At 35.2% G+C, this 72,089-nt stretch overlaps 5 protein-coding genes across 5 annotated transcripts; 1 reads left to right on the plus strand and 4 right to left on the minus strand.

Moving 5' to 3' along the window:
* The first annotated feature begins 42,160 nt into the window (after window positions 1-42,160).
* Window positions 42,161-44,419, plus strand: LOC110633743 (patellin-6). The gene is made up of 4 exons (XM_021782471.2): window positions 42,161-43,192; window positions 43,317-43,441; window positions 43,655-43,796; window positions 43,935-44,419. The coding sequence occupies exons 1-4, from the start codon at window positions 42,455-42,457 to the stop codon at window positions 44,193-44,195; spliced, it is 1,266 nt and encodes a 421-aa protein (XP_021638163.1). The 5' UTR covers window positions 42,161-42,454; the 3' UTR covers window positions 44,196-44,419.
* Window positions 44,420-46,429: 2,010 nt separating this feature from the next.
* LOC110633744 (probable protein phosphatase 2C 65) lies at window positions 46,430-49,403 on the minus strand. The gene is made up of 6 exons (XM_058144188.1): window positions 49,257-49,403; window positions 48,794-49,039; window positions 47,683-48,051; window positions 47,485-47,602; window positions 47,184-47,407; window positions 46,430-47,082 (listed from the first exon to the last, which is right to left on the minus strand). Exons 2-6 carry the CDS (start codon window positions 49,013-49,015, stop codon window positions 46,687-46,689), a joined length of 1,329 nt encoding a protein of 442 aa, XP_058000171.1. The 5' UTR covers window positions 49,016-49,039; window positions 49,257-49,403; the 3' UTR covers window positions 46,430-46,686.
* Window positions 49,404-53,114: 3,711 nt separating this feature from the next.
* LOC131178424 (protein FAR1-RELATED SEQUENCE 5-like) lies at window positions 53,115-54,036 on the minus strand. Its single transcript, XM_058143379.1, has 2 exons — window positions 53,853-54,036; window positions 53,115-53,764 (listed from the first exon to the last, which is right to left on the minus strand). Exons 1-2 carry the CDS (start codon window positions 54,034-54,036, stop codon window positions 53,115-53,117), a joined length of 834 nt encoding a protein of 277 aa, XP_057999362.1.
* Window positions 54,037-54,117: 81 nt separating this feature from the next.
* Window positions 54,118-56,395, minus strand: LOC131178425 (protein FAR1-RELATED SEQUENCE 5-like). Its single transcript, XM_058143380.1, has 2 exons — window positions 56,252-56,395; window positions 54,118-54,498 (listed from the first exon to the last, which is right to left on the minus strand). Exons 1-2 carry the CDS (start codon window positions 56,393-56,395, stop codon window positions 54,118-54,120), a joined length of 525 nt encoding a protein of 174 aa, XP_057999363.1.
* A 13,621-nt stretch (window positions 56,396-70,016) lies between these two features.
* Window positions 70,017-72,023, minus strand: LOC110633733 (uncharacterized). Its single transcript, XM_021782462.2, has one exon. It carries the CDS (start codon window positions 71,640-71,642, stop codon window positions 70,098-70,100), a length of 1,545 nt encoding a protein of 514 aa, XP_021638154.2. The 5' UTR covers window positions 71,643-72,023; the 3' UTR covers window positions 70,017-70,097.
* Window positions 72,024-72,089: the final 66 nt, after the last annotated feature.

Below are 72,089 nucleotides of genomic sequence, written 5' to 3' on the forward strand. Positions count from 1 at the left end.
TTTCAGAAAACTCAGAAAAATACGTAGACTCCAAATATATTTTTAGTTTTGCCACGTGGTCTTTAAATTAATTTTTAAAAATCATCAAAGTTTATATTTTCGGAAAATCGAACCCGATTTTTAAAATCCGAAAAATCTCAAAAAAATTCCTAAAATTTAAATAAAATTAAAATACCAAAATGCTCATAAAAATTAAAATTTCGGGGTGTTACAATTTCCGTCCAACACAAAGGAGACCTACACTTTCTTCCATATAGTGCCTCATAGGGTGCCATCCCTATGCTGGAATGATAACTGTTGTTGTAGGCAAACTCCACCAAAGCTAGCTGCTCATCCTATTGACCTCCAAAATCCAAAACACTCATGCAAAGCATGTCTTCCAGTGTTTGGATTGTCCTTTCTGATCCGTCTGCATGCGAGGGTGGAAGGCCGCATCAAGTTCAATCAGGTGCCAAGTGCCTCCTGCAACTTTCTCCAAAACCGAGAAGTGAACTGGGGCCCTCTGTCAGATATTATGGAAGCCAGAACTCCATGCAATCTGACTATTTCTCGAATGTAGAGCAGGGCATACTGTGCCACAGAATATGTAGTCTTCACAGGCAAGAAGTGATCTGATTTGGTTAGACAGTCTAGAATTACCCATATTGAGTCATATCCTCGCGTGGTACGAGGCAACCCAGTCACAAAATCCATAGTGATCATTTCTCACTTCCATTCTGGGATAGGGAGCTCTTGTAGCTTCCCTGACGGTCTCTGGTGTTCAAACTTCACCTTCTGACAAGTCAAGCACTTGGACACAAAGTCTGCTATGTCTCTCTTCATGCCATTCCACCAGTAGCTATCTTTCACATCATGGTACATCTTGGTGGAACCTGGGTGGATACTTTACAGTGTATAGTGTGCCTCTCGCATGATTTCATTCCTGAGGTTGTCCACATCGGGCACACATATCCTAGAACCTTGCACTAGGGCGCCATCATTGGCAAATCCAAACTCACCACCTTCACCTTGTCAGACTCTTTCTATGATCTTCATCAATTGTTGGTCTCTCGTGGCCGGGAAACTCTAACTCTGTCTCTCAAGTCTGGCCTCACTGAAAAATGAGCCAGCAATACCCCCTCATCTGAAAGATCTAGGATTAAACCTTGATCCATCAACTCATATACTTCTTGAATCAATGGTCTCTTCTCTGCTGAGATGTGCACCAAACTACCAGAAGATTTTCTGCTCAAAGCATCTGCCACTACATTGGCTTTCCCAGGGTGGTACTGGATGGTGCAATCATAGTCTTTCAGAAGCTCCATCCATCTCCTCTGTCTCAAGTTTAAATCCCTCTGTTGGAAGATGTACTTCAAACTCTTGTGGTCGGTGTATATCTCGCACACTTCACCATACAGGTAGTGTCTCCAGATTTTTAGTGCAAAGATTACAGCCGCCATTTCCAAATCATGGGTGGGGTAGTTCTGCTCATGCCTCTTCAGCTGTCTTGAAGCATAAGCTACTACTTTTCCATTCTGCATCAAAACACACCCTAGGCCAACTCTGGAAGCTTCACAATACACGGTGTATCCTTCACCACTCTTAGGTAGTGTCAACACAGGGGCGGTGGTTAGACACTCCTTAAGCTTCTAGAAGCTCTTCTCACAATCATCTGTCCAAATGAATGGAACATTCTTCCGGGTTAACTTAGTTTGGGGAGCGGCTATCCTGGAAAAATCCTGTACAAAACGCCTATAGTAGCCAGCTAGACCCAGAAAACTTCGCACCTCAGTGACTGTTGTAGGCCTAAGCTAATCGATTCTGACTTCAATTTTCTTGGGATCCACTTGAATGCCGTCACTAGAAACCACGTGTCCCAAGAATGAGATGCTTTCTAGCCAAAATTCACATTTTGAAAATTTGGCATATAGCTGGTGCTCCCTCAAGGTCTTCAACACCATCCTCAAGTGCCACACGTGTTCTTCCTCGGTCCGAGAGTATACCAGAATGTCATCTATGAATACGATGACAAAACGGTCCAGAAATGGCTTGAACACCCTGTTCATCAAGTCCATGAAGGCTGCTGGTGCATTAGTGAGTCCAAAAGACATCACCAATAACTCATAATGACCATATCTTGTCCTGAATGCCATTTTGGACACGTCCTCATTCCTGATTCTCAACTGATGGTAGCCTGATCGCAGGTCTATCTTGGAAAAGAATCTAGCTCCTTGGAGCTAATCAAACAGATCATCGATCCGAGGAAGTGGATACTTGTTCTTCACAGTCACCTTTTTCAACTATCTATAGTCAATACACAACCTCAATGACCCATCTTTCTTTCTTACAAATAGCACAGGAGCGCCTCAGGGTGAAGTGCTCGGGCGTATGAAACCCTTGTCTAAAAGCTCCTGTCGTTGCTCCTTCAGCTCTTTCAATTCTGCTGGTGCCATCCTGTAAGGTGGCATTGAAATGGGGTTTGTACCTGGAACAACATCAATGCAGAACTCTATTCCCCTTTCTACTGGCAACCCTGGAAGCTCTTCAGGGAAGACATCCATAAATTCTCTGACAACAAGAACATTTTCCATGCTGACACCTTCTACAGATGTATCTCTCACCAATGCCAAATACCCTTGGCATCCACGCCTCAACATTTTTCTAGCACTAATTGCTGACACCAAGTTATATGGAGCCACGCTCCTGTTACCATCAAAGCTAAACTCTTCCACACCGGGTATGTGGAAATACACCTTTTTGTTCCTGCAGTCTAAGGTGGCATAATGAGTTGCCAACCATTCCATTTTCAAAATTACATCAAAATCAATCACTGGTAGAGGAACCAAGTCTGCTGGGAGGATCTTTCCATCCACCACTACTGGGCTACCCGGAAAAACCATATCTACATCTATGTTGTCACTAAGTGGGGTAGCTACCGACAAAGGACATTCTAAAGTTGTAGGGTTTCTACCCAATCTCATGGCAAACACAGGGGAGACAAATAAGTGCATAGCACCCGGATCTATCAAAACACGAGCCTCATAGGAACAGACCAGAAGAATACCTGCCACAACTACATTTGAAGCTTGAGCATCCTGGTGGGTCAGGGTGAAAACCCGAGCTTGACCCCTACCCTGAGTGGCGTAACTCGACATCGACTTCTACCTCCGACCGCCTCCAAATCCACGCCCTTTTCTCGGCCCCATCGAATCGATCACTGCCATATTGGAAGCACCCGGATACAACTGGCGAGGAACATTTGCAACAGAACCCTGTGACCCCATCTGTGGCTCACTGAAAACGGGGCATTCCCTAGCAAAGTGACCTGGTTGGCCACACCTGAAGCATACTCCTGAACCCATCAAATAAGGTCCTGAATGTCCTCTTCCACACTGTGCACAAGGTGCTAAGGAAGATCCTGAACTAGACCCAGAACTGCTGTATCCTGAACTGTGACCACTGCTGGATTCGTATCAGGTCTAAACCCTCGAGGTTTGTGTCTAAAACCACTCTTCTTGTTCTTACTTTTTCCTCTGTAATTACTCTGGCCACCACTGTCTGGAGTACCCATTTGGGGAACATCTGAAGAACCCTCTGCTCTGTTTTTCTTTGCTCTTCCGCTGTCATCCGCAGCATAGCTAATCTCTATCTGTCTGGCTCGATCAACTACCACATCAAATGACTGATCAGACATCATGGCCAGGTTTGCATATCTTCTGTCAAGCCCCTTTAGGAATCTCTTTACCTTCATAGTTTCTGTAGCTACTACTGTAGGGGCATATCTACTCAATTCCAGAAATTCTGTAGCATATTCATCTACAGACCTGCCATTCTGTCTTAAGGCCTTAAAGGCCCACTGCTTCTGATCTCTGAAGCTTTCTGGCACAAACCGATTGATGAACAGTTCCACAAACTGAGCCCATGTCAAACCCTCCATCCGAGGTAATATGTAGTCATTCATCCACTGTCTAGGCATAGGCCCCATGACATGCTACATACACTCTATAAGTCTTCTATCACCAATCGCACTCGTTTCTTGCCTATCTGCAGGAATCCAAAAACCGATATGCATCGTCTGACACATCATAAGTACCAGGCACCAACTTCTTGAAATTTATGATCTGTTTGTAAGGTTCCCCTCTTGGTGCGGTAGACTGCTGCTGCTGTGAAGGGTGGACCATATACTGCGCCATCATATCGATGGTCCTCTGCAAACCAGCTAGAGTAGCTGCCATGGGGTCCATGGGACCCTGTGCCATAAAAGATCGATCTCAGATCGTGGCAATGCTTTCTACTTGAGCGGCTCTAAGCCTCCTACCCCGCCTCCTCGGGCGGCGCCTCATCTGTCCGACACCTCGCCAGCACATCTGTTCAGTGCAGTGGCATCTCTCCTGCTTCTATGCATTTTCCTGAAATTCAGCAGCATTAGCCCACAAAATTCAAAACTGCACATTACATAGCTCTATAGACTCATGTTTACACACAATATATAAAGCAGAAACTAGAAGCAAAGATGACAATGCAAGACGAATATGGACCCTATTTTTCCGCATGTGACTCCTAGTAGACTCTTCCCAACACTTTAGACAACATTCCCTAAGAATCTGGAGCCTAAGCTCTGATACCACATTTGTCACGACCCAACCCATGGGCCAGACCGGCACTAGGACCTGGGCCAGCCTAAAGCCCCCGAGGCCCGTAGTAAGCCTAACTATTCACTTAACCCAACTCTAAGGCCCATTTGGGCCCAATTTCAAAAATCAACCGGACAGAGACCGGCCATAAAGTGGACCTTTCAACGGGGAGTTTTTGACTCACCCGACCTGTAAACAAAATATAACATCAATTGGGGAGCTCAGCTCACCCTCCACATACTCATCATCATAAAAATAAATGGGAGCTCAGCTCCCTCATCCAATCCATCAATCATGCATAGAATATTTTTACAGGTCCACATACCAATTATATTACAGACCCGAATCATTTAAATATTTCTAACACATGCGGAAATTCTAGGAGTTTATAGAATTACACAAACATAAATAAATGACCTGCGAGGGAGAAAAGCAGGTTAACCTCAAAAATATCCTCCTGTGGCCTGGAAAAATATTGAACAGGAGTGAGCGTTCGACTCAGAGAGTAAAATATCAATTTTAACCATAATCTCTATAACTATCTAGAACTAATGCAACCTGTGGAGTGAAATGTTACAGCAACAATATTTTCACATCATAACAGCAAAAAGGTAATTTGGAGCACTCACGCACTCTGTAACATCAATCATAATATATGGGAGCTGATCCCCTATACAGCTCTCTTAAATCCAACCTGGTGCCAGCGAAGAACCCAGCTTGGACTTCCACTTAATAACCAAATCGGGATCCCAGCGAAGAACTCAAGCCGTGTCTACCCCGAAGGACCGGGTCCCAGCGAAGATCTCAAGCCGTGTCTACCCGTCCTATCCATAGTCCACACCACATCACACGCACGCCAACCCAGGCACACTGCTCCAAATTACCTCAACAACATCCATGGCACTTTCACAGTTATGAATGCAACATAAATCGTGCCTAGAATTTATCTACATAGATATATGCATATAAGTGATGCATGGGCATGCTTGAACATATAATAATATCGAAATTACAATTAAAATTAATATTTTACTCACAGACTTGACGGTGGTCACTAAGGCGGCTGAGCGGAGGAAGAAGGCTGTCCCGGCTCACCTGACAATTTTATTACAATCATTTAATAAATTTGACTCAATACGAACAAAGAAAAGACCAAATACGTCCTAAGTCGTGCCGAAAATCCGACAGAGTCTCCCCTATACCTAGGACCTACCCAACCTGTAAAAGAGCTCAAAACACACTTCTATATTCACAATCCATATATCTACAACTCAATCCCATCACACAGCCCCTCCTGGGCCCATCAAATCAGTCATCCATCACAATATGTAAAATTTCAATTTAGTCCTTATAATTAATCATTTTTGCAAAAACTGCCCAAACAAGCTCTAAAAATTCTAAAACTTTGCCCCGCGGTCCTTAGCAATATTACTAGGCTATTGCAAAAAGAATCATAATTTTCTGAGCTACCACGAATATTTTATGGATTTTTAATCCTAGTTAAGCACTAGAAAATTACGAAAAAACAAGGTTCAGGTTTACCTTTGCCGATTCCGACTTCTGGGACGCGCTTGGGACGTCTGACAATGGGGGGGTAGCCAAAACCTTGGTCCAATTCGGAGACTTTTCCAGAACGGTCCTGTCAGCCCAAATTTACTGCACTTGGTCAATCGCCGAATTTCTGCGAATTGAGGATACCTACACGAAGCCCACAACACGAGGGTTAGTACATAAATTTTTCAGAATTTTCTAAGCTCATTTAACGCTCGAAAAGACACTGCGAAGTTCCGTGGGACCCACCGAAAAACGGTGTCGAAAAATTTTGAAATTTATGTCGCCGCGAAGCTCTCGACGAGTGGAGCGCTCTGGTACTCTCGGTTTTCTCGTGGGATTCACGGTTTGTGAGAAATCTAGCCCGAAAATCAAAATGGGCTAAAACTTCCCGGACAAAAATTGGACAAACCGCTCGATGGATTTCGGTGTTCTTGGTGTCTATGGAAAGCTCTCGTCGAGGAGATGATTTTAGACACAAGACCCGGTCCAATTGGTGGCCGGATCGGCCGAATTTTGGCCGGGGAAGTCGAAACGCCGCGCGCGCGAGGGAGGGAGTTCGCGCCGCTTTCCGCCGTTTAGCGCGGCGCTACCGGGCCGGGAGGTCGAGGCGCGCGGCCTACCGGGTGGCAGGTGTAGGTGGCTGGCCGGCGGCAGGGGCAGGAGGAGAGAGAAAAGAGAGAGAGAAGGAAGAGAGGTCGACGCGCGCGGGAGGAAGAAGGAAGAAAAAGAAAAGGTCGGTCCGATTCGACCGGTCCGATCCGGTCCGGTTCGATTCGGCCAGTCCGATTCAGGATACAAAATTTTGAATTTTTACTTTGCCTCGGGACCGAAAACGAGGTCCAAAAATTCCGAAAAAATTCCTGAAAACTCAGAAAAATACGTAGACTCCAAATATATTTTTAGTTTTGCCACGTGGTCTTTAAATTAATTTTTAAAAATCATCAAAGTTTATATTTTCGGAAAATCGAACCCGATTTTTAAAATCCGAAAAATCTCAAAAAAATTCCTAAAATTTAAATAAAATTAAAATACCAAAAATACTCATAAATAATAAAATTTAAAATCTTGGGGTGTTACATAGATAGTTATAGAGATTATGGTTAAAATTGATATTTTACTCTCTGAGTCGAACGCTCACTCCTGTTCAATATTTTTCCAGGCCACAAGTGGATATTTTTGAGGCTAACCTGCTTTCTCCCTCGCAGGTCGATTATTTATGTTTGTATAAACTTGTTAAATCTTAGAATTTCCGCATGTGTTAGAAATGTTTATTTGATTTGGGTCTGTAAACTAAATTATTATTGTGGACCTGTAAACTTAATATTCTATGCATGTTTGATGGATTGGATGAGGGAGCTGAGCTCCCATTTATTTTTATGCTGATGAGTATGTGAAGGGTGAGCTGAGCTCCCCAATTGAGTATTTACTGTGTTTACAGGTCGGGTGAGTCATAAACTCCCCGTTGGTAGGTCCATTTTATGGCCGGACTCTGTCCGGTTGATTTCTTGAAATTGGGCCCAAATAGGCCTTAGAGTTGGGTTAAGTGAACAGTTAGGCTTACTACGGGCCTCGGGGGCTTTAGGCTGGCCTAGGTCCTAGTGCCGGTCCGGCCCATGGGTTGGGTCGTGACAGGTTATGTGATGTGATTGAGTTGTGGATGTGTGATTTATTTATATAGAAGTGCATTTTGAGCCCTTTTGCAGGTTGGATAGGTCCTAGATATAGGGGAGACTCTGTCGAATTTTCGGCATGACTTAGGACATCTTTGATCTTTTTTTAGTTTGTATTGAGTCAAATGTATTAAATAATTATAATAAAATTATCAGATGAGCCGGGACAGCCTTCCTCCTCCGCCTAGCAGCCACAGTGACTTCGGTTAAGTCTGTGAGTAAAATATTAATTTTAATTGTAATTTCGATATTATTATATGTTCAAGCATGCCCATGCATCACTTATAAATATGTATCTATGTAGTTAAATACTAGGCACATTTTATATTGCATTCATAATTGTTGAAGTACCATGGATATTGTTTGTGGTAATTTGGAGCAGTGTGTGTGCGTGGCGTGCGTGTGGTATGGTTTTGGATATGGACAGGACGGGTAGACACGGCTTAAGAGACACTTGCTGGGACCTAGTCCTTCGGGGTAGACACGGCTTGAGAGACACTTGCTGGGACCCCGCGTTTGATTTATTAAGTAAAACTCCAGCTTGAGAGACACTCGCTGGGACCTAGTCCTTCGGGGTAGACACGGCTTGAGAGACACTCGCTGGGACCCCGCATTTGATTTATTAAGTGAAAGTCCAGCTTGAGAGACACTCGCTGGCAGAGGTTGGATTAAGAGGGCTGTATAGGGGATCAACTCCTATATATATATTGTTTGACAGTGTTGGGTGTGGGAGTGCTCCAAATTGCCTTTTTGCTGTTATGATATGAAAATTATGACGATGTTGTATTTCACTCTACATGGTGCATTAGTTTTAGATAACTATAGAAATTATGGTTAAAATTAATATTTTACTCTCTGAGTCGAACGCTTACTCTTGTTCATCTATTTTTCCAGGCTATAGGAGGATTATTTGTTGTGGCTAATCTTCTTCTTCGCAGGTCCATTAATAGTATTTAATGTATTTTGTATAATTGAGTTAAATTTTAGACTCTGCATGTGTTAGAAGCACTTATTTTTATTTTGGGCATGTGTTATAAAAGTTATGTTGGACCTGTAAAATTATCAACTGTATGCATGATGGGATTGGATGAGGGAGCTGAGCTCCCATTTGAGTTATGACATTTTAATTATGTGGAGGGTGAGCCAAGCTCCCCAATTTATTATATATTGTGTTTATAGGTCAGGCGAGTTAAAAACTTCCCGTTAAATAGTCCATTTTATGGCCAGATTATGTTCGGTTGAATTCTTGAAATTGGGCCCAAATGGGCCTTAGAGTTGGGTTAAGGAATAGTTAGGCTTACTACGGGCCTCGGGGGCTTTAGGCTGGCCCAGGTCCTAGTGCCAATCCGGCCCATAGATTGAGTCATGACAAATGTGGTATTAGAGCTTAGGCTCCAGATTCATAGGAAATATTTGTCTAAAGTGTTGGGAAGAGTCTAATAGGAGTCACATGCGGAGAATAGGGTCCACATTCGTCTTGCATTATCATCTTTGCTTCTAGTTTCTGCTTTATATAATTGTGTGTAAATATAAGTCTATAGAGCTGTGTAACATGCCGTTTTGAAATTTTGTGGGCTAATGCTACTGAATTTTAGGAAAATGTGTAAAAGCAGAAGAGCTGCCACTGCACCAGAACCGAATGTGCCTGACGAGGTGTCGGCACAGGATGAAGCGTCTGCCCCAAGGAAGCGGGGTAGGAGGCCTAGAGCTGCTCAAGTAGAAGAGCAGCTATCACCAGTTCAGGATCAGTCTTTTATGGCTTAGGGTCCCATGGACCCAATGGCAGCTACCTTAGCTGAATTACAGAGAACCATCGATATGATGGCACATTATATGGTCCACCCTCCCCAACAGCAGCAGTTTACCGCACCAAGAGGGGAACCTTACAAACAAATAATTAATTTCAAGAAGTTGGTGCCTAGTACTTATGATGTGTCAGATGATGCCTATCGGTTTTTGGATTCCTGCAAACAGGCAGGAATGGAGTTACAGTTGACTGATAGGAGGCTTATAGAGTGTGTGCAGCATGTCATAGGGCCTGTGACTAGGCAATGGATGAATGACTACATATTACCTCAGATTGAAGGTTTGTCTTGGACTCAGTTTGTGGAACTGTTTATCAATAGGTTTGTGCCAGAAAGCTTCAGAGATCAAAAGCAGTGGACCTTTGAGGCCTTAAGGCAAAATGGCAGATCTATAGATGAATATGCTATAGAATTTCTGGAACTGAGCAGGTATACCCCTACAGTAATGGCTACAGAAAATAGGAAGGTAAAGAGGTTCCTAAAGGGGCTAGACAAGAGGTATGCAAACCTGGCCATGATGTCTGATCAGTCTTTTGATATGGTAGTTGATCGAGCCTGACAGATTGAGATTAACTATACAGGAGATGACAGTGGAAGAGCAAAGGAGAATAGAGCAGAAGGTTCTTCAGGTGTTCCCTACACGGGTACCACGGATAGTGGTGGCCAAACTCACTACAGAGGAAGAGGTAGAAGCAATAAGAAGGGTGGTTTTAAACACAAATCTGGAGGATTCAGACCAGGGTATGGATCCAGTAGTGGTCACAGTTTGGGTTATAGCAGTTCTGGGTCTAGTACAGGATCCTCCTTGGCACCTTGCACATAGTGTGAAAGAGAACATTCAGGACCTTGTATGATGGGTTCAGGAGTATGTTTCCAGTGTGGCCAGCAGGGTCACTTTGCCAGAGAATGTCCAATGTTCAGCGAGCCACAGATGGGGTCGCAGGGTTCTATTGCAAATGTTCCTTGTCAGTTGTATCCTAGTGTTTCCAGCATGGCAGGCAGTCAGTTCAGTGGCTAACAGGGCCAAGGATAAGGAGGATGTGGATTTGGAGGCAGGTCAGGAGGTAGAAGTCAATATCAGGGTTCTGCAACACAGAATAGGGGTCAAGCTCGGGTTTTTACCTTTACCCACCAGGATGCTTAGGCTTCCAATGTAGTTATGGCAAGTATTCTTCTAGTGTGTTCCTATGAGACTCGTGTTTTGATAGATCCAGGTGCTGCGCACTCATTTGTCTCCCCTATTTTTGCCATGAGATTGGGTAGGAACCCTACACCTTTAGAATGTCCTTTGTCTGTAGCTACCCCCCTTAGTGATAACCTAGATGTGGATATGATTTTTCTAGGCAGCCTAGTAGTAGTGGATGGAAGGATCCTCCCAACAGACTTGGTTCCTCTACCAGTAATGGATTTCGATATAATTTTGGAAATGGATTAGTTGGCAACTCATTATGCCACTTCAGACTGCAGTAACAAAAAGGTATATTTCCACATACCTGGTGTGGAAGAGTTTAGCTTTAATGGTGATAGGAACGTGGCTCCATATAATTTGGTGTTAGTAATTAGTGCTAAAAAAATGTTGAGGCATGGATGTCAAGGGTATTTGGCATTGGTGAGAGATACATCTATAGAAGATGTCAACATGAAAAATATTCCTATTGTCAGAGAATTCATGAATGTCTTTCCTGAGGAGCTTCTAGGGTTGCCACCAGGAAGGAAAATAGAGTTTTGCATTGATGTTGTGCCGAGTACAAACCCCATATCAATACTGCCTTGCAGGATGGCACCAGCAGAATTGAAAAAGCTAAATGAGCAATTACAGGAGCTTTCGGACAAGGGTTTCATATGTTCGAGCACTTCACCCTGGGGCGCTCCTGTTCTATTTGTGAGAAAGAAAGATGGGTCATTAACATTGTGTATTGATTATAGACATCTAAACAAGGTGACTGTGAAGAATAAGTATCCACTTCCTCGAATCGATGATCAATTTGATTAGCTCCAAGGGGCTAGATTTTTTTCCAAGATAGACCTACGAACAGGCTATCATCAGTTGAGAATCAGGAATGAGGATGTGTCTAAAACAATATTCAGGACAAGATATGGTCATTATGAGTTCTTGGTGATGTCTTTTGGACTCACAAATGCACCAGCAGCCTTCATAAACTTGATGAATAGGGTGTTCACGCCATTCCTGGACCATTTTGTCATCATATTCATAGATGACATTTTGGTATACTCTCGGACCGAGGAAGAACACGTGTGGGATTTGAGAATGGTGTTGTAGACTTTGAGGGAGTACCAGCTATATGCCAAATTTTAAAAATGTGAATTTTGGCTAGAAAGCATCTCATTCTTGGGACACGTGATTTCTAGTGAAGGCATTCAAGTGGATCCCAAGAAAATTGAGGCTGTAACTAATTGGCTTAGGCCTACAATAGTCACTGAGGTTGTAACACCCCTATGTTCAGTAGTGCGTTCTACTGTTCCGGTGACCAGTGTTATCCGGACAGCTAGGATGCCTAAAACTACACTTCGTTATGAGTGAGGAGACATAAAATAATGAAATACAAGAAAAGAAAATACAAGAAAAACAAAGGAAAAATAGTAGCAAAGAAATGTAACCAAGTTAAGCGAGTCGAGAACCCTAGCGATGGGTGACCACACCGGGAAGTCACGGCGTGGACCGTTGACTAGCCCTGGACTGCGGGGAACCGTGGAAAATATTTTGGGGACTTAAAGAGACCCCTATTGAAGTATAAATATCATTAGAAATATCAAAGAAAAATTAAATTATTAGTACAAGGAAAAGTGAGAAATCGAAAAACGGACAAAACCCGGTGTTACCGAAAAATCGAGAATGTAACCCGAACAGGGGCATTATGGTCATTTGACACCCCGAATTGTCTTTTGACCTAAATGTCCATTAAAAATAAATAATATTACACTTAGAAAACAAAATTAAAAATTAGTTTGGTGGTACCTATTGCAAATAGCCAAAAGTGGAGTGAAAATTTTGTAATTAGCACATTAAACTTATAAAATGATTTAAATTATGTGAGTGGACCACTAAGAATTATAATATGGATTAAATATAATCATAAGTGGGCAGATTACTCCCACTCAAACATCATCTTCTTCAAGTCCTCTATCCATGCCGAAATGAAGAATGGGAATCCTCCATTGCCGTTTGCATGAAGCTCCATTAACTCCTTCAATTTACCTCCAATCATCTAGGTTTCTTTATTAAAGATTACCTCCACATCACAAGGAAGAAGTAGATACCAATATTAAGAAGTTTTAGTGAAGATTAAGCAAGTCCCAACAATAGGTAAGTTTGAGTTTTTGAATATTTCTTTGATAAAGTTTGTATACATGTTATGGGTGTTTGCTTTGTGAAGGAATTTTTAAGTTTTGAGGAGTTCTTGATATGTCCAATTTTGGACAGCCATGGAGTTCTATAATTGATGAAGTATTCTTACATATATTTGATGTGGATTCATGTTGAGTAGGGTGATTTAATGTCCTAGTAAGTTAATTCCATATGTATATGGTGATTGTGCACTTGAAATGGAAGTTGACGAATTGTGGGACACTTTGGCATTGTGGAACATTTCGGCAGCCTTGGGACTCTTTAAGGAGTGTTTTAATTCATGAAGATATTGGGTAAATTGTGATATTGAGGATTGATGAATATGTATGTAAATGGGTTGTGTAAAGTGTATGTAAGAATTAGAAATGTTTATGTGTATATGTGGTTGTATTTGGACTTTGTGAATTAGAGTTTTATTTGGTGTATTGAGGATGTTTGTATTCTGCCCAAAATCATTTTTATGTGAAGTGGTAAATGGTTTTGGTAATGTACCAAAACAGAATGGGGTTGAGAGGTGGATTTGTAGCAAGGTAAATGTGTAATGAATAGATGTTTAAGCAATGTAATTAAGGGCAGTGTGCATTTTAACCTATAAAACTAAATGTGTAACTCCAATTGGTATGAGACCAATTGGAGGTGAGACTAGGCACAAAATGTGCCAACTTTCATTGAGAAAGCATACCAAAATTCTGCTTGCAAGGTAGCATGAAAAATGACCAATTCGGATTAAGTGCAAATGAGGCCTGAAAATTGACTAATTGGGCAGCAGTTAGTGTTTAGGCCATAACTCACTCAAAACAGGTCCAATTGACCTAAAATTTTAACCATGAATAGTTAAGACCCATACCTACAAGTCTCATGAAGACACCAAAGCCCAGAAATGACCATAAGCAAGTCAAACAGCTTGCACAAGTTCGGGTCCAAAAACTGGCCGAACCAAAGTTGACCAAAATTGACTTAAAATGACCTAATTTGATGCCATTTGACCAGCAATAGTAAAATGACCATAAATTGGTCTACATAACTCAGAATGACCTGAAATTTTGCCCCGCATTCCATAAGACATAGATCTATAAGTTTGTAGTTTTGACCGAAACCCGAAAATAGAGGAAACTAGGTCGTCCGGCTAAGTCAAACTAGTATCCCGAAATCCAGTAAATTGCAAGAAAATGCAGTATACACGGAAATGAACTTGGTAACATGTACCAACCCTAAAAGACTATCGAATGTGACATATTAGTAACGTTAAAACCTAAATTACCTAAAACGCATCGAGGGTCAATATATTAAGTTTATTAAGCAAATAATAGCATTCAGTGAATTATTTATCAAACATTATCGTTAGAGACAGTTTAATTAAGTACTGAAACACTTCAAATTGCATTTCTCAGTTAGCAAAGACTCAGGGAGAGGGAAGAAAACACTGAGTCAAGACCAAGAGACAGTTATCAGAGGTTTGTGCATAACTAGTTTTAACTAATTTTGTTTTGAATATTTCATATGATTAAATGATATATTTTTCTTATGTATTATGTTTAACAAGCATTGGATTTAATTCAATGATTATTGAAATTGTTATAGTATGTATGAATTTAGCTTTGTGAAATGGTATTTCCACAAGTATTAAGCATTGTTATGGATTGAATAAATTATGTTTTGGAAAATTGTGATAGAACATGTTTTGAATTGTGATAGTAATTTTCATGGAAAAATGCAAATTTATGATTTGAACTGTGATGAGCATAAAAATTATTGAATATTGAAATTGACTTTGAATCGAATTATATTGTGATTTATGCTCACTAAAAGGATTGTGATATTGTTTTATATCTCACTATAGATGCTTGACTAGGTTATTACCCGTCTCTCTCATTTGTTGAGAAGACAATGGAGTTAGTTGTGTTTTGATTACCATGGTACGTGCACAGGCTTAGATTTTCCTCTGATTTGAGGTTAGATCTAAGTTTATTTTATCGTTATGGCCCTTGCGGAATATTCATTATTGTGATGGTACTGTACACGATGATTCGACCTCCCCGACCATAGGGAGTTAGAATCTGATTCGACCTCCCCGACCATAGGGAGTTAGAATCACATCGAATATGGCCCTTTCGGATTAGTCTTGCATAGTTAGTGAGATAAAGATTGATTTTGAGATACATAATGATTTTTGAGATAAAGAATAGCTTTTGAGATAAAGATTGATTTTGAGATACATAATGATTTTTGAGATAAAGAATAGCTTTTGAGATACAGCATGGTTTTTGAGATAAGAATAATTTTTGAGATACAACATGGTTTTTGAGATACATAACGTTTTTGAATGGTAAAGAATTGTGATTTCAATTATGGTTTATGTATAATTGATTTTGTTGGAATTACTTAAATGGTTAGTCATGATTTGATAAATTGAATTTTGTGATCAAAGTCATTTATACAAATGATTTACATTATTGGCAATGAATATTTTGAGTTTTGGAATTTGATGAATATTCAGATTTCCAAATTATTTACTGTAAATTTTGTCAATGTATATTGTACTATGTTTTAAATTATAGTTGTGCACCACTGAGTTCACCACTCAGCGATAGCTTTGTATGCTGTCGCAGGTAAGAAGAGCATAGAGCAGTGAATAAGTTTCTTGGAAGACATATTCAGATCAGCTCCAGGTATATCATAGGTATACCCATGTACATAGGTTTTGATGTATGCATATAATAATATGTATGTAAATTATTTGAGCAGTTGTATAAAAACTCTTGTAAAATATTTTGGTATGTAATTAAATGTAAATTATTGTAAATATAAAGTTGAGATTTCATTTACTTGAATAGTTTTGTATTATAAATTTTGAGTCTTGTAATTAATGAAATGTTTCTTTATGATGAGACAAGTTTGAAAATGAATTGATTGTTTATTGAGAATTGAATTGTGAATTGAAATGAAGTTATTGAAGTTGTATTTGAGAAAACATATTGGGAGCATTTTCTTTTGCAGGATTGAAGAACTGTTTTCTCAAAATACAGCCGGCACTTTGCCGAAATTCTGAAAAAAAAAAAAAAAACTTTATAACACCAGATTTTAACCGATAATTTAAATTTCACGAAAATTATTTTAAAATCCCTTGTAGTATATCTAATGGTTTATCGGTAGGCGAAGTACGGTAATTCATTAGGTGTACTACGAGATCATGTTGCATCTTACAGGGGAGTAGGGTGTGACAGAGGTGCGAAGTTTTCTGGGCCTAGCTGGCTACTATAGGCATTTTGTGCAGGATTTTTCTAGGACAACAACACCCCTAACTAAGTTAACTCGGAAGAATATTCCATTCATTTGGACAGATGATTGTGAGGAGAGTTTCCAGAAGCTTAAGGTGTGTCTAACCACTGCCCCTGTGTTGACATTACCGATGAGTGGTAAAGGATATACCATGTACTGTGATGCCTCCAGAGTTGGCTTAGGGTGTGTTTTGATGTAGAATGGAAAAGTAGTGGCTTATGCTTCAAGACAGCTAAAGAGGCATGAGCAGAACTATCCCACCCATGATTTGGAAATGGCGGCTGTAGTCTTTGCACTAAAGATATGGAGACACTACCTGTATGGTGAAGTGTGCAAGATATACACCAACCACAAGAGTTTGAAGTACATCTTCCAACAGAGGGATTTAAATTTAAGACAGAAGAGATGGATGGAGCTTCTGAAGGACTATGATTGTACCATCCAGTACCACCCTGGAAAGGCCAATGTAGTAGCAGATGCTTTGAGTAGAAAATCTTCTGGTAGCTTGACGCACATATCAACAGAGAGGAGACCATTGATTCAAGAAGTACATGAGTTGATGGATCAAGGTCTGATTTTAGATCTTTCTGATGAGGGGGTATTATTGGCCTATTTTTTAGTGAGACTAGACCTACGAGATAGAGTCAGAGTTTCCTAGCATAGAGATCAGCAATTGATGAAAATCATAAAAAGAGTACAACAGGGTGAAGTTGGTGAGTTTGGATTTGCCAATGATGGTGCCCTTATGCAAGGTTCCAGGATATGTGTGCTCGACGTGGACAATCTCAGAAATGAAATCATGTGAGAGGCACACTATACATTGTACAATGTCCACCTAGGCTCCACCAAGATGTGAAAGATAGCTACTGGTGGAATAGCATGAAGAGAGACATAGCAGACTTTGTGTCCAAGTGCTTGACTTGTCAGAAGGTGAAGTTTGAACACCAGAGGCTGTCAGGGAAGCTGCAAGAGCTTCCTATCCTAGAATGGAAGTGGGAAATAATTACTATAGATTTTGTGATTGGGTTGCCTCGTACCACTCGAGGATATGATTCAATATGGGTAATTGTAGACCGTCTAACTAAATCAGCTCATTTCTTGCCTGTGAAGACCACATATTCTGTTGCACAGTACGCTCGACTCTATATTCGAGAAATAGTCAGAATGCATGGAGTTCTTGCTTCCATAATATCTGACAGAGAGCCCCAGTTCACTTCTCGATTTTGGAGGAAGTTGCAGGAGGCACTTGGCACACAGTTGAACTTTAGTGCCGCTTTCCACCCTCAGACAGACGGGCAGTCCGAAAGGATAATCCAAACACTGGAAGACATACTTCATATGTGTATTTTGGATTTTGGAGGTCAATGGGATGATCAACTACCCTTGGTGGAGTTTGCCTACAACAACAGTTATCATTCTAGCATAGGGATGGCAACCTATGAGGCACTATATGGCAGAAAGTGTAGGTCTCCTCTATGTTGGACGGAAATAAAAAAAGCGAAGGTGCCTGATATAGACCTAGTGCAATACACTTCAGAGATGGTTCCTTTACTCAGGGAACGATTGAAAATAGCTTTCAATAGACATAAAAGTTATGCAGATCCTAGACGGAGGGATGTGGAGTTTGCAGTAGGCGATTACGTATTCCTGAAGGTTTCTCCGATGAAGGGAGTCATGAGATTTGGAAAGAAGGGCAAGTTGGCACCTCGATATATTGGACCTTTTGAGGTTACTGATAGAGTTGGAGTAGTTGCCTATCGGTTGGAGTTACCACCCAACCTTTCTCATGTTCATCCTGTATTTCACATCTCCATGCTTAGGAAATACATACCTGATCATTCTCATGTGTTACAACTAGATATAGTAGAGCTAAAGGAAGACTTGACGTTTGAGGAGCAACCTGTAGCCATAGTGGACTACCAAGTGAGGCAGCTAAGATCAAAACAGATCTCTATGGTTAAGGTTTTGTGGAGGAGCCAATCAATGGAAGAGTGCACCTGGGAGTCAGAGCCGGACATGCGTAGCAAATACCCTTATCTATTTAATGTGTAATTCTGATCTTTTATTCTGTCTTGTATAAAATTCGAGGACGAATTTTCTGTAAAGGAGAAAGAATGTAACACCCCTAATTTTTAAATTAATTATTTTATGGATAGATATTAATATTTTATTTTGTTTAAATTTTAGGAAATTATTTGAAATTTTTTGAATTTTAGAAATCGGGTTTGATTTTTTGAAAATATAAAACTTTAATGATTTTTAAAAATTAATTTAAAGATCACGTGGCAAAACTAAAAATATATTTGGACTCTACGAATTTTTTTGAGTTTTCTAGAATTTTTTCAAAATTTTTGGGCTCAGTTTTCGGTCCCAAGGCAGAGTAAAAATTCAAAATTTTATATCCTGAATCAGATCGATCGAATCGAACCAGACCGGATCAGACCTGTCGAATCAGACTGGCCCATTTCCTTTTCTTCTTCCCTTCGTGTGCGCCCGACGCTCTCTCTCTCTCTCTCTCTCTCTCTCTCTTATTTTCTCTCTCCTCTCTCCTCCTCTTGCTGCCCCACCACCGCCCCAGCCTTCTCAGCTCGCCAACGCTCCACCCTAGCCTGTCCCCCTTGCTGGCCGTTGCCTGAGGCATTGGGAAAATGCCCCCAAAGACGCCTCAACGCGCAGCTCACCGATTTGACTTCTTAGGTTGATTCCAGTCAATCCGCCCATCAATCGAATCGGGTCTTGTGCCAAACCTCATCTACACCTCAAGAGCTTTCCATAGACACCAAGAACACCAAAATCCATCGAGCGGTTTGCTCAATTTTTATCGGGGAAGTTTTAATCCATTTCGAATTTTTGGACTAAATTTCTAGCAAACCGTGAACCCCACGAGAAAACCGAGAGTACCGGAGTGCTCCACTCGTCGAGAGCTTCACGACAATATCAATTTCAAAATTTTCTGACACCATTTTTCGATGGGTCCCGCGAAACTTCGTAATATTTTTTTGAGTATTAAATGAACTTAAAAAATTCCATAAAAAATATATATTAACCCCTGTGTTGTGGGCTTCGTGTAGGTACCTTCAGTTCATGGAAATTCAACGGTTGCCCGGGTCTATAAATTTCGGGCCGAGTAGACAGGCTACTGAAAAAGTCTTGGAATTACGTCGAGATTTTGGTTAGTCCACCGTTGTCAGATATCCCGAGCGCGTTCCCGAGGTCGGAATCGGCATAGGTAAACCCGAACCTTACTTTTTCTTAATTATCTAGAGCTTGAATTTGATTAAAAATCTATAAAATATTCGTGGTAGCTTAGAAAATTATAATTCCTTTTGCACTAGCTTAGTAATAATTCTAAGAACAGCGGGGCAAAATTTTAGAATTTTTAGAGTTTATTTGGGTAGTTTTTGCCAAAAGGGTTAATTATAAGGATTAAACTGTAATTTTTCATATTGTGATTGTTGACTGTTTGGATGGGCTCAGGAGGGGCTATGTGATGTGATTGAGTTGTGGATGTGTGATTTGTGAGTATAGAAGTGTATTTTGAGCCTTTTTGCAGGTTGGGTAGGTCCTAGGTATAGGGGAGACTCTGCCGGATTTTCGGTACGACTTAGGACATATTTAGTCTTTTCTTAGTTTGTATTGAGTCAAATGTATTAAATAATTGTAATAAAATTATCAGATGGGCTGGGACAGCCTTCCTCCTCCGCCCAGCAGTCACAGTGACTTCGATTAAGTCTGTGAGTAAAATATTAATTTTAATTGTAATTTCGATATTATTATATGTTCAAGCATGCCCATGTATCACTTATAAATATGTATCTATGTAGTTAAACACTAGGCACATTTTACATTGCATTCATAATTGTTGAAGTGCCATGGATGTTGTTTGTGATAATTTGGAGCAGTGTGTGTGCGTAGCGTGCGTGTGATATGGTATTGGATATGGACAGGACGGGTAGACACGGCTTGAGAGACACTAGCTGGGACCCGGTCCTTCGGGGTAGACACGGCTTGAGAGACACTCGCTGGGACCCCACATTTGATTTATTAAGTGAAAGTCCGGCTTGAGCGACACTCGCTAGCAGAGGTTGGATTAAGAGGGCTGTATAGGGGATCAACTCCCATATATGTATTGTTTGACAGTGTTGGGTGTGCGAGTGCTCCAAATTGCTTTTTTGCTGTTATGATATGAAAATTATGACGATATTACATTTCACTCCACATGGTGTATTAGCTTTAGATAGCTATAGAGATTATGGTTAAAATTAATATTTTACTCTCTGAGTTGAACGCTCACTCCTGTTCATCTATTTTTCTAGGTGTCGACACCATATTTTGGCCGATCACCGAAGTCCATGAACTTTGAAAGTAGATCCCCAACCGACATTCCTCGGTTACAAGTGACTCGATCAGGAAATAAACCGATCCCGCATCTAGTCGATTGCTTTCCGATCTCTCGTCAAAGGAGATTAAACCAATATCAGGTCTCCATGCCATCCAATCTCATTTCCGATCTCTCGTCAAAGGAGATCAAACTAATATCAGGTCTCCATGCCATCCAGTCTTGTTTCCGATCTCTCCTTTATAAATATTGTGGAAAATCATTTAATAAAGTTAAGGTTTCAGTCCAACTTAATGGTGTTTCTGATCTTAAGTATTCAAATCAAGTTTCCAATTTTAATGATCTAAAGTTCTATCCGGTGTTTGATCTAGGCTTAGGCCGATCTCATGGTTACAATGTTTTTCTGACCTCTTATACTTAGATTAATTATCGCTTTTAAGTTTGATGTCCTAATACGTTCAAACAATCAAGCACTCATACAATTTGGATACTTTCCGATCTCATCAAGAAATGAACAAAAGGGATTTCATTTAATCTCAAATAAAGGTTACAAGTCATTCGACTGGAGGGTCACCCTCAGCCTGTTCTCTAGGTATATTGACATTTCGCTCAGTCTCCCTCTCTCTCTCAGTTTCCTCCTCGCTCTCCTCTTCGTCTTAAGGAGCCAGATCCACCATCCATGAAAAGTCTTCCCCAAGATAACGCCTCTCGAGCTTGGCCAGAAGTTCGTTGTGTGGATTCACATAAGCACCAGCTTCCCTCGTCACATCCTCTTCTTCCTTCGCTTTGAGCTCCTCAGTAAGGCGGGCGACATAGGCAGTTCGGAGCGACCGAGCTTCCCCAAGTTCACGAGCCTGTTCGGCCAGCTTATCCTCGTAGGATTTCATCCGACCTTCGATTTCAACAATGTAGTCTTGGGCAGATGAAAGTTGGGCTCGGGCGGAAGCTGCGTACTGGACCGCTTTCAGAATCTCCTGCCTCAGAAAATGAGCCTTTTCCCTGATTATGTGCTCATTCACTAGGCTCTCTACGCTCAAACTCATTGTCTGAGCCAGGAGATCGTCAATGCTACCCGAGGTCAACCTGTTCCGGGCCTCCTGGAGGCATATGGTAGCACCCAGAACTTTGGCCAAGCCCGGATTCTCCCGAACGGATTGGTTCTTCTCCAGAGAATGAATAAGGACTTGGGCACCATGAGAGAGGGTCCTCACGCTAGGTTGGGAAGACCCCCCTTCATCACTCGAAGGAACAGGTGGAGGTGGTGGCTCTTCTTGTCGAGGGGGAGAAGAAGCTACCTCTACTTCTGGGACCGGTTGTATCGAAGGTCGAGACGAGACTCCCGGCACTTCTCCCAAATCCCACCTTGGCGTTTGTGATACCGCGGCGATCTTCATTTCTCATACCTTCCAGGAGACTTCTCTTTTTCGCTTGTGGCTCTCCTTTGCGCCTTCACCTCTAGCCATTTCTGCACAAAAAAACAGTTAGTGAGATTACCTAAATCAAGAGACTAAAGATTTAGGTTCTATCGGTCCCAGGTCCGAGGTCAGAGAGCTACATTTCATAGTCTTCATTGGCGATCATCTGCATTAGCCACCATCTCAGTTTGACCATAACAGCGTATAAGCACGAATACTTGTGAGTGGCCGCCTGATCCTTTAATTCCATTACCATGGTACCCTCGTCCCTACTCAGGGAGATCTTCTTTGGAATTGATGGGCCTAGATACTGCCAGCTACGTGGGAAACCTTCAAAATCGTTCAGAATCTTGCTCCTCAACATAAAGAAGCAATTCTTCCAATTCTTCAGTGAAGAGGGGAGATCGGTAAAAAGCCCACAGTGCAGTTTGGCTTGGAAGAACCAATACTCGTCGTCCTTTCGATGAGTAAGTTTATGCAGCTCGGCAAAAACCTTCGCTGTAGGCTCGAGCTTCTTGGCTCGGCATAAGCCTCTAAAAGCCACCAGAATTTGCCATGAGTTCGGATGTACTTGGGCTATACATACGTGGTGGAGCTTCAGAACGTCCTTGTAGAAGTTGTCAAGAGGAAACCGAAGACCGGCTTTTAATTGCTCTTCATATATCATGATCACATCATTTTCTTCAAAGAAGTGATCGGCTCGGAGATCGCCATGACATCTGATAAGCTCGTATGAGTCGGTCTGAAGGTTGTACTGACTAATCAATTGCAAATCGGTTTCTTGGAGGACTGACGGCAGCTCATCTACAGGAAGATTTTCTCTCCCAGAGGAAGGTGTTCGTCTTGATTGTGCCACTTGACCGTGGGCTGAAGCAGAGGTCGTAGGAGGCTCAGGTCGCCCACTTGGCCTGACCACCTCAACTTCGTCCGACGTCCAAGAAATTTGACGGAAGGAGGGCTCGCCGCTCTCTGACCCTTGGCGCCACTCATTTTCAAAGAAATAAAAGAAGTTTAACTAAAAGAAGGATTAAAACCCTTACCGGAATGTGATCGATGCTGGAAAAACTTGAAGAAACGAGAGAATTTTGAAGTTGCTAGCAAAGTGCTGAAAGTGACATAAGAGAGCAACTGACTGACCCTCTCCCTATTTATACCCGTCTGAGCATTTAATGCTCACGAAGTCCCAAGCGGCGCTTCAGTTAGCAGAATCGACCCGCTTTCTTGACACGTCGGGGGAAGGTTCCAGAAACACAATAACAAAATCAAATAAAATGAGATCGGTTAGTTAGAGTTATCGGATTGTGCGAATTTTCAAGGCCACAGATCAGCTGATGACGATTTAGTTAAAGTTCAGATCGGATATGCACATCAGAGATCGAAAACAACCAATGCAATAATTAGATATTAACCTTCAAATAAAATTTCATTTCATTTTCAAAAGGTCAGATTACATCATTTGGGCGATCTCAAGAGATTGGATTACATCATTAAGAGAACCTTTAAAAGGTCAGATTACATCATTTGGGTGATCTCTAAAGATCGGCGCTACATCCTACCTAGTAAGGACCTATGTCAAAGCCTAGTCTTGTGGCTGAATCAAAAGATGTGTTTGATCAGAAAGCGAGCCATAGGCATCGGATAGATGTGCAGCTCAGATGGGGTGACTATGACTCTCATGATGGTGAGTGGAGTCATCGTCGATGTCATCGACCAGAACCGAGCTGCAGTCTGGACGCCCGATGTGGTGAGGAGCCAAATGAACTTCAAGAGGCGGTCACCGATATTAAGATGGAAATTAGCAGTCCTCTTGCCCGAGATCGATTCATCGATTATATCGATAAACCAATTCGAGATCGGCACGATCGACGTTTTCGATCTTGAACGATAAATTAGTCCAGTTCCCTCACTGTCATTAGATATGGTTCTCATGATTCTCTGATCACCGGGATCATAAATTTTTAGTCGAGGAGTAATGAGAACAGTCGAAAAAAGATCAAAAGCAGTCGCCATAATCAGAATTGTCACCGGAGAAGCTAGAACAAGAGAAATAGAAATGGAAGGAGGAGAAATGAAGTGTGGAGGAGTTTTCTTGCTGGTGCATATATATAGGGCCTGAGCATTTATTGCATACAAAAACCAAAATGGATGCATCTGTAACCGAAGAATTAATTGTTTTGACTGAGGCTGATAGGATAAAGAGGAAGGTTCTAGAATGGGAGAGATTGGGAAGCGATGAGGGGGCTCGATATGAGACGGATCAGAAAAGAAGAGGGTCATAATAGAGAGATCGGAAGAACTAGAGATCGGAAAGCATGAAGAAGCGAGATGACTTCCAATAACTCTCTACATAATCAGAGCCAAGGTAGTTAAAGTGTTGCAGGCATGATCAAATCTTCACCGCATGTCCCATTTGCAGAATCGCTCACATTACTGACAGGCGCCAAAACAGTTATGGCAGTTCTATACATCTCAATCTCCACCATTAATCATACTTGTAAGGACGAACCCGGAACCCTTGGATCAAAAGGCAAACGACAGGTCCGGCGTCTTTTATTCTCAGCCTTTGGATCTGTCCTGACAGGCAAGATCCTGAGCCGTTGGATTAAGAAGAGAAAGGACAGATATTCTGAATAGGATCCCAGCCGTCCGTTTTGATTCCCTTTAATTTTTAAATGTCGGATTATGTCCTTTTAAATCCAAACCTTCCGTCTCCCCAAGGGGAGATCCTGACCCTTCATTAGTAGCACCCGTTCCCTATAAATACATGCATGCAATACTGTAGAAAGGATGGACAAAAAAGGTGGTGGTGATTATAGTGGAAAGGCTCTGAAATTTAATTCAGTATTGCTGCTTTGCCATTCTGAGCTTTCATGAAAATTGAGAAACTTCAGAAACTAGTTTTCTCGAGTATCTCCATAGATAGAGTTTTCGAACCCTGAAATCCTTCATTTTCAGTTTGTTCATCACTCTACCACACCATTTCCATTCAGTCTCATCTTCATCACCCCAATATCAACATATTGTTCTCTCAGCTTGATCTCATTCTGACCCAGTTTCTGTTGCTTTGGCTCAATGGCACTTTAACCTGGTTTTTAGCAATCTCGAAGTAAGTACTGGTCCTTGTATCACCAGCTTTCAACTCCACAATACTAGCGATCTCCAGAGTCAGTTTGATAGCCTTTACCTCACACAGGTAAGTGTCTAGACTGTCATTTTGCCGAACGCTCGCGTTTTACTTTCTTTGCTTTTATTCTCAAAACTTTCATTAAATCCAGTCATACTAAAGATCCTGCGTAGATCCCTCAAGCAAATATTTATTCTTTCGAGTTTACTTTTTTCCTCTCATAAGTTCATGTTATTTATTTGTTCTTAGTTTTATTTCCTTCGAATATAGGTGTTCAGGTCGCGGGTAAACTATAGGTAATTTAGTAGCAATATCCTAACGTGATAGTTTCTTTTGAATAAGTAAAATAATCAAAGAATGAATAGGGAATCAGGAGAAAAGTCATGAGGTCGGACTACTAAGCGAGTCTAAGAAATAGCATAATAGAGCGGGAATCGAGATAAGACCCCAGACTAGTAACCGAGAGAGATCGAATGTAGCCAGCCAAAGAGTGCAGACAAGGTAGTCATATACGAGATCGGTGAAAAGTTCTGTCTTATGTCACGAACACTTTAAGAGGTTCGGGGAGAGTTCTTACCTGATCCTCATTCAAACAAAAACACGGAGATCGGAGGAGAGTTCTTATCCGAGATCCTCCATTTAAAATTTTGAACCAAAGAGGTCGGGAGAGAGTTCTTACTTGATCCTCATTCAAATAAAAATGCGAAGATCGGAGGAGAGTTCTTATCCGAGATCCTTCATTAAAACTTTAAGCCGAACACTTTAAGAGATCAGAGGAGAATTCTTACCTGATCCTCATTCAAACAAAACACGGAGATCGGAGGAGAGTTCTTATCCGAGATCCTCCATTTAAAATTTTGAACCAAGAGGGTCGGGGGAGAGTTCTTACCTGATCCTCATTCAAATAAAAAACGCGGAGATCGGAGGAGAGTTCTTATCTGAGATCCTTCTTCAAATTTTTAACCAAACACCCAAAGAGATCGGGGGAGAGTTCTTACCCGTTTCTCAACCAAAACCTCTCTAAAATGTGTGAAGATCGGAGGAGAGTTCTTATCCGAAATCTCCCACCTAAAACTCTTGATAAAACATATATAGAGATCGGTAGAAACTTCTTATCCGAGCTCTCTTAACGAAATCAAAATTAAAATAACACAACTCCAATATGCAAGATAACTTTATTTAACACCTATTCACTAAAGGGCCCTCTCATGAACTTATGTTCCTGGGCACCCAAAATAAGTGAAATGTCAAACATTCCTTTATTTTGCACAAAGGATTAACATCATCACTATCCCAACCCCCTAATTACCCTTTTAATTTATAAAAGAGCATAACATTAAATCTATTTACCCTCGTTAAGGGACGACGCAGGGTGCCTAACACCTTCCCCGCCCGTATACGGACCCCGAATTTAGAATCTCTGTTTTCGAAGTAGTTTCCTTTTGATATGTTTTCACAAATGGTTTTCTTTAATTTCTTTCAAAATTAAAGTGACGACTCCTCACTTTTCCCACTTCAGTAAAGAGCTTTCGTCCAGGCGACCGCAAAATACCATGCGACACCAGGCTACAAGAGGATTATTTGTTGTGACTAATCTGCTCTTCTTCTTCGCAGGTCCGTTGATAGTATTTAATGTATTTTGTACAACTGAGTTAAATTTTAGACTCCGCATGTGTTAGAAGCACTTATTTTTATTTTGGGCATGTATTATAAAAGTTATGTTGGACATATAAAATTATCAACTGTATACATGATGGGATTGGATGAGGGAGCTGAGCTCCCATTTGAGTTATGACATTTTGATTATGTGGAGGGTGAGTTGAGCTCCCCAATTTATTATATATTGTGTTTACAGGTCGAACGAGTCAAAAACTCCCCTTTAAATGGTCCATTTTATAGCATGACTATGTCAGGTTGAATTATTGAAATTGGGCCCAAATGGGCCTTAGAGTTGGGTTGAGGAATAGTTAGGCTTACTACGGGCCTCGGGGGCTTTAGGCTGGCCCAGGTCCTAGTACCGGTCCAGCCCATAGGTTGGATCGTGACATAAGCAATATTCCTAATTTTAATGAGAAAAAATAAGAAAAAAATATGGTTATAATGATCATATTTGAATATTAAATTAAAAATTTAAATATGAATTAATAATCTAAGTTTATTTGAATATGATTTTTTTTCCTTTGAAAAAATTATTATTTAGTCTTTATATTTTAGTAGAATTAATTGTTTAGTCTCTGTATTTTAAAACTATATACTATTTAGTTTATATATTTTGCTTCTGTTAAATTATTTAGCTACTCTATCAAATTTTTCATTATTCATACTATTTAAACTACTATTTAGTCTATCTATTTTAAGAAGACTAATTACTTAATCTCTGTACTTTAAAAAATACTACTATTTAGTCCAACCATTTTTATCAACATACAAAAATAAAGAGATAATGAGGGGAAAAAAGAATGTGGGTATAGAGAAGAAGAAATATAGAAAAAGAGAAATAAGAGAGAGAATTATGATAGTTTATATAAAAAAAATAATTATGAGACTAAATAGTTAACAAAGTAAAATTATAGAGATTAATAATGTGTTTTTCAAAATATAGGGACTAACTAATTAATTTCACTAAAATAGAAGGATTAAATAATAGTTTGATCAATATTAACTAACGAAAAAATTAATGAAAGGCTAAACAATTTAGCAGAAGTAAAATATAGAGATTAAATAATATATTTTTTAAAATATATAAATTAAATAATTAATTTTATTAAAATATAAAGACTAAATACTAATTTATCCAAACTAAATAGTAAATTATTATTAATTTTTTTTGTGTTAAAAGCTAACTAATAATTCATAAAGGCTCATGGTTTAAATACATAAAAGTATTAACAATAAAAATAAAAGCCATCCAACCCATTAATACAAGAAGTCAAAGCCCACAAGAAGTCGAAGCCCACATACAAAGAACCCTAGGAATTTGGTGGCTCTAAACCGCAAATGTTGACCCAACGTAGAAAGAATTCTCACACCATACCACCAACATCATCGAGCCATCCATAACCAAAGGAGAAAATGACCATCATTGAAGCTCGAGGGAGGAAGCCTCAATAGCAGAATTAAAAGGAGCAACCACAGAGAGCAAATACCACTCTAGAAGAACTTCACACTCATAACAAAACATTCCCTATGCCATCTGCGAATTTGAAAAAAAGGTCAAACTGATGGAGAGAGGTAGGCGACAAGGTGGAGCCCTTATAACTCTTCGGCTATTAAAAGACTAGATGCCATGAGAATGGCATCAATACCGTCTCCAATAGGTACCACGCCAATGAAACCAAGAATTTGTTTATCATCGATCCGAAGCAGCCAAAATAAATGAAACCATGAACACCATTGAATCAAGGCTCAACACCAGTAAAGTTGTAGTAGACCAAAGAAAAATGAGACTTACAGATCTTCATGTAAGCGCTCTTTTCGAAGAAACCCATATCTAAGATTTAAGAATGTAAAAGTCATTGACAAAAACATTACTTACAGCCCTATCTTAATAACGGAAGGGTGGAAACTCGCATGATTGGCTAGGATTAGCCAAGGAGGGGCCCCTGTCTGAAAGAGGCAAAGAGAACGGCAGAAGTCAAATAAAACAAAGAGAACTTTTGAAAACAAAGAAAAAGAAGAGAATTTCTCTCTAAAAAAAACTATAATAGAGTGATAGCGTTTGCCCTTTTCAATTTTCCTTCTGAATTAGTCTTTGTTTGAATAGGAATTTAAACTAGTAAAAATGGAGAATAAATATTTCAAGGTTTCAATTATAGTCAAGTTGAATTTGTGTACTTTTAATAATTATATTGCAATTAATATTAAATAATTCTTTTATGACATTTATGAATCTAATAATCACAGTTTACAAAAAACGAAATTAACTTGAAAATATTTATGTACTTAAAATTACTTCAAAAAAAATTATTTTAATGTATGAAAATTAACCCGAAATTCTCTTCTATATATCAGCGCATATCAAGACTGGATAATTTATCTAAGGCCTGATCCAGTCCATTTAGCGGACACATGAACAGAGGGGCCTGGGCCTGTTTGGTTTAGAGATTGGACTAGCTATGGCTATGGGTCGAAATCAGCCCAACATTGATAATTTTAACGAATCAGCCCAATTTTTTGTTGGTTTCAATTGGTTCTAGCTCAACCAAATTACGGGTTTAACAAAGCCTAATTCGATTCCCACCCAATTTGGTTTCATTATTTTTTTAAATATTTTGTTTAAAATTTTATTTAGTTAAATGATTTTTTAAATATAATTATGCGTTTCAATTATATTAATTTCCTCTAATTTTTCAACTACGTTAATTATATAACTTTTTACAATTATTTTATTTTTTTTAATTACATTAATTGTATTGATTTTCTCTTTCTAATTCTTTTAAATTACAATTCAAAAAAATTCATTATTAAAATGTTCTTACTTATATTATAATTATAATTAATAATTTTTTTCCCTTAAATGATTTGGTTAAATTACTTGATTTATATTGTAATTATAATTAACTAAAAATTTTATCTTATATATTAACTTGACTGGAGGTAATAAAATGGAACTCTAAGGCCAACAATCAAATATCTTCAATCACTTAATAGATTTGTAAAGAAGGGGTGCTCCCTTGAATCGCGTGCATGATCATAAACGAATCCCTTTTAATGTCAACTCTATTGAATCCTTTCTCCCTAGCTGCTAGAAGAGCCTCCCTACAAGCAAGTTCTTCCACCACAAGAGAATCGAACAAAGCTTTAAGCTGCTTACACCGACTGCAGGGACCACCAAGGTGGTTATGGGCTATAAAAGCTATGGCCTTAGACTTAAACCTTGAGAAACATCCTGTCAAAATTAATTTTAACGATTTTTCTTGGTGGAGAAACACAGTTAAGTTGAGAAGAAGATGAATGAGGATTCTAAGAAGTCGATGACGCTTTTGATTGGAAGTCTTTAAAATGATTCAACCCCAAATTAATAGTCTCCTGAAAAGTACAGGATTGAGATTTTAAAATAAAGAAAATTCATGCTTAAACTGATTAATCGTATAATAAAAATTATAAAATCTCATTATACATATTATATTTTAAATTTATAATGAGCGAGAAAAATCCTAAAATTATAAATACGTTGCGGTTGTTCTATAAATTTGGAGAAGCATGTAACAGTTGATCATCCCAACTTTGCTCTAGTTATGGACTGGACCGATCAAGGACCAAGACCAAGCCCCAGATTTGATTTGGGCTACACTATAATGATTTTCATCCACACTTCCTTGCCCTTTTCTGCAATCTTTTTATTTATTTATTTGTTTTTGCTATCAGCAAAAATGTGGCTGCATAAAAAAAGGAAAAAAAGAAAGAAAGAAATTGAAAGCACGGCATCGTTTTTATACGAAAAATTCATTTTGTTTGTTTCACGTATTTGTGAAGGCAGCTAGGCTGCAACTGCTTTCCCTTCCACGAAAGTGCAGCCTTTGAGAAGACATGATCTCTCTTTCTTCTCTTTTACATCTTATAACATCTTTGAAATTTAGAAAGATATTAAGAAAAGTTGAATACATAAAAATATATGGGAGTATTAGCTCGAAATGCTGAAGATGAGTTTATAGATGGATGTGCATCAGTTTCCTTCAGCCTATCTCCTTTAGCAGCGGAAGGATGGGCAATTAAGAAGGCAATGGATTTTGCTATCGGCAGGGCTAGACTTCTTGTGTTATAAAATCAGATGCCCTTTAATTTGTTCAGACTTTTTTACCTCTTCAAGAGTCCCCTTCTTGAGAAATTGAGGCTATTATTTATGATATGTGATATATTCTATCAAACTATTCTTTGATCAAAATTGCTCATGTTAAAAGACCAGCCAACAGATGCTAAATTGGACAGCTAATTTAGTGAGAAGAGCCAAGCTTTTTTCAGCTTGGATTACCAACATCCCCAGCCAATTAATGCTTCTGCTAACTGAGAATAGAATGTTTTCAGTTGTCTCTGGAGTGATGATGTTATCCTTTTCAGAAAAGAAAAAAGTAGTATTTTTAGCTCGGTTGGAGTCGGTGTTCGAAATTGGGATGGGTAATGAAGTAGTTGCCAAAGCCTTTTCCCATGTCAATCAATCAATCAATCAATTTGCAACTTATTTTCAGTTACCATACATGGCTAAAATATAAACAATTGACCATTCATAGGGTGCTACGTATTTTTAAAAGCAATTAATTATTCATAATTGCAATATTATTTTTTAATAATTATATAATATCATTATAAAAATTTATTTAAAATAATAAAAAGTAAAAATATATTTTAATTAGTTATAATTATAAAATATTTAAGAAAATTTCACCTGACGAGTAATGTCTAATGGGCAAGAATAAAAGCTGAATAGTTTCTTTAGAATTTCTTTAGAATAAATTATCTGTAAAAATTTTTTCAAATAATTATCATATAATAATGCATTAATTTTACTTTTTTTAAAATTAATTATTTTTATAAGTTAAAAAATTAAAATTTTTATTTTAAATATAAAAATTAATAAAAAATAAATCAATTGAATTTAACTCTTACAAAATTATAATTTTAAACTAAAGGAATAAAAATAATTAAAGAGGACTTTTTTTTTATTATTGTGGAATATTAATTTGAGCTTTCCTAAATGAGTTGCAGACCTTATACAAATATAATAAACTTCTAATTCTAGTAAGAATTATTGTTCTCCTTCGTTCCATTTTGGTTAAGTATTTGATCCTTTCTTGTTCCTCATAAGATTCGAACTCTTTTATGGAGGGCAAGTATGAATTCTCTAGCTGCAAGAGACTTTATTTAAACAAAAATGTGTTGAATCCCCTAATTATCCCTTGTGCAATCATCATACCGATTCTGTGGAGCACCTTCTCTTTTTTTCTAACCATGTAAAAGCGGCATGGTTTGTAACAGTTTTGGGTTTTATTCCCTCTGAGATTGGGTTCAGGTCTTTTGAAGATTGGTGGGAATTGACGACTAATGTTTCAAATGGTAATGATAAAAAGAAGTTGCAATTGGCAGCCTTCATATGGTGGTATGTTTGGAAAACTCGAAATTAAGCATTCTTCAAGTCTGGTAATCCAAATCCTCTCATTACTTTTAGGAATGCGTAGAATGCTCTTGAAGAATAGCATGCATTAGCTATTCAGCATCAAAATTCTTTGCCTCATATCCAACCTGCAGTAAGTCGATCCTTGCAGACATAGAGTCGTCCCCCAGCTGGAACTTTTAAAATTCATATAGATGCTTCCTTTGTTACAGCCACAGGCTCTTCTGGTTATGGAGTTTTAGGTCGAAATGTGGATGGTCTTTTAACTGATGGTAATGCAAGTGCTTTTGTTAGTTCTTCAGCCCTTGCTGCATAAGCTTTTGCTCTTACAGCTATTGTTTCCTTTTGCATTAGTGGAGGTTTTCAGCAAGCTATTGTAGAAACTGATTGTCTTCAGTTGTCTTAGATCAGGGGTGTGTAAACGGTCGGTTCGGTTTCGAACTAAATCGAATCGATAAAATCAAAAATCAAAAATCGAAAATAAAAAATTTTAAAAACTGAACCAAATCGATTAATAAGAGAAAATCAAACTGAATCAAACCGATAAATATCGATTCGGTTCGGTTTTAAACCGATCAAATTGAAATTTATAAATTGAGCACTTGATTTCCAACTCGGTTCGGTTCGATTTTAAACCGATTAAACCTAAATCTTAGAGTTCGGTTCGGTTTTCTTTGATTTCCTTGATATATATATTAATAATTTCGGTTCGGTTTGTTTTTTTTTATTTTTTATGAAAATAACCGAACCAAACCGATTAACCGAAAATTATTAAAAATTATAAACCGAACCGAACTGATTGAATTTATAATCGAACTGATTGAATCGAATTAACTCGGTTCGATTCGATTTTTCAGTTTAAATCGAAAATTGCTCTCTCCTGCTCTCTTTCATATCTAGCTCCTCTTCCTTGGGAGTTAGAGGCTATCATTCAGGACGTAAGCATATCCTTAATAGTTCTTCTTGCTGTAAATGTAATTTTTTGTCTTTAAATCAGCTAATAGTTGTGCTCATTGGGTAGCAAATTCTGTTAGGTTGGGTTCTTTATATAGCAGATGGATTTCCACTACTCCAGTGGCTTTAGCTGATCTGTTAGAGAAGGACTTGTTGTAGCTTGTTTTCTTGAATAATAGTATCTTTTCCAAATAAAATAAAAATTATTGTCCTCTACGACGGCAAATTAGTTTTGACGTCCATCATATATAAACCAGTAAATTGGTACACGAAACTATCTGCTATTTCGGCTATTAATTGAGGAAACACTGGGAGAAGAACTGGTATTGCATATTTATGTCAGAGATATAAAATTATTTTTAAAGAACTTATCTATAAATTTAAAATTTTAAGTTCAGTAATTTCTTAATGCAATATCAAAATCTCTCACATTAAAAAGTTTATTATTCAAATTTTAATGACTCCGCTTACTAAGTTAAATATGCATCATGAATATACTTATATATATATATATATATATATATATATATATATATATATATATATAGTTAATCATGTGTAAGTGATAATTTCCCATACTGTTGAGAATTCAAATTTAACAGGCGTTCGCGTGCGGGTGCTGAGCTAATCATAGCTCAGTGATGGGTCCCTTGATCCCTCTACAGTAGCTATACCATTGGGTGACCAAAGCTCTGCCGGAGAAAAACTGGGACTATTTAACCGTTAAATCTGGTTCAGAAATATCATTGACTGGTTTGTCTTTATCCCTGTAAACCTTATATTACCAGGATCCTCCTCACTGGTTGGTGAATTCAGTCTAAGCATTGGTGCATGTGACCCAGTTTGGATTTTCAGATCACAAACAGTCCCTCTCAAGATCGACCTATCCATTGCAGCTCAATTCTTGTGATATATAATCTTTTTTTTACTCAATCTTGTATGTCTTAAAAGTTTTATTCATTGAGATTATGAATCTTGATTACTGTAAGATTATGAGTCCGAATTCAATTCTAATTCAATCGAAGTTCAATAATTATGTTCAGAAAAAGGAAAAAGATCACCAAGAGAGATAACTTAATCACCTATGAGATGGAAACCATTACCAGAGTTGGGGTGAAAACAAATTTATGTTCAAGCAGGATCAGAAATGGATAATGGCTCTGGCTACCATATCTACCAAACCCTGCAACAAATCCTGTTATAGCGCTGTCAGCTAATGATAACTTCAACCACTCGTTTGATACTAATATTGCACTAGTGAGGTGGCCTAGCTATTTGACAAGCTAACTGCTAGGTGTTTTGCTTTTTGGTTGTTACCCTTTTCAATTATGAGCCTTTGGCTCCAATTCCTAACTCTCAATCCTTATCCAGGTAGATGATTAATTATATGCCTCACGACTGCCAATGGTCTCTGGCCAAATCGGCCATTACCATCATGAAGCAAAAGCAGAAGAACACGAAGAAAAGAATGATAAATATGGCCAAATCAAAAGAAAGACAGATTATCTAATGCATGTGATCTACTTTATCAATTTTATTTCATTTTTTTTTTTTTTATGTAACATTCGTGATCTTAAATGAGCTGTATCCCCATTTTGGGTTTAGTCTTTATAGTGGGACATGAAAGGTTAAAAAGTTAATAACTTTGGAAGAATCTGAAGCAGGAAGAATCTGTCTCCCGCAATTTTCTGTGATGAATGTGAGATCTCTTTTTTGTTGGGCTAAAAGCATATTTTAAATTTTCTTTTCGGCAATTATTTGTTACCTTTTGCTATTTCCTACTGCAATAGAATTTGCACAGTTGATACAACAAAATCTTTCTCAAAGAAAATAATTTTTTTTTATCACCAATAACGTCATTTATATATATATATATATATAAATTGAGACAGACAAAAAGATCTAGAGAACTTGTTTAAATTAGACTATTTTACTAAATTTTCTTTCATTTATGAGATGCAGGAAATGGGAATGTTTTAAGTTTTAGTCATTTATTTATTTATTTTAAAATTATTTATTTTTATAATAAAAAAAGAGAATAACTATTTTTCATTGTATAACCTAATAATTATTATCTAATTTATTATAATTAATTTAATTTAATTAAAAAAGACTATTTTTAAGGATTTTTTTTTTTTTGGAAAAACGAATAATACAAAGTTATACTGAGACAAAAGATTAATAATGAAAGACTCATTCATCATAACTTTAGAAGCTAAGGAGTGAGCTACCATATTCCTATATCTCTTAATAAATCGGAAAAGAGTTATAAAAAAAATGAGCAAAATGAGAAATATTCTAAATAATGCCCTGAATGCATTGTGAAACAGTGGTACTGCTAAGACTATTGATCACAATTTGGAAGTCTCCTTCTAGAATGAGGCTTTGAAATCCTTTGTGTTGAGTAAGAATAATGGCTTCTCTGCAAGCCATTCCTTTAAGGATGAGGATATCTTATTTACCAATTACATATTTACAAGACCAACGATAAGATTATTGAGATGATCCCAAGCATCATTGCAACCGACTCCATATTCTTTTTCGAATTGATGGCTACATGAAAATTGAGCTTAATCATACCAAAGGGAGGGGCAACCAAGATTGAACTTCTGAAATTGGGTTGTGTTACGGAGGATGAGCATGGGATAGCCCCCACTAATCATGGCTGATAAATGGTAATATAATTTAGCCGTATGAGCACAAAATTTTGCTGCCCATCGTGTGGGGTGTGCAGTTGATTTTGTAATTAATAAATTTTAAATATATATCTCGAAGGGATCAAAACCGTGCAATTTGTCACAGAGACACTGAGAGGAGTCCAAAATCCAAAGCCAACTGAATTTTCTAATGGATAATTAATTAAACAGTGAAATTTGTCTTACAAAAGCCTTAATTAGACGCTAGTAACCTTTTTGGAGAGTGATGATTAAAGGATATTTAATCAAGTATAGCTTGTGCATAAGTCAAAAGGCAAATTTGGTTAAATTCAAAGCAGATAAAGCAAAAGCAAAGAGATGGATTAAGGGTGCGTTTCCTAATATCAACTGTTTTAATAATTATTAAAGTAATTATAAATTATTTTATTAATAATTAATTATTAAATATTAATTATTTGCATATCAATTTAAAATAAAAAATATTTTTATAAAAATAAATATTAAATTAATTATTAAATATAAAACTAATAATATCATATTTTTTTTTATTAAAACATTAAATATTATCTTCCTATGTTTTTGTGACCCACTTTATCACTGTACTTTAAACATGGGCTTTTTCAGGGTTTTTTTTTCCTGCTTTTTCTGGATTTGAGTTCTTCTTCTTCTCGAAACATTATGAAACATCATGAGGGAAGCAATGGTGAAATCCTCTTGCTCTGCGGGCTTATCCTGTAGACCCACATTTTGAAGTTTAGTGGGCAAAATGATTAGTGGTCCAAAGCACATGACTAATTACATACACTTGTTAATTAGATCCCCAAAAAATCCCTTAAATCTCCCTCTTCAACATTTTACTTTTAATTTCAAAATCCAATACATAAAATTGAAAATATTTTAGCTTTCTATCAACTATTTTTTTTTTTTAAGAGATCCAAAAATGCAGCAATATATTCTTACAATAATGCATACATATGATATATGCGTAATAGGACACGAAATGATGCATGCAGGCTGTGCATATCCAAGGGAAGTGACAGGACGACACCATCCGGATCCAACCCAATCATTTTCACGCCGAGATTCAAGCATCATTGTCTCCTCCATTTTTGTGAAAATGATGTTTCATACTCTGCTTTTGTTTTTGTTTTTCTGATTCTGTCTTTAATCACACCTCTTCATTATTGTTTATTTTATCAATTATTTTTGTATTTTATTGTCCGAAAATTCTTATCTACAATATAGAATATGTTACTCCAAAATAATGGATAAGTGTTAATAAATAAGAGTCAGCAAAAAATAGTTATAATTAAAAATTGAATCAATCGTTTTAAATTGTTTGTAATTGACTTAATTTAATTTGATTAATATTTTTTAGAAAGCTTAATTTTTAATTTAATTTAGGTCTCCTGGCTTAGATTTAGAATTTGGCCGGCTGTAGGTCGACTCTCCCACCATCGGGTGGATGTATATAATCCTTTTGTTGAGTGGTTATGTGGTAGATTGAAACTTCACTGGATGGAGTCTTCTAGTTGGATATATTTATTTTGTGTTTTAAAGTTATTGTTGCTAGATTTTCTTTGCATTCAGGTCCGTGAACCATGAGTTGAGGCATGAAGGTTAATCAGTCATTTCAAAGTTTTGAGTCTCTTGGGATTAATGGATCTCTTTTAAGGGGCAGTGTACCTCCTGGGGACACCACCGGTACTATACGACATCTAGTCCTTCCACGATATGGAAGAAGCTCTACTAGCAGCCCTTTTGGTCCCCCCTGGGTTCTATTTTGGTTCACTAACTCAGCTTGGAGATCATTCTTTTGCTGCTACTAGGCCCTAACATGGAGAGTTTTTTCCGATGAAGGATCTTATATCAATAGGTGTTGGCCTTTTGCATCTCTCTGAAGCTGCATCATTTTTCTTGATTCTCTGTGGTTAAGGCTGCAGGGGTATTGAGTGGTGGAGGGCGGCACTCTTCTCTGCAACAACTTCCCCACCCCTTTTTTTCACGGCGAGTCAGAGCAGCCCATAATGTAGGGCTCTTGGATTTGGACTTCTGACCTTGTTTCTTGTGATGGTTTGAGCCAGTCAATAGGGCATTTTTTGTCAAGCTCAAGTTTTCCCAATTGTACCATTGTTGTTAGCTTTTTGGCTATCCTTGAGTTAGGTGAACTTTGTGTCTAGCTTGTATCTTTAGGATCTTTAGTGGATCTTTTCCTTACTAGATCTATACCCTTTTTCCCTGCAATAAATTCTATCTATCTTTTTTTTTTTTCTTAATCATTATAAACACACAAAATAAAAAAAATTTGATGTGAGATTTTAGGTTATTTTATTATAAATTATGAGATTTTTATCTGTTTTGAACACACTAATTATTTTTTTTATATTAATTATAATTTATAAATTAGAATTAAGAGAATATAGAAAATTGTTTATATTGATAAAGCGTTGTATATTTAAGAGTGGAGAGGCATTGTACAACACAAAAGCTAATATGAAGGTGTGTTAATTGATCTCGTCTGAGTACTCCCTTTAATTATTAAAAGTGGAATTATTGGTCAATTGCTTCAATATTTTTCAGTCAAAGTAATCTATGCATAACCATTTTGTTTGGACAAAACATGCTACTACTAATTACAGTATTCCAAAATCATACGTTCAGCACAATAATCAATCCCCACCACCATCTCAACCATTTCCTCTCCCTTTCCCTAGACATAGTAATCCCTTAATTTTTTTTGGTTCATTATTCCTATGTACTTAAATTTTATTTAATTTTTATTTTCTTTTGGATGCTAAAATAATCCTACCCAGTGTTTCGTAAATCACAAGTCCCCGTTTCTTTTCATTCCTATTGTGTTAGAACTTCTAAGCTTTTTAAAGTCGCTGTTAACAAGTATTTTCACATATAGTTATCCATTTTCTTTCTCTTATTTTATTTTATTTTTTACATTATATTTGTCTAATAATCTTTAAATGTCTAATACAAGGTGTAAATGTTCTTTCCGGACTTATATAAAGTTTTTAGATTTAAACAGTGATAAATTACCATTGAGTGAAATATTTTTTTAATTAATAAAATTAAATATTCTATTAATATAATTGAATTTTTAAAATTAAAATAAATTATTTATTTTAAATTTATTTATGCAAAACTGAGTAGCCTGACTTTTTTTTTCTTTTACTTTTAATCAATATTTTTTTTCTATTTAATAAAATTTTCTTTTATTTTCTAAAAAAAATTATCTCCCTTGCAAAGATGTGGGTTTGGATTGACATTTTAAAATGTATATAACTAGTTTGGTTAGATATTTTAAGAGAAAAAAAGTTCATGAAATTGCTTATATAATTGTGTGTGAAACAATGTTATTAAATCAGTTTGGAGGTTGACCTAGCATAGGTATAGGGATTGGATTGATGGATTAGTGGTTCAATTAGTAGATAAATGATTTAAGTAGATTATTAAAAAATAATTAAATATATAAAAATTAATTAAATATAACATTAATTCCAATAATTTAATACATAAAAATTTTTATAAATATTTACCTGTATATCTTCTTAATATTTATGAAATATTAAATATATATTAAAAAATAAATAAAAAAACAAATTACTTTGTAAAATTTATTATATTATTACCAAATTATATTTATTTATTTTTTAAATTATATACACATAATTAATAAGTTAGTTTAATTGATTTTAATTTTAAAGACTTTTATAAAATTTTAAATTTAATTATCCTTATTAATGTTAAAAAAATATATTTTATTAATTAATTAAATTAATTGAGTTAATCGAGCCACACCAATTTATCTATCAATTCAATTACCAAGTTAATTGATCATATCAAGTCACTACATTATCTAATTTAACTATAAATATGAATCAATTAAAGTTATTTCACTGATCAACTAGCCAATTCGGTCCTGATAGTTATGATGATGTGAGATTGTTGTAGTCCCAGTGGATTTTCAAAATCCATATTTTAAAATCAGATTTCTTTTAGTTAGTTTAGTGAAAATCACGATAAATTTAAAAAGAATAAAACTTAGGGGGGAAAAATAAAACTGGTAAGGACACTGTAAGATATTAATTATAAGGACACTGTTAGACCATTCTTAAAAAAAAAAAACAAAAAGGACAGTGTAAGACAATTATATGGGCTTACCGTTGAATGAAATCATTGAAAATTATCTCTAACAATTATGTACAATTATTATTTATAATTTAAAGAAAATTAATGTTTTATAAATATAAAATATACTTGCTATTATTTGCTGAAATCTTAGTTAGACGTTTATTGCTTTTGGTCACCTATTTAAAGCAAAATTGGCTCAAGAAAAAAAAAAAAAAGATAGTCTAAAAATCGAAATTTTGAATTTTTTTTTTATAATAGTATCCTATTTTTTTTTATAAAAATATTTTAAATTATTAATTTTATTACAATTATAAAAAAAAATTATTTTTAGTAAAAGATCAAATATATTTTCATACATTTGAACTATTGTATTTTTATCTAATAAACACTTAAATTATTATTTTTTATCTCACACCTTAACTAGAAAAAAACGTATCACTTAAACACAAATCATCAAAATCACATTGCACCATAACCAATACCCAAGTCACATAAACCATTAATAGTCCCATAAATAATAGCTAAAAGATCTGGTCTTTGAGGTGATGAAGACAAAGCTATTATTCCCATTGCTGAAGGTTGAGGAGGTGGGGAAATCATGACTAAACATAAATACAAGCAAAAGTTGATGAGCATATTCTTGTACAGAATATTGAGAAATGAATCAACAGAAAGTGAATCATCCAAAATTGTAGGAGCACTTCTAGCCAAATGTTCTTACATTTAAAAACAAGGAAGCTTGATGAAGAAACAGAGAACCTCACTCACGAACATGTGCCAATTGAATTGAAGAAAGCCATCATGCAGCTCGAATGGATAAGAAACTTATAATTGACGTGGTACCATATAATTGACGTGGTGTTGACACGGCAACCCATTCCCTCTTAAAATTACTAATGCAACATTGATGTGGTTGTCGCGCACTTACGGCGCTAGAGCCACATGTTTATTAGGTTAGTGTCATTTATTGGAAATTGATGATTTAGATCATATTTATTAATAAAAAAAATATATAATATTAAATTTATAAAAATTGAAATAATTTTTTACATGTCAAAGCATAAAAATGGTTTTTTTTAATACTTCTTTATAATTAAAAAAATAATTTAGAAAAACAATTATAGAAAAGAATAACGCTTAAGATTTTTTTAAACGTTTTCATAACAAGAATTAGCAGTGTAACAGATGCATGTAATTGCAAATAAGTTAAAATTTTAATATATTTTTGTTAAAAAAAAATTGAAATATAATTATAAAAACCCCAAAGTGTTGGATTTTTTTTACATTATCCCAAGACACAAAAAGGTTACCATACTGTACTAGTGCTCAATGCATGTAGCGGAGGGCCCAAAAACCCACATGCTTAGCTATGATAAATCAGCTTAATTACGGTTAAACTTTGGATTTACGTTACTTAAATTTCATTTTTAAGTTTAAACCCACATTTGCTTTTCCTCTTTTTGGACACTAGTCCAGAGCAGTATTGTTGGAGCCCGATATTCGAGCCCGAGAGGCGTGACCCAGAGAAGGTGGGTCCACTCCAAAATCAATTATTATTTATTTATCACCTCCACTGCAACCCACCTCCCTCTCTCTCTCTCTCTCTCTCTCTCTACAGTGCGGGTCGGCTCATTTGCTTTTTAGCCGAATCTCAGCTGGGCTCCACTCGGCTGTTATCAGCCCAATAAGGTGAGATTATCGATTTCACAACAAAAAAGAAGAGATTACTGATTATCTTATGTTAATCTTTTATATATAATAAAATAAGTTTTTTAATTATAAAAAAATAAAGTTTATATTTTCAAAATGAAGATTTATGCATAATGTATGTATTGAATTTATTTAATAATTTATTATTATTTATTATTTTTAAAATTAATTTAATTTTTTTTAAATATAATAATTAAAAATTAATTTTGAATTAGTTTCATCATGTTTAATTTTTAAAATTTTAAAATAATTAAATAAATTTTAAATATTTTTTAATAATATTTAAAATAATTATTTTAGAAAAATTAAAATACAATTTTGAATATGTCCTGAATAATTTTCCCTTTGTGCATGCTCTGTTTTAAGCGGCTTGACGGCTTCTTCAAAGTTCAAATCAAAATCGCGGCTCACTTCTCTATAGACAAGAATTTGTTTGCCTTTTCTTTCCATTTCTCTGCAGTTTTTTTTCAAGGATTGCCAGTTTTTGTTTGTTGTTTCTCTGAGTCAGTCCAGCTTTCTCTTCCATTGTAACCCACAGTTTTTCAAATTCCAGCACTGCAAAGAATCGAAAGTAGCGCTGCTGCTGCTTCTTCTTCTTCTTCTTCTTCTTCTTCTTCACAGTTGATACACCGTACCAATCAATTAAACAAGACTCTCTCCGTATTTTTCAAGGTCTGCTGCATTTCTTTTAGGGAGTTTCCATCTGGGTCTCATTCATGGAAGCTTCATCACCCATCTCAATCCAACAAACCCCTCTCCAAGACCATCCATCTGAGCCCTCTCCAAAACCTTACAAGAAAAGCTTCGTTACCACTCTAATGGAGGCCGCCACTCTTCGCACTCCTTCCTTCAAGGAAGACACCTATTTCATCTCCCATCTCAAATCCTCCGAGAAGAAAGCGCTGCTAGAGTTCAGGGATAAACTCTCCGCCTCTTATGATTCTGATAGTGAGTGTTCGATGTGGGGTATTCCTCTTATGAGTGGAGACGAGAAGGCTGACGTGATACTTTTGAAGTTTTTGCGTGCCAGAGACTTTAGAGTCCCTGATGCGCTTCGCATGCTGGATAAATGCTTATCCTGGAGAAAAGAGTTTGGAGCAGACAGCATCTGTGAGGTGGACTTGGGTTTTAAGGAGCTTGAAGGTGTTGTGGCTTACATGCATGGGTATGACAGAGAGGGACACCCTGTTTGCTACAATGCCTATGGGGTCTTTAAGGACAAGGAAATGTATGAGAGGATATTCGGAGATGAAGAGAAGCTCAAGAAGTTCCTGAGATGGAGAGTTCAGGTGCTGGAGAGAGGGATTAAACTTCTGAATTTTAAGCCTGGTGGAGTCAACTCCATTATTCAAGTGACTGATCTCAAAGACATGCCTAAAAGAGAGCTTAGGGTCGCTTCTAATCAGATCCTCTCTCTTTTTCAAGATAATTATCCTGAAATGGTGGCTCGTAAGGTAATACCCGTTAATTGCTTCATTGTTTTTTTTTTTTCTTGCCTATAATTTTTCCCCTCTTGTTTGTTTGCGTTTCTCATCTTGCAGTTCTCTTATTCTCTTTTCTTATCCTACTGGGTATTAGATTTTCATCAATGTCCCATGGTACTTCAGCTTGTTGTATTCGATGTTCAGTCCATTCCTAACTCAGCGAACTAGGAGCAAGTTCGTAATCTCAAAGGAAGGAAATTTTCCAGAGACTCTGTACAAGTATTTCTGACTCCTCTGTTCGCTTCATTTAGTTGGTTGGTTAACTATTCTAGTCATTTTTTGTTAACACCTAATGTGGTATTTGATTTTTGTTCCTGATTTGTTGTGATCTCACCAGCTCATCCTTTCTCTTTTCTTCTCTAAACTTGTGATCTGATTATAACTTTGCTATTTTGAGTTTGTTGTCTGAAATTGATCTTGTTTGGTTGTAAGATTTATAAGGCCTGAGGACATTCCAGTTCAGTATGGAGGACTATGTCGACCCAGCGATTTGCAGAATGGCCCACCTAAACCTGCATCCGAGTTTGCTGTAAAAGGAGGAGAGAAAGTGAACATTCAGATCGAAGGGATTGAGGTTCAGTTCACCATAAATTTGTTCTCTTTCTTGATTTCACTTAAAACCCACATGATTCCTGTTGATTTATCTTCAATTAATAGTACAAATCAAAAATAACTTTATGCAATTAATTGTGTTGCTTGGATAATTAAAAAGGGTGGTGCAACAATTACATGGGACATAGTGGTCGGAGGGTGGGACTTGGAGTACAGTGCAGAGTTCGTGCCGAATGCAGAAGGGAGCTACACCATTGCCGTGGAGAAGATAAGGCAGGTGGCTCCCTCAGAGGAGGCAATTCACAACTCTTACACTTCAAGAGAAGCAGGGAAGATGGTGCTTTCAGTGGACAACACTGCTTCCAAGAGAAAAAAAGTCGCTGCCTATCGATACATCGTCCGCAAATCCACTGTTGTCTAGATTGAATAGCTTGGCTTAACTCTAATAATTAAGAGGTTTTTTCTTCTTCTTTCTTATTCTTCTTCTTCTTCTTCTTTTTGGGTTATTTTTGAGAGGCTAAATCGATGGGTGTGAACTGTTTTTAGTCTACTAGTACTTGACTGTACTAATGCAATGTATAAAAACGGTGGCCACTACATAGCTTTTATATAATATAATGCCCAATGTCTGCAATCAGTTAATGATTTGCTTCTCTCTCCGTTTATTGGTTTGTCTGGAGGTGTTTGCGTCTTCCGAGAGAAGATAATTGAGTGGATGAGGCACTCTCACTGTTTCAAACATGGGAGAAAAACATGCCTCCTAAGCGCAAAGGAGCGTTGTCCCAGGCAGTTTCCAATTAATTATGTGGGAGTAACCTGTTCACGCGGCTGCACTCAATGGCATCCCTGTCGACCATATGGTACGTTTAATTTCATTTGGCCTAATGCTTTTTTGAAGAAATAATTGCAACATAAAGAATGGAACCACAAAATACGTGAAAAAGGCTGAGGGATATAGTATACAAACACTGGTTGAATTGTAGCAATACCCATAAGGCTGCCACCTACCCCTATTTAGGATTTTTATTTTTATTAATACCATGACTAGAACTTGCTACATAATGCTTCACCATTAATGCTATCACTTGAATTTCTCATTCTCTAATATCATTGCTAAAACGTCCTCCACTTTCAAAGTTCCTTTTCCAATCGTATCGCTGCCATGCACTAGACCTTGGCAGAAAGGACAAGAGAGTGAGAGTTTTATCCTCATCATATATCTTTACATCTAACACATCCAATATGTTTAACCTCTCAAAATAGTTCTCTCACTAACACTCTTACAGCAAGGTTGTCGCTGAGCTTAATTTTTAAAACTCTATATGCAGCTTCACTTGTACACCCTCAATTGCCGGCTCTCCAAGTATGCCGTCTTTAAATATTCATCTCTATCAACTTTTATTTATTATTTAAGATTTTTACATCATAATTAAAAAAATAATTAAATCACTTACATTATAATTACTCTTTAATTTAATTATTACTCTATTAAGAGAAAAGTGATAAGGTGAATTTTAAAAAATTATAAAAATAATTATTATATTTAAAAAAATAAAAAAAATTAATTAATACATCTTAATTTGTTGAAAATGACAAATAATTTTAAAAAGCTATAGATAAAAAGTAAGATGGGGGAGTAAGCAACAGTAATTTGCTAGGCCTTAAAAGTAAATGCAATTTCTTGCAAGCTTCTCATGGCATGGGCTTCATTTTCATTTGTTATATACTGTGGGGTGGACTTCAACAAGGAGCGTAGGCGCAGCTGATCTTTGGGATCAGGAGGACTAATTGTTCTAGGAGATCATTGAGAATGGCTATTGACAGTTTTTCATAATTTGCTCTAATTAAAATTAGAATGCATTTTACTTTAAGCCTTATATCCCCCATCATTTTAGCTGCTTCAGCGGAGGCGTTGCCGACTTGTTGAATGACGGATTCATCGGCGAGGTTCTTGACGGCACGGGTGAGATTATTCTTTGTTCCCCACCTTCACAACCTTGTTCACAACAGATTTTAGCCACGACATTTTTTTTTTGTGCTTTCTTTGAAAAAAATTTCACTTGTCTTCTATAAAATACCAATATTAAAAGGAAATGTTTTCTAAAAAGCAGCTTGAAACTGATTTTTTCCCCCTCTTTTTTTCTGTTAAGTTTTAGAAGGAAAGAAGAGATGGCTGGCTTTGGGGTTTTTTTTTTTTTTTACTTTTTATTCAATTTAGTTTAAAATTTTTAATTTAAATTTAATTTAGCTCAAAAATAATAAAAATTAAGAAATTGAGCTTCTTAATTTTTAAACTTAAATCAAGAAATTAAAAAATTTAGTCTTAAAATTAAAAAATTGAACTTCTTAATTTTTTATTTAAATCAAAAAATAAAGAAATTTAGCATATAAATTTTCATTTTTGAGTGAAATTAAGTTTAAATTAAAACATTTGAGTTAAATTATATAAAAAATTAAAAATGAGTTAAATTAAATTTTTCTAATAAATATATGAGTTAAATTAAACAGTTTCTTTCCTCTGAAGAACAAAGAATATATATATATATATAAAGAGTGTTAGATTAAAAAAAGAATTTAAAAAAAGAAACAATGCTATTTTCTTTAAAAAAAAAAAGAAGAGAGAAATTATTTAACCAACTACAGTGAAAGTTAGCATTAGCATTTCAGAGAACAATTAATTCAAGCAAATCAGGGATAAACATCAAAGATGAGAGTTGGGCTTTTGTATTTTGTACATATGATGTATAAATTCCCTGAGTTGACAATCTCTTTGGTAAGATCTCACTGTTAGCTTTCCAAGATTTTTCATTCTTCAGGAAGATCATCATCATCAATCTTCATCCTTGGACGATTTCCGCTCTCAAAGAATTTCCAAGCGGAGGAAGCTTAACAAACGAATTTACCCTAGTTATTCACTCAGGAGAAGTGCTCTCCTTTGAGCCTATGATGGCCTTGGCATGTATAGATTCATGGCCATGGCCTCCTTGAACACTTTTAGTTGCTTTAGGTCTTTGAGGAACTGCCGCAATCTCTGAACGATTTACGCTAGCCCGGCTCACTTCTGAATAGTTTTCTGCAAGCTCTGTGTGATTTGCACTGACCCTGCTCATTTCAGAGAAGGATCTTGCTAACACAGTTCTACTTTTCAGGAACAAGCATACAACTGCACAGTCGTCTACCCTGCAACCTGGATATTTATTTTTCCATGCCCGAACTGCGTATTTTACTACCATTTTAGCAGCCAATGATCGCTTTCTTGCTGAGGCAACTATCCGAATTACATCAAAATTCGATAGCACATCCCATATCTACAGAAAAGAGAGAAAAATGTTAATCTTCCAAGTTATGCATTATATGCTTCCAATGTCTCAAAAAAGTTTATGAGCTTGATTTTCTTTTCTTTACTTACCCCATCGGTTGCAAGAACCACAAATTCATCATTTTTTGTAAGCCTTCTATAAGAAACTTCAGGAATTGAGATGAGGCCATAATCTTTCAGGCAGAAATCTCCAAAGGCCCTGGCCATCGCCAGACCTGGACAATCTTCGTCGGGCATCCATATTCTAAACACATCTGGTTCTTCTTTCAATGCAAATATTCTGCCATTTAAATTCTTAATTCTTTCAGCTTCACCTAAAGACATCAAAAGAAAGACTGGTTAGACTTACATGTTCATGAAATGCACAGATGATTTTAAAGAAAGAACCCACTTGCAATATTGGGTTTCAAATCAACTGTGAGTTGGATGGGAACGAGTTGGTTTCTGCCGCCTCTAGTGCAAAGAATAGCACGAGAGTCGCCCAAATTGGCTATTACCAAGTGGTTTCCCTGAAAGTTTGAAAACAAGATAAATCAATTTCTATCTGTTGAGCATAACATAAATGAGATGATCATCTACTAGCTAATACCTGTTTAACTACAGTTACAGCAGTAGCACCACTGCAGAAACTATCTATGCTAGCATCAAGGCTTAGTTCTTGATCCATATCCTTGAAGCATTTAACAAAACTGGCCTCCCATGAAGACAAGAGTATAGTTCTCTTACTATCATCATTATAATATTCTTTGTTACTAGCATCACTTTTATCTGCTCCATCACTATCGTTTCCATCGACAGCATCATCACCATATCTTAAGTTATTAACCTGTGATAGTTTGATAGCGGTGGAGAGCCTAGAGGGTAAAGTATCACGAACATGGCGAGCAACCTTGTGGCCGTAGGGACCATGACCGTCAAACACTCCACAGAAAAACATGCCTTTATTACCAATAAATTCCTGCATCAAACTTGAAATTTTAGTTTAATATGTATTTGACTGTTAATATACCATTATCTGATTAATTATCATAATCAAAATGAACCATGCTTGGGCAAGGAAAAACTGAAGTCAAATATACTGCTCCAAATATAGTTTAAACTATGCATCTTCCTCAATTTAAACCCCAGTGAAAAGTTCCTGTTGTTCTTAGCCCTGAAATGCTGACACTGATAATTATTATTACCTTGATACTTAAAAAAAAAAAAAAATTATTAGCAGGGTTCAAAGCAATGCATTTTCCTTTAATTGGATCACCTATTAGTAGCAAATGGGATGATTACACTACCTATTCAAAACCATAACAATAAAAATATGAAAAAAAAAAATCAATTTTACTTGAGAACCCAGATAACAATTACAAGCATATGATCAACAATTAACGTCAACATACGAGAAAAACTTAAAAACGTAACAACAAATTATGTGAAAACATTGCAAAAGTTGAACAAACGAAAAGAAATAAACAAAGGCTTGAGAGAATAAATACATAGAAAACGGCTTCAACATTACAATGGGAAATAGATCTGCTGGTTTTTTTTTTTTTTTTTTTTTACGTTCATATGCATTCGAGAGAAAGGGTTAATGATAAGAGCCAGGAAATGCATCATCAATCAACCACCATAAACAGAAAGAAAATGGGAAATTGAAAAGTGATGAAAATGAGAAACAGAGAAATGAAATGTAAAATGAAGGATGTTACCTCCCAAACAGTCATGGCATCCTGATTAACCCCTTTTTTTCCCTGTTGGGAATACATGGAAACGTATTTGGAAGCTCCTTGCAATCTCATTCGGGCCCCATAATCTCCAATGGTGACATTATCATCCTCCTCAACACCATCGTATTCCCTCTCTTCCAAGGAATCCTCAAACACCACACCTCCTTCACCGAAATTGGCATCCTTACTACAACATGCTCCCATATCTCAAGGCCCCAAGAAACACGTCTGTAGCAAGAAGTGCAATATCAGTATCCAACAAATTTTCCCGGGAAGAAAAAACAGGTGGGAAAATTGAAGGAAAAAAAATAATAAAAATTGAGACTTTAGGTGGACCCAAGAGGGTCAAAAACTGGAAGGAAGCATTTCATGCACGAGCACAATATATACAAGCCAATAAGAAAAGAAGAAGATGATGATGAAGAACAATGTAAAAGAGGCATACAAGGAACAAAAACTGTTTTGTGGGATATGGATATGAACACCCTAACTGCATTTTAGGATTGAAGAATGGAAAACGGCATGTCCCTGTTTTCCTATCTGTTTTAGGTTGCTTCTCTCAAAATGCTTTGTCCTCTCTCTCTCTCTCTCTCTCTCTCTCTCTCTCTCTCTCTGTGCCTATCCTATTCTCAATCCTCCTTTGGTTTTAAAAGGGAGCTCTTTTCGCTCACCTATGACTAAATACGACAGGGCTCGTTGCTTCATTATTTTTATTTTATTTCAAATTAAATTATGAGAAAATTTAGTTAATTTCCTAATTTACTATATCAAGCTTTTTCAATTCGTGTGGTAGAATTTGAAGTCCACTATCATTGACGTTTTAAACAAGTAGTCTACCCTGTTATTTCAACTAAATCGATGACAACACTTCACATCATTCATAAATAATAAATATTTTTATATATTTATTTGTTATTGTATACGATAAATTTAATTTATATAAAAATTTTTAGTTAAATAAAGCAAGTTAAATTTTCAAAATCTTACTACTTGTTAGATATCTTCCATCGTTTCTGTTAAGAAATTTAACCAAATCCTATACTATATCTCATTCAAATCCATTAATTATTTGCCTAATTAACTATATTCAATTAAATTCTTATTATTTTTTTATTAGATTCAATTCAAATTTAAATTCAAAGTCATATAAATTTGAATATAATTTTAATGCTATTGAATTACGATTAATTAATAAGTATATTTAAAAAATTATCATGTGACACTTTTTTTATTATAAATGATACCACATAAATTAATAAGTATGCTTAAAAATTATCATGTAGCACATCATTTATCATTTTAGTTTTTAAAATTATCTATAAAAAATAACTTATCATATTAAATATTAATTTATTTAAATATTTTAAATTTCAACTATGAAAATCTTATCTCAACTATCAAAATTAAAAATTACTTTTAGTATATTTTTTAAGAATTTTAAAATTTTCTTAAATTTACCAATTCGTAAAACTATGTTCATCATATTATATATCCTAAATCAATTTTTTAATTAAATTTTTTAAAAAATTATTTAGAAAATTTATATAAATATTTTCAAAAAATTTTTTATATTTAAAAATTAAGAATTTTAAAAGTGGTATTTTAAAAATTGACGAGTGACATATGTATTTTCTTTATATTTTATTTATCCTTTTATTAGTATATGCCAAATAATTTAAAGACTAATTAAAAAAATCTATTAAATAATTAATTAATTTATTTATTAAATTTAAAATAAAATTATAATTAATTAAAATTTTGTAATAAAATTATGAAATTATAAAGTATATTAGAATATACATTAAATTATGTTATTAAAATAACATAATAAATACTTCGAGCATGTGGCATCTCTTTTATTGTAATATGTCACAGAGGCTAATAAGTATGCTTAAAAATTGTCATACGATACTTCTTTTATTTTTTTAATTTTTAAATTTATCTATAAAAATTAACTTATCATATTAAGAATTAATTTATTTAAATATTTTTAAATTTCAACTATTAAAATTTAAAATTAATTTTTTATATTTTTTAACAATTTTAAAATTTTCTTAAATTTATAAATTCAAACATTATAAAACAATATTCCTCACATTATATATCCTTAAAAATATTTTTTTAATTAAATTTTTTATTTAAAATCAATTTTTAATTAAAAAATTTTATTACATTAAAAAAGGATGGATTTCTTTATATATATATATATATATATATATATATATATATATATATATATATATATATTATTTAAAATATAAAAATTTTAATAATGATATTTCCAAAGTAGCCAAGTGGTATATATATTTTCTTTCTATTTTATTTACCCTTTTATTGGTATGTGTCAAATAATATAAAGACTAATTAAAAAAAAATATTAATCAAACTATTTGTTTATTAAATTGGAAATAAAATTATAGTTAATTCAAATTATAATATTATTAAAATTTTGTAATATAATTATGAAATTATATAGTATAGTAAAAAATATATTAAATTATGTTATTAAAATAAACTAGTAAATAATTCACACGTGTCACATTTTTTATTATAGTGTGCAACATAGGCTAAAAAATATGTTTAAAAATTACAAAAATTGTGTTTAAAAATTACCGTATGACATCTCTTTTATTATCTTTATTTTTAAATTTATCTTATAAAATTAACTTATCATATTAAAAATTAATTTATCTAAATATTTTTAAATTTAATTACGAAAATCTTATCTCAACTACTAAAATCTAAAATTATTTTTAGTGTATTTTTTAAAATTTTAAAATTTTCTTAAATTTACAACTTAAAATTATATTTATCATATTATATATCTCTAAAATCAATTATTTTTTAACTAAATTTTTAATTACACTAAAAAAGGATGATTTACTTATATATATATATATATATATATATATATATATATATATATATATTCAGTAAAAAATTATTTAGAAAATTTAAATATAAATTTTTAAAATATTTCTTATATTTAAAATATAAAAATTTTAATAATGGTATTCCTAAAATCGCTGTATACATTTTTTTATTTTATCTTTTTATTGGTGTATGTCAAATAATTTAAAAATTAAGTAAAAAATTAATTAAAAAATTAATTAATAAATTTATTTATTAAATTTGAAATAAAATTTAATTAATCAAAATATTAAAATTGTATTATAATTTTAAAATTATAAAATATAATAAAATATATATTTAATTATATTATTAAAATAAAATAATAAATAATTTATGTAATACGGGTGAAGTGACTGGTTATAAATAATCCAAAACAGTAAAAGGTAGGAGTTGGACAAGCGCAAGTTTGGTGGATTTTTCTAAGACCTTTGTTCTACATCTGTTTCTTTTCATTACCCAACTACAACATTCATCCTCAAGGCAATCAGATTTGATTTCTAAGAGATCGAGGTCAGAGGAAAAAACTTTCCCACGAGAAAATGAGGTCGGTTAGATTTTTCATGGAGATTTTTATTTATTTTTTTATTATTATGTAATACAAATTTATATATTAAAAAATAAACTAAAAATTAAAAATATAGACTTTAAACATAATGTTATATATATCTAGTTATAATATTTAAATATAAATAGTTATAATATATGTATGCTCAAGCCATTGACACTTCAATTCTACTCTTGAATCTTCCACTAGCAGTCTCCTTGTAAACTCCTTTCTTTTGACTTTTGGTTTGTGATGCATGAGGATCACCTATATTGAACGGTGTAAGAGTATTCATCTTGTCACTCTCTTCACCTGTGAGCAAATATCATCTCCAAATCATTAATAATGATTTTGTAAATCTCCTCTGATCTTTTAGCAAGATGAGACAATTGATTTATATAGCGGCAAACATATATACTTTGCAAAGCTTCTGTCACATGATTCTCCCCCGTAGAAATAAATCCATCTTCACAAATCCTCATGCTCTATTTTGCTTCCTTAGTCCAACGCTGTAAAATGTAGTAAACTGGGATTTCTACAATGTTTTTGAATTGAAAAATTACCAATAAATGCCTGCACAACAATACCCATAAACTCAAAATATTGGCATTGACAGTTGCCAATTTTTGAGTTTAAATCCAAATAGACAATTAAAGTGTCATGAGAATCAAAAGAATTTGATACTTTATATTGAAGACAGGCACCATTCTTTTCAATCATCTCTTTAGTGAAGTGATTGCTCTTCAACAATTGCTCTTGAAACAAATTAAAAATGTTTCTGGTGTAAATCGATGCTGCATGATGTTCTATCTTTGACTCAATCTTCAGAATGCGCGACTTATTTTTTTACTCAAAATCTTCTTTTATTTCTTTGTCACAATCGCTATCCACTGCTTTATCATACTTTATCACAAACTCTTGCAATGAAGTCTTTGCATCAATAAAAGAATAAAAAAAAGCATTTATGCTCTTACTTCTTTGGATTGTATTCATTCTCGCAAAAAAAGTGTTCATCTTATAGGCAGGAATCCATGACTCTCGAATACTATGCAATGTTTCAAGCCATTCATTTTTCTCCAAGCCATATCTGACAATCAAATCCCGCCAATCCTCTTCAAATTGATTCACTGTAGTTGATTCACGAATACATTTCTTCAATTCATGTTTGAAGGTTGAATTTTTGTGATATATATGTGCAAGTTTTTCGGGAAACTTCTTTTTGATATGCCATAGACATAAGCAATGACGAGTTGTAGGGAAAACTTTTTTATCTTGATCTATGATAATAGATATTGGTCTTTTCTCATACATCGCCTTAAGCCATGTTTCAAATAACCAAATAAAAGATTGTTCTGATTCATCTTGTAATAAAGCACAACGAAACAAAATAGATTGACAATGATGGTTCAATTCTGTGAATGGGGCAAATGGCATGGCATATTTGTTGGTCTTGTAAGAGGTATCAAAAGTAATAACATCCCCAAAATATTGATAAGCTAACCCAAAAAAAATTTACCATTCACGCATCATCGTCACATTAAATTGCATAAAAGAAATTAGGATTCTCAACTTGTCTTTTCTTACAAAAACTCAAGACAGCCTGAGCATCTCCAACATCTAAGTTCTTTTTTCTTAAATTCCTAAGGTGATTCCAACAATCTCTATTAGAAAATTGTTGGTCATCACCACTAAACATTGTTGCCACTTTTCCTGTTGGAATTCCTTCCTCATTAAATTTTTCAACAAGATTTTTTATAGCTGAAGACATCTTTTTATGACATCTAAGGTAAGTTACACTCCTAGGACTTATCATTAAATGATTATGATCATTGTTAAATGATTTAACTACCTAATACTTCATTTCTTTCCCCTTTGAAACCTTAAACATTGCTCCACAATCTGTTCTTAAAGTAGAGCATCTTTTTCTGAGATTTGTTCCCTCATTTTTGCTCTCTTCTTTATAGTGGCCTTCATTATAACATACATAAGTACGACTTATTACTTTATTGCTTTGAGAGCCAATAACACTTGATTGAATATGAATTCCAAAACCTTTTTCCTTTGCAAATGATTTATAAAATAGTTCGACAGCATCCAAAGAATCAAATTCCATTCCCACATAAGGCAAAGATATGATTTCACTAACCTCTTTACCTCGATCATCATCATTAACATTAATACTTTGGGAAGATGTATTTTTCACGTCCATAAGTGAAGATTCAATGTCAACCTGATAAAAAATTAAACAAAATTAGTATCTTTTTCTTTATCTAATCATATAATAGTTATTAAAAAATAGAAAAAAAAGCAAATTTATACCCACGTAAAACTATGACAAAAAATAATATAAATTACTCGTAACTTCATCAATTCAATTTAAATATTATAAATGTAAAGTATAAATAAACTTAAATAAAAGAAATTGGCTTACCACATAATGAACTCCATCATTATTTTCCTTCTTCATTGAAGAAATTGGATTTGTAAGAATTTCTTTTTATCAAGGATACGAAAAGCCAAAAAGAAGATAAAGGAATAATAAAATAGGATCAAACCAGTAGAAAATTTGCTTATGGATATTGTAACCACGTTGCCATCATAAGAGAGGATTGGCATTTTTTGTAATTAGAGATAAGTGTAATTAATGATGTTGTAAATAAGAGAGAGAAAATACATTAGTTTATAAATTAATCATTTGTATAAATCATTAGATCTGATTTAAATCAATGGCTGAAAAAATGTGTACAACTTTTAGTTTCACACGTGTAATTGGATCCTATCTCATATATAAATATATTAGTTTTTAATAAATATATTATCATATGAGGATAGAAAGGTATTTTCTCTATTCCCGCTTGCAAAATATCGGGGTCAGGACATAATCGTAGAAAGGGAGCGCAAGCAGATAAAATCGAATTCAGAACAAATTGCCATCGCTAAAAATGTCCTTATCCAAGTTTAGCACCTAAAAATATTTTTAATTTGAGGCGGGAGGCAGTTCGATGGAAGAACGCGCTGTTGCGATCCCCTATATATATAGAAGCTATTAATCAGAGCTATCAGTCTTTAGCTCCTGAGCAATTTGTGGTGGAGGATATTATTACTAAGAAATCTCCGTTTAATTCTTTTTTTTTTTTTTTAATTTTGCTGAAAGGGTCTGTAATTCAGTAATTCACCAGTTAGTTAAATTGACACTTTGTAGTGAAATAGAGTATGTGATTATGGAGGATGTTTTGCTTTCTGTTCATTCTTTGTATTAAGAATGCTCTTCTGTTTTGCCTTAATGAGTGCTGCAATTTTATTGAAAAAAAGAAAGGTAACATAGAATATTTGTTCTATTATCATCATCCATAGTTTTTATCTTTTTTAATTTTATTATTATACTCAGTCATAGAGTTTAGTGTAGTCAAACTAGCATTGAAGTATTTTTTAGTAATAAAAAAAAGGAAGAGTTTGGAATAATACGAGTTTTATCATTTTTTCTTTTGTTATAATCATGTATGGTGAATAGTTAAAGCCCTCCCTCCATTCTTCGTGTATCATGCTTAAAACTAGTATAGCAGCCATTAATCAGGGCCATCAGTCTTTGGCTCGTGGGAATTTATGTGTGGCAGAGGATATTATTACTAAGAACTTTTCTTGTCCCTAATTTTGCTAAAAGGGTGTATATTGAGTGGGAAATCGTTGTTGTTTTTGTTGTTTTTTTTTCAAAAATGTTAATTTATTAAGCCTTAAACAGGTAAAGAAAATATTACATAGTTAAATTATTCTAAGGGATTGCAAGCAAAAGAGTCCGTAAATATATTTTGAGCAATGGAATGAGCTGCCCTATTACATTCTCTCTATGCACAAAATGAAATTCATATATATTAAGATCATGAGCTAAAACAAAAAAATTCATTAAAGATGCCCATAAGATCACAATGAGTGGATCCTCCCTTAGCTATGGCTATGACCGTTTGAGCTTATCCTTTCAGAAGAACTGAATGAAAACTCTTATTGTTATCAAGCAGCATAGCTTCTCTACAAGCTAAATATTCCAAAGTTAAAGGATATGTGATACGTCTAGTATACCATCCAAGAGTATGTCCCACTGAATTCCGAGCAATAGCAGCAATGGATCCCATGCTCTTTCTCTTATTGACCACAACATCAAAATTTATTTAGATGGTGGTGAGTGTCAAAGGAGTCCAAGAAGCACTCCATGGAGGATGAATCACCTTCCAATTGTGTGGAAGCAAACTCTTAAGCTCCATTAATGACCTTAGAAATAATCTCTTCAAAATTCCAGTATCCATCTTCAAAGATAAGGGCATTTTTGCCTTTACAAATATATCATGGAAGGAATACAAGCAATTAAGACAAAGACTTATGATCCTCATGCTGGGTGAAAACAACTAATAACTCAGTTAAGTAATCAGCTACATTGGTACAGGTAAAAAGTAAAGATCTCACTCTGAAAGGTGAATGAAGCCAAATTTCACAGTTTTAGTGCAATAGAAAAAGTGATTCACAAGCTCCATAAAACTTTCATTCTTGAGGAATGGATGGAATTCTCCTGTTAAGAAGTTCACCGCATGGCAGACATTCCTCAGCTAATTTCTAAGGGATAATTGATAATTTATCAGGCAACTCAATATTCCACAGAGATCTTCAAAATTTGAAAGACATCGCTAAAGACGTATTCCCTAGACCTACAGGAACAGTGGGAGATGAAATATATTATCCTTTTTTAAGTCTTTGTATTTACCATTATAGAATTATACAAATATTTTAAATTTTGAGTGAAACACTAACAATCTGTTGTAAACTCTTTCTCCCTTCTTTAAACTTTCTTTGCGATACTCTTTCATTAGTAGTTGTTATTTAGTAAAAGGGTCTATAATACGGTAATTCACCATTTAGTTAAACTGACACTTTGTATTGAAATAGAATCTGTGATTATGAAGGATTTTTTACTCTTTGTTCATCCTTTGAATTGAGAATTTTTTTTTTCACAGTTTATATTTTAATTAAAATATAATTATCAAATTTGATTAGTCATAAAATATGAAAATTCCAATTATTTTAAGAGACTCAAGCTCAACAATTATCCTCATATCTTAATACCGAATGACTTTTCGATTTTGGATAAATCCAATAATAGTATATATATTTCAATAATTATTTTTTTTTAATTTTTAAGATCTTGAAATTTTCTAATTCATTTATCCCAACCAAATAAGGCCTACAATTTTCATTTAGCATGTATGACTATTCTATTTTATGACTGTTAATGATTATTCTTTTTGAAAAATGAAGTCAAACTTTTTTATTTATTTACTCATAATTTTTAAGGAATAAGGTCAAACAAAATTTTGGCTAAAATAACTTATAGTTTATTAATATTTTAATTTAAATTGAATAATTTTTTTTAACTTTATTTTATTAATATATAAATTAAAATTTAAATTCATTCGCAAAATAAAACACTTTCAAAGAAAAAATTAAAAAAGCAAATAGAAGAACAACTCTAAATAAATTAAATAAAAAATAATGCGACTGTTATTTAACAAATAGTTACCTAGTTGTGTATAATTTTCAACTTTTATGATCGTAAAAGATTAAATTATCGATGAAAATTTAAGTATTTGAATCTGAAAGTTTCATCTATTAAAATAAATAAATACTTATAAATAAATAAATTATAAATCAAAAGAAAATAATGAGTTTTTAATTTCTATTAGAACTGTATTGAACAGACTAACCGCTGAAGATTAGAAATTAACTTTGTTCACCATCTCCTCTTGTTCGTTTTTTTTTTTTTTTTTTTTAACTTTTCACGTTCTACTATTTTATATTAAGATAATTTATTTCTATATATTTATATATTTGAATATTATAATTTCAGCAAAAAAATATAAATATATTATTAAAATTATATTTAAAATTTATATTTTTACTTATATTTTTATTTTTTAATAAATAAATTTATACTTTATATTAATAAATTAAAATAAAAAATAAAAAGAAAACTCCCGTGGGGAACCCCGACTTTAAACTTCTATAAGGCGAGAATAGGGAGAGCGAACCCCGCCCCGTTTCCAAAGCTATCACAATATCGCCATCGCTATCAACAAAATGTCCTTGGGACGCCAGGTTGATTGAGTGATGAGGCTGCGGAAGGAGAGGCTAAGATTGAGTGAATGGAAGATGTTGAGTGAAAAATTAGGAATTTGAGATTGATTGAGTTTTCAAGAAATGTTTGTTTTGGAGAAGAAGACAGTGTTGTTTATTTTATATTTTTTTATTTTTTAATTTTATAAGCTAAAAATATTTAATATTTTTTTATGCATATTCAAAATGTCCTGCACTTTTTTGAAAATTTTCCTCACACATTTACTTTTGTCAGAGTTTGGGTTAAGATGCTCTTAAACCTAAAGTTATGAGTTTATTCGGTCCAAAAAATTTATTTTGTGTGCATTTGGATATGAGCTGAAAATTTAAGAGAAAGTTTAAGCTTTCTTCCATGGCCCCATGTTTGGATACGGGAGAAAGTAGGAGGGAAGGAAAATAAGTTGGGAAAATTCTCTTGTTTGGAAAGGAAAGTGAAAGTAGAGGAAGAAAAGAAAACAATGATTATTTTATCCTATTTATTTTCTCTTTAATTTGGAAAGATAATAATAAAAAGTGGAAGAATTGTGCAATTATATATATGACATTTATTTAATTTTTTATTTGTGTCCTTATTAAGTAAAATTGTAAATATAAATTATAAAGTGAGGATAAAATAGTAATTTTTACTCTTTTTTCTTACACTCATTCTCTATATTTTCCTTTCATCCAAACATAAAAGGAGAAAATAAAGAAAAAAATTTTTTTTCCTATATTATTTTCCTTCTCCTCTCATAAAAGATACATAACTGCATATTTTTTGAGCCACGCCCCCAAAGATTTAGGGAATGAGAATGTAATAAAATCATAGTAATTTTTTTTATTAAATTTATATTTAAGATTTTATAGTGTTGAAAATAATAATTAATTACTGTGATTAATTTGATAAAAAAAAATGAAGTGACATTGATTGTATATCATCACTAATAATATTATTATGACAATACTTAACAGAAGATTCGCGAAGAAGGTCGACAGAGGAGGAAATCAGTGGAAGAAAGCACATGAAGAGAGTAGGTTATAAAGGAGTTGAGGATTGGCAAATATGGGATATGGCGAGAATTTCTTTTCAGTAAAGGGCAGGAGTTTCTTCTGCAACAGGATTGATTCCTGGGGGCTTTAGCAAATTTAATTCTCATGTTTTTTTTCATTTTCTTGAATGAGAATTTTGCTGAGTTGTAGAGAGTTTGTTGGATCCTTGTAAACGTTTTTCTGTCAAAACTCCCACCATCGTCAAATCAGCAAGAACTCTCACCATCTTAATTAATTTCTCTCTTCTCTAGCAAAAAATTTCAAGAACTGTAGCAACTTAAAAATTTTCATGATATAAATTGTAAACACTCAATTTATCACTAGCATGCCAATATTTGAAAACTCAATTTATCTAAAAATTAGTACTAATTAACAGCAATCAACTAAATATAAATGTAAAACTCGAACGATTACAGAAATTTAACTCTCCATTTGAAATTTGATGTTACTCAGTATTAACCTTCATAAACAAGCAAAACTGCGATGAAAATTAGAAACTCTCTAATTAATTAATTCTGTTCTTGGTTCTTCACAGTAATATGACTTGCACTTGCAGCGGCACCATCTTGGTTATCCATAATACTGTGGCTTGCACTTGCACCAGTAGAAGAACCAGCACCATTCCTATTATTCCCTCTATCCATGGGAACCTTAATGAGTGCCAAATAGAGTTCTCCTTGGACCCTAAATGACCAAAGCTGGATGATGTCATTTTGCTTGAATTCCTTCCTCGCCAAAACTTTATTCCAACTAGTCAGCACATAGGAACCGGTAATCTTCAAATTCCACTTTCTTAGACACAACTGACACTCTTCACCACAAGGTTCCATGACTTTAATAACTATCTTCTCTTACTTTTCTAACGTCATCTTGTCATTATCATTAAGAAAATCAGAATTTTTTATCTGGTTGAAGGGGATTGAGAGACAATCATGGTGAGTGTTTAAATCTGTAGAAAACATCTGTTTCATTATCACCAACTTAATATCAATGCCTCCTTTGTTTTCAATTTTAGCTCTCCATTCACTAGGCAAATCTAGTGGTGGATCTAAATCCAGTTTTGTAAAATCGAGTCTCTCAAGCCTCTTGTTGTTGGGTCTCTCTAGTGATTTCTTTTTCTTTTGTTGATGAACTTCAGTATTAGTATTGATAACATCAATAGCTGGATCCAATCATGGAGTCAGAGAAATTCATGGAGCAAATTAAGGATCATCATATCAAATCAAAGATATTAAGGAATCTGTAGAAGCAAATCAAGGATCATCATATCAAATCAAGGATATTAAGGAATCTGTAGATTTACCTATATCATTTTTCTATGTATATAAATATATACCTTGTACAGCAAATAATCACATAAAAAAAAAAGAAAAACCATTTTGTTCATGGTATCAGAGCAGTAAAGATCCCACCTCGACAACATCAGTTTATCGTTCAAATACACCTAACCTTTCTATACCTGTTATTACTCCACCATGGCTAACACATCCAAGAAAGAAACAGAACATGACCAGTTCACCTTATCAAATTCTGATCACCTGCATGTCACCGTCAACGCCCTCTCATCGCGATAATTACCTCTCTTGAAGTCGATCCATGTTGATCGCATTAAGGGCTAAAGATAAACTTGGGTTCATCAATGGCACATGCAAAAAGCCAGCAGATACCGCTCTAGATTCTGAGAAATGGCTCAAGGTCGACAGCATGGTCATCTCTTGGATACTAAGTTCTATGTCAAAAGAAATAGTAGAAGCTTTTCTATATGCATCGTCTGCTAAGGATTTATGAGATGAGCTTGCCCAGAGATTTGGCGAAAGCAACGGTCCCTTGATATATCAAATCAACAGAGAGATATGCTATCTTAGCCAAGGTATATGTCTCTCATAAATTACTTCACTAAGCTCAAAAAGCTTTGGGATGAACTAGCTTGTCTCAAGCAATTTCTAGTTTGTGAATGTGGAGCCTCGAAGGAAATTGCAGAAATGGAAAATAATGCAAAATTGATTTAGTTCCTTATGGGATTGAACCCATCTTATGACCATGTTCGCAACCAAATTCTGCCCATGGACCCATTCCCACCTGTTAACAAAGCCTACTCTATGGCTTTGCGAGTTGAAAAACAGAGAGAGATCAACACTTTTTCCCTTGACAGCACCGAATCTTCCGTAGCCATGTTGGCAAAAGGATTGAGCTCCAAAAGAATCCATGAAGACAACAAAAATCAAAACAAAAGGAAGGATGGAATCAAGAAAGAGGATAAATACTGTGAGCATTGTAAGACAACCGACCACTTCTTGGAAAGCTGCTTCAAAATCATTAGATACCCGGAATGGTATAAAGGACGAAGAACCACACCATCTGCTAATCTAGCAAATACAACTTCTCAGGGAAGTAAAGTAGATGAACCCATTGAACAAGGCAAACATTCTGGAGATTGGAACAACCCAAATCTCACTAACTTGATCTAGCAAGAAATCATGAAAGCATTGAAAGGTAAAATCGATCATGAAGCTCTTCCCTAACTTCGCTGGTAAGAGTTCTCACACCTCTGCTTTATGTAAAGATGGTAAATGGATTATTGATAGTGGTGCAACGACTCATATGTGTTGTGATCGAAATCTTTTTACCACTCTTACACCCCAAAAATCACAAAATTTTGTTCAACTACCTGATGGCTCCACCAAAAAAATTACCCATATAGGAACCGTGGAGTTACATCCACATTTGAAATTACAAAATGTGATTTATATACCTGAATTCAAACATAACCTCTTGTCCATTCACTAATTATCCAAAGATTCACAAATTCCTGTTCTCTTCACTAATAATCATTGTTATATGCAGGACCCCTGGACTAGGAAGTTATTGGCAATTGGAAGGATGGACAAGGGACTATATAAGCTTGTCACAAGCTCATTCAACCAAGCTCGACATCCCTCTGTGCTCACTACATTTGAGGAATTATGTCAACTTTCAAATAATTGTAGAGATTCTGTCAATGCAATTTCAAGTCATTTCAGTGACTCCTATTTGTGGCATCAAAGGCTCGGGCATGCATCTGAGTCTACATTTTCTCATATTGCCAAAATAAAATTCAATGGAAATCATTTTGCTTGTGATATATGTCCATTGGCTAAGCAACAAAGGTTGCCTTTTCCAAAAAGTACCATCAATAGCTCAACCATTTTCCAACTATTACATCTCGATCTATGGGGTCCATATAAGATCAAGTCCTTGCAAGGCGCATCCTACTTCCTCACCATCATGGATGACTATAGCAGTTCAACCTGGACATACTTACTAGCTGAAAAATTTCAAGTTCCCTCCACCATCGCAACATTCTTTCAATTCATCAAGAACCACTTTGAAGGCACTGTGAAAATCATACGAACAGATAACGGGACTGAATTTATCAACCACGAATGTGAACAATTGTTTGTTCAAAATGGTATCTTACACCAAAGGACCTGCACATACACCCCTCAACAGAACGGAGTCATTGAAAGAAAGCATAAACATCTACTTCAAGTTGCGAGGGCCCTTCTATTCCAATCCAATCTACCACAGAAGTTTTGTGGACATACCATCCTCCATGCCACCTACATCATCAACAGACTGCCCACTGCAGTCCTTAATTGGAAAAGCCCATATGAAGTTCTCCATTCTCAACCACCAGATTATCAAATACTGAGAACCTTCGGGTGCCTATGTTATGGCACCAACACAAAGCCATCCAAAACTAAGTTTGAGTCGCGAGCTATCAAAAGCATTTTCCTGGGGCATGCTATGGGCTATAAAGCCTATAAACTCATGGACCTAGAAACTCAAACCATATATATGTCCAGAGACGTCAAGTTTCATGAGCATATATTCCCCTACAAATCAATCCACCAAACACCAGCATCAACACCCTCTCCTTACCCAATATCAGAAGATGATATACCTAACACCTCCATTGACCATGAGCTCGATGTTCCCCAACCAGAAAATACCACTGCTTCAGAACCAGCTCCAATCATGAGAAAAAGCTCACGCACACATATACGTCCTGCTTGGTTGAATGATTATGTGGCAACAGTTGATGTTAATCCATCTTTCCCATTTGACAACAGTAACTCACCTAGTCTGGCAGATGACTCAGGTAACCATAATCAACACCCATTTCACTTTTCTAATGTTTGTTTTGATCACAATCACCTTGAGTTTATTGCAATAGTATCACTAGCTCATGAACCTATTACAAATGAGCAAGCAAAAACAGATCCAAACTGGACTCAGGCCATGCAACAAGAACTTGATGCATTAGAGCTCAATAAAAAATGGGACATGGTTCCTCATCCCACACATAAAAAACCCATCGCATCTAAATGGGTTTTCAGAATCAAATATAATCAAGATGGTAGTGTGGACAGATATAAAGCATGTTTTGTTGCAAAAGGCTTTAACCAGCTAGAAGGCATTGACTATACTGACAGCTTCAGCCCTGTAGCCAAGTTGGTCACTGTTCGACTTTTCCTTGCGATAGCCACTGCTTTTGGTTGGCCCATTCATCAAATAGACATTAACAATGCCTATCTCCATGGAACCATTGAAGAGGAGCTCTACATGTTACCCCCACCCAGCTATACAAAGGCTACACCAGGACAAGTGTGTAAGCTTAAGAAGTCCTTATACGGGCTAAAGCAAGCTGGCCGTCAGTGGAATAAGGAATTTACATCCAAACTAATCCAGTTTGGTTTCACTCAATGCTCTCACGACCATTGCCTGTTCATGCGAGGTACTGGAGCTCATTTTCTTGCCTTGATAGTTTACGTAGATGACGTATTAATTGCAGGACCTTGTGAGGACGATATTCTCCACATAAAGGTATCCCTTGATAATGCTTTTACAATAAAGGACCTAGGCATTACAAAATTCTTCCTAGGACTTGAAATAGCTCGCTCTACCGCCGGCATGTACCTTTGCCAAAGGAAATATATTCTTGACATTTTGACTGATCTCGGCCTCAATGATGCAAGAATTGCTCAAACACCACTACCGCGAGGCATGAAACTTTCCTCCAAAATGAGTGAGCTACTCCCTGCCCCAGACACATATAGACGACTCATCGGGAAGCTACTTTATCTTAATCTCACCCGACTAGACATCTCTTTCTCTGTGCAATAGCTTAGTCAATACGCGCAACAACCTCGACAGGTCCACTGGAACGCAGCAATTCATGTTCTTCGATATCTCAAAGGCTGCCCAAGTAAAGGGCTCTTTTTTCCAGCAGGTAATGATCTTAGTACTTTGAAAGCATTTTGCGACGCTGATTGGGCCTCTTGTACTGAATCCAGGCGTTCCATCACGGGTTTTTGCATTTTCCTTGGTCAATCACTAGTCTCATGGAAGTTTAAAAAGCAACCCACTGTGAGCCGCTCTTCCGCTGAGGCCGAATATAGAAGCATGGCTTCCATGGTTTGCGAACTAAAATGGCTATCATATCTACTTCAAACTTTCCAAATACGTACTTTGCTTCTTGTTAAACTATATTGTGATAACAAAGCAGCACTTCACATCGCATCCAATCCAGTCTTCCATGAAAGAACCAAACATCTCGACATTGATTGTCATATCGTCAGGGAGCAAATCACAAAAGGCCTCATTCAACCTCAGCATGTTCCAGCCCAACATCAACTGGCTGATATTTTCACCAAAAGCCTCAGCGGTCCTTCCTTTTCTGTTCTCATGTCCAAGCTGGGATTAATTGAGCTATAAGCACATCCAATCTCCAGCTTGAAGGGGGGCTGATAACATCAATAGCTGGATCCAATCATGGAGTCAGAGAAATTCATGGAGCAAATCAAGGATCATCATATCAAATAAAGGATATTAAAGAAAATCTGTAGAAGCAAATCAAGGATCATCATATCAAATCAAGGATATTAAGGAATCTGTAGATTTACCTATATCATTTTTCTATGTATATAAATATATACCTTGTACAGCAAATAATCATATAGAAAAAAAGAGAAACCATTTTGTTCAAGTATCGACACTTTCAAAGGATCGCTTCTTTTTCTTGTATTCGATCAAGCTCTGAGAAGACTTTACATGAGCAAGTAAAGAAGAGGAAGAAGGAAGAGGAGGAGATTTCTCGACAACTCTTTGTACTCCACGGGAGCCCCTCCTTCCTTTGGGTACATAAGCAGCAAGCAGGTCCTTGTTTCACATGGTTTCTTCTCCAACGCCTTGCAAAAAAGCAGTCATAATATTTTCTTCAAGCAACTTGATTGCAGCAGACTCATCATAACCAGTTTCTTTAGCCTTTTCCACCATTTCATCGAAATACCCACAATCATCAAAATCAGAAAGAAAAGCTCTCGCCATCTTAGTTTTTTTTCTCTATTTTCTAGGGAAAAAAAATCAACACATTTCAACCAGTAATGAGGCATAAACATATAATTAACAATATACACAACTCATCAAATTAAAGCGATGATCAGTAATAAGTCTCTGAACCTGCAGTAGGTTTATGATGCAGCAAAAAAGTTTGAAAGAGGGCTAGTGAATTTCTTTGCGAGAAGTTGTTGCTCCATGCTCAACTTTCTCAGCTCCAACAAGCCTCGCTCAACACTATATGTAGTTTACCACGCAGGATAATTGTTCCTTCTTGTAGGAGTAGCCTAGGAATACAGATTATTGACCAATTAATGCTTATTAATTGTAATCTATTTGATTTGACAACTATATATTCTCGTTAGAATAGGAAAAAACTAAAGATATTTTAATTAGTTAATGATTCTAATGGTAAAATTAATAAATTTTAATTAATGCCACAAAGTCTTTAAAGTTCAAACCATCCCTTGTTTTATTTAAATATCCATTGATATCTATCTATAAATTAATAATAAAAATGTTTAATAATTTAATTTTTAATTTTAGAACATGTATTTTTATTTTTAATTTGCATAATATTATTTAAAATTGTTTATCATATGTGTGTATACATAGAAAATGTTTTTTTTTTTAATTTTATAATTTATACGTACAATATAATTTAAAATTTCACATAGTTTATTATACAAATATCGTTAAAAAAATATTGCTAAGTATAGATATTAAGAAATTTAAAATAAAGATTCAATTCTTTAATCAAATTGATGAATGATTTCATTTATGATTTAGGTTTATTACCAAAGATGTTATTTGGCTCATCTCATTTAATAAATGAGCCAAAACGAAGACTACATTTGAAGTTTGTTTTTTAAGTTAATGACTCTAATGTTAAATTAATAATAAATGTAAGAGCTTTAATTGATATGGGATTTCACAATCCCTTTAAGATAAGGATTTTATTTGATGAATCTATTGATATCTATTTATAAATTTGCTCAGAAAACACAGAAGGGATAAGCAGTTAGATAGGACTTTGTTTAACAGAACAGACCAATAACAGCTCCTGGATCATGTGGATAGTGAATCCTTGTTCAAATGGGACAGGACTTAAGTAAGCGTAATGTTTGCGAATTCCTTGTTTTCTCAGTTGCTATGGAGCTTTAGCAAGATTAACATGGCAGTGCTTTTTCACACAATTCTTGAAATTTGGAAGGTATCAACCATCCATCGCATTACAAGCAGCACATATGAATAGCTCCAGAAAAAGATCAAGATCAGAAGAATGTTAACACCAACTCATGTTACCAGTAATCATTACACGAGCATTTCCCATCCTTGAAATGATGGAATCGATTGGAATCCCTCACCACAAATTCTCTTCCTTTGACGATTGAAAAGTATTTAAATGCTGCGTGACAATCTCCACAAACTCGAAGATCCTTAAGAACTCTAATTGGTTTAGATTTAGATGTGCTCATGAAACCAAATCCAACAGCAATTTTCTCAATGTGTTGAGACAAATATTGCTCCTTTTGCTCTCCTCAACATTATGAAGAACAAAATTTATGTTGGGAACATATTCCAATTCCTTCATTTTTACAGCCAACTGATCCAGTTCATCATAAATCTCTTGCACTTGTGAGTGTGAAGTATACCCACATAAAATTCACGTACTTTATGTAAAATAATTATTAATAAACCATAATAATTATAAATATAATGTGAATCATAAATATAAATATAAGATTCAACTATCACCCTAATAATAAATTTTAAATAAATAAATTCTCACGGATCTAAAAAGTGTGATTGATACAAAGTTTAATTGAGTCACGTTAATAATTGAGAAAGGCCATTTAATTCGATAAATTAATTTTTCCCTTGACATTTTTTTATTAATAATAAAAGGCTTTCTTGAAATGATTTTAATATTTCAAATTTTATAAAAAAGAGTATGTAACTTTATGGATGAAAAAAAGATCAACTTATATATATATATATATAAAGTAATCATTACACCATTAAAATTAAAATTATTTTAATTAAAATAAATATCAATTAATATCGAATCATAATAAAAGAATTAATTTTGACTTATTTAATTATTAAAATACTAGCAAAATCTTACACTTAATTTTCACCTCAATCTAGCTGCAATTTACTTCTTTAGTCAAATTTCTCTCTTTCATGCTTTTTCTTATTTGTGCCACTTCATTCCATTGACCATTAGAAGCATACAAATTTGATAGAAGGATATACGCTGCCGGGTCATTTGGGTCTTGCCCAAGAATCATCATAGCAGCATGTTTTCCAAGATGTACGAAGGACCAAAGCATCAACCTTGAAGGGCATTGAGTTAATGAACTCGAAAGCTTCTTCAATCGGCCCAGTAAATCAACCATGCAAGCGTAATGTTCCATCCTTGGGACAATACCATGTTCCACGCTCATCTTGAAGTTTTTCCATCCCTCATAAATCAAACCCACATGACTACAAGCTGATAAAAGAGCAATATATGTGATCTCATTCGGCCTCACACCTACCTCTAGCATTTTGATGAAGATCTCCAAAGCTCTTGCAGGAAATCCATGTTTTGCAAATGCTGTGACCATCGAAGTCCAGGATATAACATTAAATATTTAAAAATCTCATCATTCTTTTTGCAAAATAATAATAATAATAATATTTTTTACATTTTCAAAATTAAATCTACTATCAAGATCTATTAATGACAGTTACTTTATATTTTTAACAACCAAAGTAATTTTCTTCCATTTCAATTTCAATGAACTTGAATTTGGAACTCATGTTATGTTTGGTAAGACGCAATCAAAATTATAATGTAATCGTAATTACATTGCATATTTAATTACGTTATTCAGTAATATAAAAAAATTTTACGAAATCAAATGACGATTAAATAATATAATCAATTATGTTTAAAGTAACATACATATAAAATTAGATATAATTATGATTACTTATTTTAACTATTTTTTATTTATTGTTAATACTATTACTATCACTATCCGACAATCATTGTTACTACCATCATTATTCCACTTTGTCACAACTACCACTATTACCACCGCCACCACCACCACTATCATTACTGTCCCACCTTGCCATCACTATCATCACCACCACTACCACCACCACCACCACTACTACCACTATTTAACCATCGCTATCACCACTTGACCACTGTTACTCCTACCACTACCTAACTACCAATAAATACAATTATTACAATTTATTATTAATATTATAAATAAATTAAATATTAAAATTAAAATTATTATTATATTATATTATTTTTATTTTATAATTAAATATAAAAATATTAATAATTATATTATATTATATTATAATTTAATTATATTACATAATTAATTATACTGCATTATATTACAATCAAAACCAACGCAACTTAAAAATTGTTGCAAAACAAAAACATGCTTCCATCAAGAGTTCCACGTGCATCTTTTTTGGGCCACACAACAAAAATTTAGGGACTGCGATTTGAACAAAAAGCCTAATAATTTTTTTATTGGATTTTATTAAATTTATATTTGAGATATTAAGATGATATAATATTATTAAAAATAAAATTTATTAGAAATGAAATGTGTCATTAATACAAGAGCATTAGGGATCCTTTTCTAGATATGATACTCTCTCTATTAGTTACTCTTATCTAATTTCCTGCTCAACTTTATTCACTTGAACATCAGCATAGCCACGTCAATCACATTTATAATACCTAATTATATATTGATTAGGTATAAGGTAGTTACAAGGGACAGAATTTCAAGACCGTGCATGAGATGAGATGAAATTTAGAAACTCACCCTCCCAAAGAAAAAGTTCACACCCCTTAGACGAATGCAAATCCCCATTCATTGAAAGCTCTCGATGACACAAACATTAAAACTAAACATGTCTCTGATGCCCATAAACTAGACGCACTCAGAAAATTTGTTTCATTTGCTTGTATATCAATTCATACTAGTCATATAATGCATTAAAAGTAAACGATTGAGTTAAATAACGATGACTTTCATCTGCAATTGCAATTCTTACAAAAAAATAAATCAGCATACAAGAGATTTTAACATAAGAAAGAAAAAAAAAAAAATATATATATATATATATAACATATTCTAATTTTGGAGGAAAAACCCGAAAGCATCTAATATTTCTTTTTCTTTTTTTAATTAAAAAAACCCCTAAAATGTTACAATAGATTTATAGAACTGTTACCAATCACCACCACTGATGAACAAGAATTCCACTCTCTCTCAAAGAAGTAAACAGCCCTAAGCATTGTCCATAAGTTTTCTCATATTTGGTGCTCCTCTGTCCAGGGCAACATCTTTGCCACCTATTGTAATGGCATTCAAGAAAGATTTCATCAATCAAACAAATAGCTCCAGTCTTAAACAGCCGCGGTATCAAATCAAACTCAGTCCCTTCTACATCCATTTTCATCACCACAAAGTCCTTCTCTGTTACAGTCTTCTTCAACCACATTGCAAAATCAAACCCCTGTATCTCATCCACCTCTCCATTAAAACTCTCATCATCCTGTTTTGACAATTTTACTGACTGAATTCTCCCCATTCCTCTCCCTTTATCCTTGACTTCCTGACCAGGGTCGTGATTAATTTCGAAAGACAACGTCTCATTCCTCACCCAAGCTGCATATGGCAATAATGTAACCCCTTTCTTCACCCTATACTCTTCATGAAAAGTCTTATCAGCCTCAATTGCATACACATCAAAAGTCCTATTCTGTTTTGGATATTGCTTCCTGAACCAACTGCCAATACTAGAGCCGTAACTCCTAGCTCCAACATCAACATAAACGTATCTATTCTTAAAGCTTATATCAACCATTGATGGCAAATACTTTACGTTCTTTATATTCCGTTTCAATGTAATCCATGGCTTCAACGGCTCTTCTTTGATCAACGGCTCAGCATTACGGACCAAGTCCCTCTTATGCTCAGGGACAGAGCACTTATTCACCGAATTGACGCCGGGCTCCTTCACCCCACGGCCAAAAATTCCACTGTGTTTTTGCAGAATAATTTCTCTAATGTAAGGCATGGATGAATCATAACCATCTATATTATGAGATTTTATCAATTTGCAAGAATTGAACAAATCAAGGAATGAATTGAAGCTATACGTATCTTTTGCCCTCACGTGGACCACCACAAACCCTTCGGGTTTCAGCGTCCGTGAAATCTCCGATGCCAGATCCAACGGCCGTGACGCTTTGTCAAAGCCGCCCTGACCGGAGAAAACGAAATCAAAGGTATCGTCATCGAACGCTATGCGATTCGTTTTACTGGAGATTACCAAAGGCTTAAAAGCTTTCTTGAAAATTCCAACCGAGTCCGAAACGCCGATCTCTTTCAAGGCATAGACGTCCTGTCCGTTTGGTGTTTCAACGCACAGGGACTTGGAGTTCGGAGAGAGGTAGCCTTCTGTGATTAGATCTTGAAACACCGAGGAGTAAAAATGAACGGCCTTGATCCAGTCTTTGCTAGTGTATAGATCGGGTTGAGTAGGACCAGCCGGCCTAACCACTCTGTTCACCGCCGAAGCGCGGGCCCCGCTCCCAGCGATGATGAAGCTGAAGTTCTCCGGCAGGGAGAAAAAGCAGAAGTCTCCAATATTACAGGACTCACCGGCTATAGTGACGACGAAAGCAAATCGAACGATGATGATCAAAACGCCAAATAAAAGCACACGCGCCATTACATTCCTGAGAAAGCTATGCTTGCCGGTGGTAGGCTCCATGACTATCACTCTATACAGCTTTAAGCAACAAATTTTAAAAAAAAATTTAAAAAAATGCGTTTTATACGATGCGAAAATAAATCTAAAAGTAATGAATCGCGTCAAAAAGACAACGGTTAACGGGAGCAGAAGCGGGCAGAGGTATGGTTGGCTCCGAGGAAAATTCTTCTCTGTAAGAGAGTAGTGGAAATCGGAAAATAAAGAAAAACAGGAGGGGCAAAACTTGAAAACATGGTGGGCTTTTGGGTTTATCAGAAGAAGGAGGAGACAAGTGTTTCTCTTATGGAGCGGAGGGAAGAGAGGGCATCGCTGGGGTAAGAGTGAGTGAATTGGGAGATTTTGATGGTTGCAACTCTGCTAGATATGAAGATAAAAACGGAGACCTGATGTTAGGGGATGAATAAACACCAACGCGGCCAATGAGGTGACCTGATTAGCCGGTTAATA

This window comes from Hevea brasiliensis, chromosome 3 (genome assembly GCF_030052815.1).
Source record: "Hevea brasiliensis isolate MT/VB/25A 57/8 chromosome 3, ASM3005281v1, whole genome shotgun sequence".
In the NCBI taxonomy this organism is placed as follows: domain Eukaryota; kingdom Viridiplantae; phylum Streptophyta; class Magnoliopsida; order Malpighiales; family Euphorbiaceae; genus Hevea; species Hevea brasiliensis.

Excerpts from the sequence above, each read along its gene's own strand:
- LOC110633743 (XM_021782471.2), top strand. The coding sequence starts at position 42,455 with ATGGAAGCTTCATCACCCATCTCAATCCAACAAACCCCTCTCCAAGAC. Across the intron at positions 43,193-43,316 it reads CTGAAATGGTGGCTCGTAAG|ATTTTCATCAATGTCCCATG; the intron begins GTAATACCCGTT and ends ACTGGGTATTAG. Across the intron at positions 43,442-43,654 it reads TTTCCAGAGACTCTGTACAA|ATTTATAAGGCCTGAGGACA; the intron begins GTATTTCTGACT and ends TTTGGTTGTAAG.
- LOC110633744 (XM_058144188.1), bottom strand. The coding sequence starts at position 49,015 with ATGGGAGCATGTTGTAGTAAGGATGCCAATTTCGGTGAAGGAGGTGTG. Across the intron at positions 48,052-48,793 it reads ATGCCATGACTGTTTGGGAG|GAATTTATTGGTAATAAAGG; the intron begins GTAACATCCTTC and ends AGTTTGATGCAG. Across the intron at positions 47,603-47,682 it reads CTGTAACTGTAGTTAAACAG|GGAAACCACTTGGTAATAGC; the intron begins GTATTAGCTAGT and ends TCAAACTTTCAG.
- LOC131178424 (XM_058143379.1), bottom strand. The coding sequence starts at position 54,036 with ATGTCTTCAGCTATAAAAAATCTTGTTGAAAAATTTAATGAGGAAGGA. Across the intron at positions 53,765-53,852 it reads TCAGGCTGTCTTGAGTTTTT|CTTATCAATATTTTGGGGAT; the intron begins GTAAGAAAAGAC and ends TTTTTGGGTTAG.
- LOC131178425 (XM_058143380.1), bottom strand. The coding sequence starts at position 56,395 with ATGGGATCCATTGCTGCTATTGCTCGGAATTCAGTGGGACATACTCTT. Across the intron at positions 54,499-56,251 it reads ACAATAAGAGTTTTCATTCA|GTTGACATTGAATCTTCACT; the intron begins GTTCTTCTGAAA and ends ATTTTTTATCAG.
- LOC110633733 (XM_021782462.2), bottom strand. The coding sequence starts at position 71,642 with ATGGAGCCTACCACCGGCAAGCATAGCTTTCTCAGGAATGTAATGGCG.